Source organism: Periplaneta americana, chromosome 4 (genome assembly GCF_040183065.1).
Source record: "Periplaneta americana isolate PAMFEO1 chromosome 4, P.americana_PAMFEO1_priV1, whole genome shotgun sequence".
In the NCBI taxonomy this organism is placed as follows: Eukaryota; Metazoa; Arthropoda; class Insecta; order Blattodea; family Blattidae; genus Periplaneta; species Periplaneta americana.
In genome coordinates this window covers 39,235,359-39,307,447 of record NC_091120.1, presented here as the reverse complement: position 1 = coordinate 39,307,447, position 72,089 = coordinate 39,235,359, and the positions used below count along the sequence as shown (strand labels likewise).

General features: G+C 34.9%; 1 long non-coding RNA gene across 1 annotated transcript; it reads left to right on the top strand.

The window, feature by feature from the left end:
* Positions 1-39,548: 39,548 nt before the first annotated feature.
* On the top strand, positions 39,549-50,430 carry LOC138697732 (uncharacterized). The gene is made up of 5 exons (XR_011331602.1): positions 39,549-39,596; positions 41,194-41,287; positions 42,599-42,734; positions 46,757-46,851; positions 48,900-50,430. It is a non-coding gene; the product is annotated as an uncharacterized lncRNA (long non-coding RNA).
* Positions 50,431-72,089: the final 21,659 nt, after the last annotated feature.

Here is a 72,089-nt window from a genome sequence, read left to right as displayed (position 1 = left end):
GTCAACATATTTCTCACTGGAATTCAGACATTTGTCATACCATGGAGATCCTTGTGTCGCAGAAGTCAGCCGCCTAGTATCTGAACCAGCGTTTGACAGCCGTTTGCACCTCTATGTCTATCCCATGATATAACAAATGTCTCAATTCCGGTGGGGAATATGTTGAAAAATAGCTCAACAATTGCTGTGTCTGTTTCAATAATTTTTGTCTAATTAAATTGTGTTTCCTTTCTGTTAACAGCCCCTGGCGAACTTATTTTTACGGCCCTCGTAATTGCGGTCGAGAGGTCAAAATTTGTATAAGCACTTCTTTTGAAATTATTAACATGGTGAAGATAAAAATTTATTTTTTTTTTATCTGTCCCCATCAGAATCTTTGCTTGTGAGATGGAAATGTTCTTCGTCAGACATCCACAAAGTACCTGTGAAGTCTTCAACTTCATCCCATCGACTTAAAATCTCCTCACAAAACGTATTTCGGTTGAAAATATCGTGATGTTTTAATTGATGTACTAACTGAATTTTGTATGGTGCATAATTATTATTCACTATTTGACATATTTTTAAATTCAGGAATCCGCCCCTGAGCACGAGTTATACTCTTTCAGGGGCGAGCTAAAGTTTTTCTGTATGTATTATATTTTATGTTACATTTATTAGCAAAATAAAAATAAATAAATACATAAATAAATAAATGAATGAATGAATGAATGAATAAATAAATAAATAAATAAATAAATAAATAAATAAATAAATAAATAATTAAATAAATAAATAATAAATAAATAAATAAATAAATAAATAAATAAATAAATAAATAAATAAATAAATAAATAATTAAATAATAAATAAGTAAGTAAATAAATAAATAAATAAATAAATTAATTAATTAATTTTATTATACGCAAAGTGTGAATTGCATGGCATTAATAGTTGTTTCATTTGTTGCTCAGAGAAGAATGTACTGTGAGTGAGCGAAATACTCATATCTCTCCGGTCGGAAAATGATTCCTTAGCGTACGTCTCGATGATTCGGCCAAGATCACTGCTGAAATCAGCCTGCGTCGAAGCCAGGAAATGACCAGACAGAGAATTTCAGCATCTTCTTTCTTACGAGGGGTGAGTAAATAGAGATTTAACTTCTTGTATTTAGTAATATTTAACAAGAGAAGGTTTTATTTGTGGTATGAGCGATACTGCGCTGTCTTCGTAACCAGAGTGTGGAAGCGCGTCATTCGATAGTCAAAGTTACTGTTTTTCATGCGGGATACAAATTGTTCTCCCACAGCTATTTTAGTGTCTTTCCCCTTATAATGAATATACGTAGTTAACAAAGCCCTTGCTACAATCCGTATATTTCATTGGTAGTCAAAGTTACTGTTTCTCAGGCGGGACACAAATTGTTCCCCACTGCTATTTTAGTATATTATTTGTATTAGGTTATTTTACGACGCTGTATCAACATCTAGGTTATTTAGCGTCTGAATGAGATGAAGGTGATAATGCCGGTGAAATGAGTCCGGGGTCCAGCACCGAAAGTTACTCAGCATTTGCTCGTATTGGGTTGAGGGAAAACTCCTGAAAAAACCTCAACCAGGTAACTTGGCCCTACCGGAATTCGAACCCGGGCCACCTGGTTTCGCGGCCAGACGCACTGACCGTTACTCCACAGGTGTGGACATTTTTAGTATATTTACCCGTATATTGAATATAGTTAACAAAATCCTTGCTACAATCCGTACATTTCCTTGGTAAAACAGTAATCTCATAGCAGAAATATGTGACACAAACTGGAAAACAAACAGTTTCAAATACCACATGTTAAGTCACCGGTTTGGCGCTGACCATCTGTTTAACAGGATTCCATGTTCGTGTACATATCAGCACATACAACAAAGCCAACGGGCAATAATACTTAGGTGTACAATATACGAATATGAACTAGTTCCAAATTCCATCAGCTTTAGCGTACAGAGTTAATTTAAATTTGAATTTGTATTTTATTTACAGTATTGAGCACAATACATTGTGTAATCGACAAAGTCTATAATATTTACAATTCAAATTACAAAATGACATAAGGCGAAATATAAAAGACAATGAAATCGTAACAAAAACACTAAACAAACTTACTTACAAATGGCTTTTAGAGAACCCGAAGGTTTATTGCCTCCCTAACATAAGCCCGCCATCGGTCTCTATCCTGAGCAAGATAATCCTGTTCCTAACATCATATCCCACCTCCCTCAAATCAATTTTAATAATATCCTCCCATCTACGTCTCGGCATCCCCAAAGGTCTTTTTCCCTCCGGCCTCCCAACTAACACTCTATATCGTCGTTGTTCCGGCAATAACTCCCATGTGACATATTTATCGATTTTCAGATTTTTGCTCTATTAAATAACTTAAATAGTGATACATCAAATAATAAAATCTCCTATATGTAATTATATTTCTTTCTTTCGAAAAATTAAGAATTCACAATCTCCTATGCACTACTGCCATAGAAAAATAAATGTGTTTTTTCTTCCTACTGAAAAATTTCATATTTTGCACATAGGAGTTATTGCAGGAACAACGACGCTATACATTTCTGGATTCGCCCATACGTGCTACAAGCCCTGTCCATCTCACACTAACCAAACTTAGTATTAAAAATCATTCATATTATAAAAATATTTGTTCATCAAGCAATTAAAGATATTAAATACGATATGTACAGTATATTAAAAGATCTTCTTTCCGGATTTAAAACATTTCTGTTATCATGTAGATGTAACTTACATAGCTCTTATGTTCAATACAGACTATATTTAACAAAATTTAAGGCTTGGATATACTGTGATGTTACGCTCATTATTTTTTTCATTCACACAACAAATAAGTTTTTTTATTGGGTTATTTTACGACGCTGTATCAACATCTAGGTTATTTAGCGTCTGAATGAAATGAAGGTGATAATGCCGGTGAAATGAGTCCGGGGTTCAGCACCGAAAGTTATCCAGCATTTGCTCGTATTGGGTTGAGGGAAAACCCCGGAAAAAACCTCAACCAGGTAACTCGCTCCGACCGGGATTCGAACCCGGGCCACCTGGTTTCGCAGCCAGACGCGCTGACCGTTACTCCACAGGTGTGGACCAAATAAGTTTGTTATGTGCCTTCTTTAGTAATGAATTAGTTATAATTCTAATCATTGTAACGTAAATACCTTACGAATATATGCCCCATGACATTAGGACTTAGGAAAGTTGTTGTATAGTTAACTATCCGAAGAGATGTTGGGACCTCACAAGTGACGCCTGTATGGTGTCATTCATGATGCAACTAAGCCAAAAGATAATGGTTTAGGGTGGCAGCTCCTTCGTCCCTCTATACGTCGCCCCTGTATACATCGATGACTGGGCTGGCCTTCTATGCCCAAGATTGCGGGTTCGATTCCGGGCCAGGTCGATGGCATTTAAGTGTGCTTAAATGCGACAGGCTCATGTCAGTAGATTTACTGGCATGTAAAATAACTCTTGCGGGACAAAATTCCGGCACATCCGGCGACGCTGATATAACCTCTGCAGTTGCGAGCATCGTTAAATAAAACATAACATTTAACATCGATGACTGGTAACATATTTCACTAATCACACTTAAGATGTATACAAACAATAATTATTGTTCTTCCTTTGACTCATATCGTCAAGTGAGATGTATTGCTTGATGATAAAATATGTATCAGCCGGATCCTCAATCAGAGGGAATGTATAAAAGTATACTATGAAAACAATAAAAATAGGTAATTCTAACTTACTTCTTTCGATCCCATCTATGTTTATAAATTTCGCTTTTAGTACTTAAAAATCCTAGCTTCAGCAAAACTTTTAGTGCTGGAGTTCACGTCTCTGACCAGGGTGCGCCATAGTAGGCTGGTCTACGCTACACCCGTGATGAGATTAGATTATGATGGAGATTTGTTGGAATGCCACTGGGAAATCGTAGCTCCCGAAGAAAACACCTGTGTTACCTCATCTTTGACATTGTAGAGAATGTATATTGTGTGTAACTCGGAAAACGAAAGTCCATTTTATTATTTTTTGTGTGGTTTCATTTCCATGTATGTAACAGTAGTTAAAGAAAGCAAACAACATGATTCCCAACGTGATAAAAGAACTGAATGAATATGAAAAGTGCAAACTCTTTTCCGGTATTTATAGCCAACTAGGTGTTTCGTTCATTGTTGCGCGTGTTGTGGTCAAGTGCGATTATTCTGGACAGCAAAGAGAACTCGGTCGAGGTGACCGCTTGACCCACTTTCGTCCACGAGATTCTAGTAACTGCTTCTTCCACTAGGACACTGTTTGAGTGACTTCTTCCTTTTTCGTCTTTTTTTTCTATTGAAATTAATCATCTCTAGGATCGAACATAGTCATACAAAACTGGAGTATTTTTTTATCGCATGCTTGAGTGAATGACTACGGTTCCGGTAGATTTAGTGTACAATTCCGTGCGAAAAAGTAAACAAAATATTACACGGCTTTATACCCATGAGTATCTAACCTGCATTTCACGGACTGTTATGAAACTAGAGATGCCTTTGTAGTCCAGTAATATCCCTAGGTCAGCGTTTCTTTCACTGGGGTCATAATCCCCATGAGGGTCCATGGTGTTATAACTAGAGAGCGGAATCTTACCCATTACTCTTTGAAGTTAAGTGTATACGGAGTTTGTGCAATGAGCCAAATAATTTGACGAAGAGTAGTGGCGCGTGATGCTGTACGAAGTAAACAGACTACTTCCGCATCAAGGACAACAAACACACGTATAAAAGAATGATTTCAAGAGTAGGGCTGTGTTGTGTATTATAAAAGAATAAACATAGTCTTTGCTGTAAACTTTTAACTGAAAAAGTTACTATTTCACAGACACTACTCTTAATGAAATGTTTAAGCCTATATTACAACAATTTTAATGTAAAATTTTAACTTAAAATGTTACTGTATCAGAGGCACTACGATTAACATGTTTAAGTTTATATTACAACAATCTTTTACACAAAATTTTAACTTAAAATATTACTGTTTCACAGACACTACTCTTAATGAAATATTTAAGCCAGCGGTGACCAAAGCGGGTGTCGTGATTACATCGTGTAATCACAGAAATTCAAACGGGTACGAGGAGTTTCATTCACGTACTGGAGGTAAGCAGTGGCGGTATCATGTCGCTCTACAAACTCTGTCTCTACAAGCAGTAAGAGGTATTTTCGTAAAGAATGAGGAGAACTATTTTGTTGTTCTGTCGGACAAATGTAATATGTTTACTTTGCTCAATGGTTCAATTAGGAGTATATAGAAACATTAATTGCCATGCTGAATAATGTATTATTATTATTATTATTATTATTATTATTATTATTATTATTATTATTATTATTATTATTATTTGCCACTAAGTATGTGTTTCTATAATTCTTCTGTACGTGCATGAATATTGATATTTTTAGATCTTCTCCCTAGAAGGATAAAATTATTATGATTTACTTCAGTTTAAATCTTCTTAATCTTTAGATGATGGTACCTATTTATTAGTTATTCATTTAATAATAATATTGTAGAATAACTGATTCAATATTATGTGCCAACGAACTGTTAAACGCCAGGAATTGACATGTCTTAAATCATAGCCAGGAGGAGAAATATGAGATAAATAAATGTAAGGAAGTCAGGTACCTAATGGGGTTCGAAATATTTCGTGCTCTAAAGCCTTTTAATAGAACAGAATTTCCAAAAGAGTAATGATTAAAATAGCTTAAATAACTTGTCCATAAGAAGTTCTTAATTTTGAAAAACTACGAATTTCTCGACCAAGTATCGAGAGAAGAATTTAGAAAATTCCTGATTATATTCAAGAGGAAGGTTAAAAAAGAAGCAAGGAAAATTGTATGTTTTTCACTGGCTCTTGATGACAGCAGTACCATTACTGATACAGCAAAGCTTGAGATTTTTATCCACGGGATTGATCGAGATGTTAGTACAAGAACCACCACTGGCTGTAGTTTTCATGCCAACTACCTTTCTTAGGCTGTCTGTCGCATGTAATCACTGCAGCTCGAGTTTTGGTCACCGCTGGTTTAAGCCTATATTACAATAATATTTTATGTAAAATTTTAACTTAAAACGTTCCCGTTTCATAAATACAGCTTTTAATGCAATGTTTAAGCCCATATTAAGATCATCTTTGTTGTAAAATTTTAACTTAAAACACCAGTACAACTGTAACACAGGTACAGTCTTGAATGAAATGTTTAAGCCTACATTACAATAATTTCTGCTTTAAAATTTAACTTAAAACACCGGTACAACTATGACACAGGTAGCCTACTGCCCTTGTGTACAAGTTTACTTTCCAACACAATTTTTAAAGTGATTGTCCTTAACTTTGCTGAAAAGGAATGTTGGTATGCAATATCATTTCATACAGATGTCTGCTAAATTCGTCTGCTGGCACTGAATTACTAGTTGAAGATAGATCGTCAGAGTCACTTCTTTCCATCACTTTCAATGGCTTATATGTTTTTTTAACTACAGGATTAGAAATTAATTTATTACCATTTATCCATCTAATAACAATCAATAAAAATGTATATACAACAGAAGACTAATTTAATCTTGTAATCAACAAAAATGGATCAACTATTCATAAATAAATGTATATATGTATAAAAAGATTTAATTAATTCTTGCTGTTGTAAATACCATATTTTAGAACAGATTATGTCAGTTTTACATAAATTACACACAATTATGTCGTCACTTACACAGACATGCCGTCTTCCGAATTCCTCTACCAACTTCTGTACTTTCGTACACTTGTTTTAGGCAGCTTTATTTCAACTAGTAGTGCATAATATCATAAAGATTGGTAACCTGAAGTATAGTGTATTTGTTTAGGAGTAAGGAACATATTTTTACAAGATTACAAAATTTTTTATTGCAAGCAAAAATTACATACAATAACAAAGATTTTACAATACTATTGTAATACTCGTATATGAATATTCTTCAAAATTCTAAATTGATTACAAATCTCATAGTCAAATAGTCTACATATTACAAATTATTGTATAAATACAAGGTAACTGGGTCACACCCGAAAAAGCAAGATGCTTCAGGTCGGGTGTGACCAATAATGCAAACTGGATAGAAGAAAAAATAATAATAAAATAATAATAATAATAATAATAATAATAATAATCTGATTAAAACTGTTAAATATAATTACACATAAAGTTTAAATAGAATAAGAAAAAAATTTAAATAGAATAAGAAAAAAAACATAAACAAAGAAACAAAAAAATACCATAGCTTATACATAAACATACTAAGTTAAGAATACAACATTGTTAAAGTGACAGAAAAAAATAAAGAATAAGAATTTACATGATTATAATTTTAGAAACAGTTCAAGCACTTGTTTTTTGAATAATGTATTGTTTAATAATTTTAATTTGGGATTCCTCTTTATAAAATCATTATATAATCTTGGACCGTAATTAGAACTGTGCCTTGGACCTGCTTCAGTCTTACATTTTGGTTCAATGAGGGTGAGCGAAATATAGTATCTTCTCGTGTTGTGCCATGATCGGATGATATGAATTTAGCTTGCTATTTATGGTAGTGATTCAAAATAGTATACATATAAATTTGCTTGATATTTAAAACATTAAATTCTTTATATATGAGATGAGTTTGATGATCAAGTTTTCTCCTTAAACATATTTTAATAATTCTTTTATGTAGTAATATTAATGGGCGAATGGTACTCTGTGATAATCCGCCCCATCCTATAATTCCATACTGTATTATAGACTGAACTAGGGCTAAAAATATTGTTCTCAATAGTTTTACTGGCATAAAGCGACGCAGTTGAACAAATTTGTATAGAGTTTTACGTAATTTAAGACATAAGTAGTTAATATGAAAATTCCATTTTAAGTTTTGATCGATGAAGAGACCTAAATATTTCACGTGGGTTGATGGGCGTAGTTTAGGACGATTGCAATTATTATAGATATTTGTACAGTTATTGCTATGAATTTTTAAATTATAGTTGTTTTCCACTGTAGGGAGGCCTGTTTCATTTAAAGAAAAGGAAATGAAAGTTGTTTTGTCTGTGCTGAGTGCTAGCAGATTAAAATCTAACCATTTTAAATTGAATTTAAGCCAATATTAGTCTTTTTAAAAACATATCCCCCAGCAGCATCCAGTAAATATGACAACTGTATCGTCTGCAAAGGAATAAACATTACCTTTAGTAATGTTGTGTTTGTGAGTAGGATGTCTTCTGAAGGACACGTGACGTAATGTATATCCCGTGCACACTTATACTGGGTGTTCAGTTCAAAATGTGTCATGGCTCGCTGTATGCCGTCATGTGGCTAGCTGATGAGCCTAGAGAATTGAATCTTCCTACACTTCCGCAGAGGTGTATAACCTGTGAGGCAGAGAAGTTGCCTAGCAAGTACGGCGTTTATTCTGAAGAGTACGTACCGATACGTACGGTAACGCCGGTAGTGGCAGGAATGTGAACTGTTTGGAAATACGTACTTACGTATTTGTTGACATTAATTTCGACGGTCAACATGGACACGGAGCATTTGATTTGTGTTGTGGAATGTTACCGTACGCAACCGATGATGATAAATACCCTGCGTACGACTTGCCGGCGCAAAACACAGTTCGAAAGAGGTTATGGTAGCACACAGACCGTAGAGCCCGCCATCTGTTGCTACGACGTTCAAGTTATAACGTACACGTTCTCAAGTTCAGATTGAAGAACGCCTTAAATAAATAGGCAACTTCTCTGACATATAAGCTGAAACTCGCTTCAAATCGGTGACCCAACAACAGTGACGTCATGACACACTTTGAAATGAACACCCAGTAGTGTTTTAAGTTTTTCTTTTTCAGTAGTTTTCCACCATATTAAAACCATCGTCTCTCTTTATGAATGAAATTCCAAAGTCTGAACATTTGAGAGAATAATATTATCGAGTCACAACACATATTAAATCTAAAACAGGAGGTCAAAACCAAAGTAGTTATTAACTTGAATAGGCCTATCTTCACTTTACTGCCAGATATAGAACTCAGTTTCGTTGGATCTTTAACCGCAAACGCTGCCACTCGAGTCGTAGAGGAGTGCTGCTTATTGTATTACCAACGTGGTAGAAATGAGCACCAAGTGGTGAAACTAAACGTTTCAATTTCACGGCAGCTTACAGCACGTCACGCGAAGGATAAATTACGGGCAATGAAATGAAAAGTGCGCAACCTCTCATAGAGAACTACAGCCACTTCACGGAGACAAGCGGTTCTTCCCACTTCGATCCAGCAGTGGGTTTCAGACTGAAGTAACTAAGTAATGTTGTTGCTGGTTTATTCGTGGCACGGGCGGTCACAACAGAGGCTGGTGTTCGAACCTAGATCGATCCTTGATGTCTGTGTTGTCAGTTCCTATCTTGAGCAAGATTAATCCAGTCTCTACCATCATTTCCCACCTTCCTCAAATACATTTTAATATTATCCTCCTATCTACGTCTCGGCCTCCCCAAAGGTTTGTATATGCATTTCTGGATTCGCCCATACTTGCTACATGCCCTGCCCATCTCGAACGTCTGGATTTAATGTTCCTAATTATGTCAGGTAAAGAATACAATGCGTGCAGTTCTGCGTTGTGTAACTTTCTCCATTCTCCTGTAACTTCATTTTTCTTAACCCCAAATATTTTATTAAGCATCTTATTCTCGAACACCATTAACCTCTGTGCCTCAAATTGACAATCCAGTTACAAGCGTGACTCAGTCGGTTAAGGCGCTTGCCTGCCGATCTGAAGTTGCGCTCGGGAACGGGTTCGACCCCCGCTTGGGCTGATTACCTGGTTGGGTTTTTTCCGAGAGTTTCACCAACCGTACGGTGAATGCCAGGTAATCTATGGCGAATTCTCGGCCTCATCTCGCCAAATACCATCTCGGTACCACCAATCTCTTCGACGTTAAATAACCTCGTAGTTGATACATCGTCGTTAAATAACCAACAAAAAACTGACAGTCCAGGTTTCACATCCATATAGAACAACCAGTAATATAACTCTTTTATAAACTAATGTAACTTTAAGATTTTTGGAAAGCAGATTGGATGAAAAATTGGATGAAAAATCTTCTCAATCGAATAATTACACGCATTTCCCATATATATTCTGCGCTTAATTTCCTCTGGAGTGTCATTTATATTTGTTATTGGATTAAGTTTAAATGTTGAATATGTATGCCATTTTGTTCTTCAACAAACAACAATGTTTCTTCTATGTTGTGAACAGCATTTATTAATAGATCTGGTGGAATACCTATAATTTGTTGCAAAATTGCATATTTTAGTTCGTCGTTAGTCGTAAGATTAGTAAAAAAGCTCGGTTTTCGAAATAACCCCACAGCCAAAAATCTGCTGGATTGATGTCTGGGGAACGCGCTGGCCAGATGTTAGGAAAATGTCTCCTTATTTTGCGATCACCAAACGTGTTACTTAACAATCGCTTAACTGATGTATAAATATGGGGAGGTGCACCATCCTGCATGAAGATTATGTTCTCGATGTCACGATTTCATAAATTTGGTATTACAAAATTCTGCAGCATGGACCAATTCTTAAATTATGTTTTGTTGTGAATTTTCGTATGCCATTTGTTAAACTTCTTTTACATTCTTAATAACACTGAACAAGACTAATTCGATCTTGTAAAGTCAAAACCATTTTAAAACACAGTCAATGATAGTGATTTAAAATTAATTAAGTCATAAATTTACTTTTGAAAATTATAAATAAAAACTTTTACCATGTTAACCAAAAAAAAAAAAAAAATGAGTGTGATAAATGAACAAATTCCGTGGTTCGATACATACAAATATGTTATCATCTTGTGTATACGTTAATTTTTAAAAATGTTGTATCTATTTCAAAATGTAACTTACTTTTGAATAACCCTATATAGTATATTGGTACTTGATATGGGAATGACGGATAACTGGAATGCATAAATCCTCCATATCAAGACAAGATTGATGAGAAATAAATAAACATAAAAAATTATACCAGGTGGAAGAAGAAAACCAGAAAGATCAACCAAGACAAAGATGGAAGAATATCTTCTGTCATCGGAATAGTCCGTAAGGTCTAAATTTTGAAGTTGATGATGATGATAATTATAGTGGTGATGATGATGATGATGGTGATGATGATCGTGATAATACTTGGGCGAAATAAGTCCAATTAAGTATATGTGCACCTTTACATACAAAAATTTTGTTTTGCATAATTTTGCTCTGTAAAATTTTTATACAATTGAGAATGGTACCAGAAAGAGAATGAAGTGAACAAATCCCTTGAAATTACGTATGTCTAAATTGTTTATAAAAATTATTTTGTTTATAATTTTGACATGCAACTTGAAACATGATAGCTCATGCAGTTTTTAAGATAAAACCACAGTTTTATCACTGTTTTAGTTAAACTATTCTTTAGTGCCTGACATAGAGCTATTTTTTATTTTCATTTACATTAATTAAATATTACCATATATGTAATTTATACTAATATTTTATGTTGCATATATCACGTAAAAATCCATAGATATTTATTAACTACATTAATGTTATTTTACTCATTGTCAGGCACTAGGGGACATTTCAGGCTTCAAAATGACACCAATATCTTCTTGGTATCATCATATTTGACTGAGATATCATGTTTAAAAGAATTAAATATTCTAAAATTAATATTTACAGGAAATGAACCAGAAACTTTCAGAACCTAGAAGACTGCATCATCATATGTCATCCCTTAAGCAGCTTCATGTCGGTCCTTTTTCAGCTTCTTTCTGTCTCTCAAATACCTCCTCCTTGTTTTAACTTCAGGTGTTGAATGTTTTTTGGCATTTTTGTCCTTATTTTCCATTGATGCAACAAATCCTGCGATGGTGCTTGTTCCAGGGTTTATGCTCATCCTCCTCAGAATTTTAATTTCTCCTTTTGGACTCTTATTAAAATGACGTACAACATCACTGACACACAAATTTACAGTTTTATGACAAACAGTAAAAGATTATAAATTACTTCAATATGTAAAAACGTGTTTTCAATCTAATGATCATGCCCTGATATCTATGCATCTATTTTGGGACTTGAAAGAAGTTTATTTTACAAGCAATGCTGGACGAGGGGATTGACTGCTAGAGGATCACTCAAAAAGTAATCCACAATATTTATTTTAAAATTACATTTTTATCCTACAGCTTTGCTATTTTCATAGAATGTAGATACATCCTTCAGGAACAATACGTCACTTTTCGACATAATCCCCGCACCTTTCAACTGCCTTACGCCACCTTGGAATGAGGGCCTGTATACGTGCACAATGAAAGTCTGAACCAATACGTCTGAGCTACTCTCTGGCGCCACTCACGGGAACGACTTAAATTAAATTTTAATGCAAGGGGGAAGGATGTATCTATGACCTCCATAAATTGCAAAGGTTTAGAATAAAGAATAAATTTTAAAAAATGTTGTGCATTACTTTTGGAATGATCTTCGTAGAATTGACCGTGGCTGATGATGCAGAATTTTGGAAAATGGGACTTATCTGAAAAACCATAAGGCATAAATCGAAAATTCTTGTATCAAATTAAAGGGGAGAAAATTCTCTATTAAAATAGTCATATTTTGAAAATTTTAATTTTTCATCATTTTTTGCGTTTTGTGGGTGTACATATACCTTAAAAGAATAGCTTTCTCATTATGAAATCGCATGATTTTTGGTAATTATTTTGAAGACTATATTTGTATTGCAATGTGATCCAGTGTTGCTTCATTGCCATTGAAAGTAGGATCGAATAGAAGACCTTCATTATGTGGGCAGCAGTAAAGTACCGAACACCTATCGTAAACGAAACTGACCCAGATTTTAACTTTGAACCTTTAGAATTGCGGACGGAGAAGTAAGTTTCCCAAATACAGAACGCTACTCGTGTACACTGACCTCAAGTGGGCCTTAAGGAAGGACGGCAATTGTGCGGAATACTAGACGTCCTTAAGGTGTTCCGCATCTGCGTAGGATCTACGTCAAGGTCAGGTTAAGGATCTTACACGAATGGGGCGTGCCGGAGTTTTGCCAGGAGCTGATACATCATCGCATAACGGAATATCGTACGAGATTATGTGGAATATCTCTAGGCAGTGATCGACCAAAACAAATTCTCCTTCTAATACTGGGAATCGCGCTAATGCAAGCTTGTTTCAAGCGATGACCCAATCATTATATGCTATTTTAATTTCCTTGAGAACGGAGTTATCCCAAACAATTTCAGTTCCAATTAGGTGAGCAACTTGGAGTCAAAATTATGATTTTTAAATATTTTATGTGGTACAAAATTATCGATAATATCTGTAATTTAATTATTTATTAATGCATTTTAAAGTTTCATGAAACATATTTAGAGGTAACAGAGAAATATAATTACTACAGAATATATGTCCGAGAACTTGAAATTATTTCTAACTGAACTGGTTCTATTTGGCTGAAAACAATTATAAATTACGTTCGAAGCACTGGATTTTATAGTTTCACAGTGTTGTAATTATTCATGTTTTCCGCCAAAGTTTGCCATGGAAAGAAGAAAATCGTATTCCTACATCAGTAATTTTGTGAATTTTATTATATCATTTTACAACTTCATGTCGTAAAGAGATTACTTTACAGATTAAATTTTAAATAAAGGAAAGCGTCTGTGAACATAAATTATAAAACATTATTATACCCTGTGAGGATAATTGAAGGGTTGAGAGCCATAGTGGGCCAAGTGCCATTTATTAAAAACGGAGAAAGTAATGGTTAAAGTTAAGTGAATACAATAGTTTATTTATTTATTTAACCTGGTAGAGATAAGGTCATCAGGCCTTCTCTTCCCCTCTACCAGGGGATTACAACTACAATATTAAGAATACAATTACAATTATAATTACAATTAATATTAAATTTACAAGTACAATAAAAATCAAAGTACTAAAAGATTAACTGATTAATAAAAGCTAGACAGTTTATTGCAAAAGTTAAGAAGAGAGAAGCATTTCTTTTATTGATTAAGTAAAAACTAAACCTACTCTACGCAGTAAGAAAACGCTTAATAAGTTTGCTTTTGAAAGCTACTAAATTCCGACAGTCTCTGATGTCACTGGGTAGGGTATTCCACAAGCGCGAGAGTGAGATTGTGTATGATGATGAATACGATGATGTCTTATGTGTTGGTATGGCTAGTATGCGGCTATTTTTAATGAAGATTGACATATCATTTAGCTTGAATGTAAATACTTTATATTACTTGCTATATGTTTCCATTGAATTATTATAATAACTTCATTTTAACCCTTGTTGGGTGGGTGGGTGGATGGATGGACAGATAGATAAATAAATAAATAAATAAATAAATAAACAAATAAATAAATAAATAAATAAGTAAGTAAGTAAGTAAGTAAGTAAATAAATAAATAAATAAATAAATAAATAAATAAACAAATAAATAAATAAATAAATAAATAAATAAATAAATAAATTAAATTAATAAAATAAAATAAATAAATTAAATTAATTAATTAAATAAATAAATAATTAAATAAATTAAATAAATAAATTAAATAAATTAAATTAATTAAATTAATAAAATAAAATAAATAAATTAAATTAATTAATTAAATAAATAAATAGTTAAATAAATTAAATTAAATTAATTAAATAAATTAAATTAATTAAATTAATTAAATTAATTAAATTAATTAAATAAATTATATTAATTAAATTAAATAAATTAAATAAATAAATAAAATAAATAAGTAAGTAAATAAATAAATGAATGAATGAATGAATAAATAAATAAATAAATAAATAAATAAATAATGTTGAAAATGTTTCAGGAATTTCAATTCGTTTGGCAGTATTCTGTTTTTAACGTCTCTTGTACACACCTGTGGAGTAACGGTCAGCGCTTCTGGCCGGGAAACCAGGTGGCCCGGGTTCGAATCCCGGTCGGGGCAAGTTACCTGGTTGAGATTTTTTCCGGGGTTTTCCCTCAACCAAATACGAGCAAATGCTGGGTAACTTTCGGTGCTGGACCCTGGACTCATTTCACCGGCATTGTCATCTTCATTTCATTCAGACGCTAAATAACCTCAGATGTTGATATAGCGTCGTAAAATAACCCAATCAAATAAATTAACGTCTCTTTCGTTATCCTGAAAATATAACATGTACTGTACGATATTTGGTTATATGCCGTTATTGCTTTGAGAAGATTAAAAAGCAATTAGTAATAATAACACAGCTGTAAGAAAGGAAACGCCTTTGAGACGGTCTATAATGGCAATTACAACAAACGCAATTCATGGCGTGGTATAAGGGTTACTCAATTATCACTCACTCATGGTAGTGCTTTATATTGAGTTAGACGCGTTATTATCTGGTTCGCGTGGTGATTGAATCTGTTACCTACTTATTCATCAAGAAGACGGCATCATCTATCCATGGCAGTAGGGCGATACCGACAGCAAACAACAGATCTCGGACACACTGCGTCCCCTCCCCCCAAATTATCTTCAGCTTCATCCCCGTCCTAACTGTACCGACTCAACTGGATTAGAGCGTGAGTGGGCTATGTTTTAACTCTTGATTTCAGCGTTGTCCAAGGGCTTTCTTCTTCGCTAGTGACCTACTTGACCGGGGCGGCATATCTTAAGGGGAGAGGATGGTATTTTTTGGTGAAAAATGAGTAATACTAATAATCCGTGGCGCTACAGCCCGTCAAGGGCCTAGACAGACCAGCCGGCTGCTGGCCTCACGCCCACATGCCGAAGCAGAGGTGGACGATCATCCAACCAGAATGGAGGTATCGTGTGGTTAGCACGATGATCCCACCAGCCGTTTATAGCTGGTATTCGCAACCGGATTTCGCTACATATCGTAGCTCCCCAAGTGCATCACGATGCTGGGTGGGCACCGGTCCCATACATTGGCCGAAATTTCATGAGAAAATTTCTTCCCCCATGAGGACTCGAACCAGCGCGCATTCCATAACGCGAGTCCTAAGCGGGATGCCTTAGACCGCGACGCCACGGCGCGGGACGAAAAATGAGTAAATTAAAAAAAAAATCTTTAAAATACTATGTGATATGTGTGGAATACATAGCATAACATTTTATGGTATTTGTGCCCTTATCGGATGTTGAGTCGCCATTTTTAAACTTCCTGCGTTATGGATTTTTAAATCACTCGCCCACTTTTATTGTTGTTTCCGGTAAATTATATTTTCAAATTTTTTTTTCTTTAAAATACCCTTTGATATGTGTGGAATGCATTGCATAACATTTTGTGGGTATTTGTGCCCTTATCGGATGTTGAGACGTCATTTTTAAACTTTCTGCGCTATGGATTTTTAAATCACACGCCCGCTTTTATCGGTTTCCGCTAACTTAATTTTTTTTGCTGCATTGCCAGACAGAAATGGATATAATTTGTAAACTATTAAAGATACATGCATGAAATTTAGAATACACATTCTTTACACTATTAGGAAACTTTTCTTTGTAACAGAATTTTGTTAATTGATTTCATTTCAAAAATAGTTCCGTTTGTTTGCAAGAAAGGAAATCAGAAAATTGTTATTAAATTTAATTGTTTATTTTACAAACGTAGGGACTAATATCAAAATTCTGTTACAGACAGTTTGTAGAACATGCTTTTGCAAATACATTGCAAAAAACTGTTTGAATCTATCTTTAAAAACGGTTTAGATATATCGGTTTTAGTACAATCCTACTTTGGGTATATTTTTTTTCAAATTTGGGCCCCCAAATAATTTTTTTTTTCAAAATATTATTATTTGGTTGAGTTGCCATAGCTATGATCTCTCTACATACAAAAAATTAATATTTTACACCAAATAGGAAAAAGTTAAAAAAAAAAATACCATCCTCTCCCATTAAGATCGTAACTTTATAAGAATAATAATCATAAGCCTATCGACAATTTTCAAATATTTCCGGCGGAAAGTTAGTAAGCTTTAGCTCTCCCACAAGTCGGTCTCGGTAGCGCAGGCGGTATAGCGCTGGCCTTCTGTGCTCGAGGTTGCGGGTTCGATCCCGGCCTAGGTCAATGGCATTTAAGTGTGTTTAAGTGCGACAGGCTCATGTCAGTAGATTTACTGGCATGTAAAAGAACTCCTGCGGGACAAAATTCCGGCACACCGGCGACGCTGATATAACCTCTCCAGTTGCGAGCGTTGTTAAATAAACCATAATTTAATTTTTTATAATAAAAATAAGAATAATGATAATGATTTATTTTTGCTGGCGGAGTTAAGATTGTAAGCCTTCTCTTCCACTGAACCAGCAAAAAGTATACATAGGCTACATATGAATGAAGTTACAAGCTACAAAGAACACAAAAAATTTGATTTCGATAAAAGTTACGAGTATACAAAAGTTACTTATGAATATTAAACAGTAAAATACTATGAACTATTATTTAAACAATTAAATACAAACTGTGTAGCAGAATTAAACTAATATACATCGAATGTTAATATAATTCAAATAATGTTAGATAATAGCAAGAGAATATTGAGACAATTGTGGAAATGCATCGCTATCAAGATGCTTGACTAAAGAAAGAAATTATCATGTAGTCAATGACCGTTAAAGTCGGTATAATTAGAGAGAATCGCTAAGAAGGTTATCCTTTAAGCCAGCGTTTCTCAAACTCTGGTCCGTGGACCACCTGTGGTCCTTCAAAAAAGACAGAAGAAAAAATAAAATTCAAACGAATTGCGTATCACACTATAGCTCATCTGGCGACTGTAACCCAGCCAGGGATCACCCGAATTCATAACAGAGGACCAAAGTACCGAATCTTTTCATGTATTTAAGACTTTCTTAATAGTTTTGCCGACACCCAGTCTACACATTGAAATAGTCACGTACTCTACGTCGTACACCAATAATACAACTCTGAGGTCACAATTTTAAACTTATTTTCCAAGTAAATATGACAAATTTTCATGAGTTCGTGATCACTTTCATTGCGATATTGAAACTAACAAACTTTCATTGAGTGAAAGAGAACAGTTAATTGAACTGTCGAATGACACCGAACTTAAAATGAAATTCCTATCGGAAGGTATGGTTAATTTCTGGATCTTGTTACAAGTGAACAGTACAATGGTGCTTTAGAGATTATAAATCAGTTTGCTTCTACGTATCTGTGTGAGAAAGGGTTTTCATCACTAATTCTAATGAAAACAAAGTACCCAAATAAACTTGATGTATGTGACGATCTCCGACTTAAACTTACCAGCATACATGCAAGTATAGAACAACTGTGCAAGAATCGGCAGGCTCATCCATCGCATTAATGGGAGTACCAACATTTATTTATTTTTTTTAGTTAATTAGTTGAAGATTATCTCTAATACTCTAATACCTTGAATTATAAAAAAAAAAAAAACAAACTGAATTTTGTTCCATTAACATTGACTTAAATAGTTAATACCAATATAAAATAAATTGAATTAAATTAACTTTAATTAATCAATTCTTTTTTAAAATATAACTGTACTGACATTAAAATATGCTACAAAAATTATAAATTTGCTTTAGAAGGGAACAAGAGTAAGGTGGTCCGCGGAACTGCTCTGACTTCAAAAAGTGGTCCGCACTTCAAAAAAGTTTGAGAAACGCTGCTTTAAGCTATTTTTAAAAGTGTTTATTGTCTTGCAGCCGCAACACTTTGTGACATACAGAAAACATTAGGCTGCTTACAACCTCACAATATGCACAATAATAGAATGGTGTTTCACATGTTATGTATTTGTCCTAAACCATAACAATAGCAGCAGGTTATCCATCAGTCAAGGTCAAGAAAATGTTCCTTGATATCATTAAATGTATTAGGTACATTAGTTTAATAGTAAATCACAATTAATATCAGTATTCAGATTATGTCTTTTAGTTTTAAATAATGAATTATTTTTAATAAAAATGTTGGTCATATTTTATCCTTTTAGGAGAATATTTAACTACTATTAGGGTTTAGTTGTTTACATGAACCTATTTCTAAGTAGGCCTATTTAATGTCTTGAACATCCAAGCCCTATTTATTACATATAGACTCCAGTTTCAAAATTGTGGATTTATAGGGAAAATGCTGTCTGTAGCCTATCATTACTGTCTACAGCTGTGACTGCCAGCCTTCCTGGTTTCCATGGCTACGGTGGGCAGCTGATGTGACGGCTACTGGGATGCAGTATCATCTAACCTCATGGAGTCCATGATGCAGCAAGCCAAAGAAATTATAATGGTATTGATGGCAAACAGGTTGGTGGTGCTATGATTTATTGACTACACCACGCATGAATGCTGCTGGTGTAACGTGCAGTCTCCTGGATGTATAGGCCTAGGTGAGACTCAGGGATTCTTCAAAATGTTTATTAATTTGCTTTATCTCTATGCAAAGTATAAAGAGAACTGTTGTTGCTGCAAAAAATCAATTTCGAAATTTCACGAAATACAAGTTTTCCATCATCCCTGATAAAGAATAAAGGTTTTTTTTTGTACATGCTGTATTCTCAATGTATAGTAATATCTTCTACACTATTGAACAGATTTCGTTCGTATTAAATATCTAGAGTCAATTTATGCGGGAATGATGCACATGAATTATAATTTTTAATGACTACAGTATTATACTTTTACTAATTCATACTAGTGTTGACCAATAAAACAGTACAAAACGACGTGTTTCAAACAATCATGGTTACTTATCCTACAATTTTTATCACATCCATAGTATTTGTTTTTATCACCTCCCTAATATTTGTTTCTTTGTTATCAACATTCAATAATTTGTACGTTTACCTTCTAAAATAATTCACGTTTATTTCATCATCCTTAATTGAAACTTTTCTATCATTTATCTTGTTTATATTATTTAGGTTATGTTAAAGATTCTGCTGTATGAGATTGTGGATAGTCACGTATCAGAGATTGTTTAATATATATTGATAATTAATTGAAGTGGAATGCAACTGTTTCAGTAAAAATGAAACTGAATCAACAAAGCTTTCTTGACTATTAATAGTCCATAGAGTTCAATGAACATTGTATAGTTGGCACAACTGGTAAGAATAGAACAGCTCATCATAATACACTACTGCCATCTAGCGGAATATTTCTAATGATGAGATGGTACAATAATACATTTTCAAGACAGTTTAGTACCTTATTTCAGTAAGTCAATTAATTTACAATTTAAACAAACTTCTAAAATAGGGGTTGCCCTGAAGGACAAAGCATACCACATAGCTTATACAAGTATTAGTAAATGCGTAAAATTTTCGTGAGGAATATAAATAGGGCCTATTATTGTTGTGCAAAATTTAGTAAAATTACTCTGCATTCCTAGAAATAGTCCTGTGTTCTCCATAAAGTTTCCACTTATAATATTTTGTGCATTTTATAGCATTTGAAAGTAAATTTATATTCTGATTCGTTTCTTTTAAACTAACAGCACGAGAAATAGGCACAGAAGAGTACCTAAAAGTATAATTATTGTGTAGCACACTTTTTAAATTTAAGTTTCACGAATCAATAAATAGGTTCCATTCTTGTGTTTTGTAAAGACCACTCAGTTCTTTCCAAACATTAATCGCAATAAAAATCTATAGCATGGCTTTCTTCAGAAAATAGATTGAGCTATTTAAGTTCAGTGCCATAGATTCACGGCACATGTAAGAAGCTTACCACTGAAATAGAGGGCTCCAAAATGTATTGTTCATTTCTTGTCAGCATTTAAATTTGGAGGTAACACAGTAGGGACATTCACATGAGTGGCCAAGTCCACGCGTTTTGTTCCCACCCCACCTTTAGACAACACCGTACCATACTTCCTCCTGTTTTGTATCAGTTCTTTCTTCATTGTCCCTTCTTACTCTTCTACTAACTGTGTGCTTGAGAGACGTTGTTATGCTACAATGTTGTTCTGACTGTAGTGTAATGGAAAATGTTTATTTTTACAGCCAGAGAAAAGGTGTGTAAAGCTGGAGTCTGCTGGACTACAACGTGGAACGGAGGGCTACAAAGATTGCACATAACACAGGCAAGTGTTTTTTAAGATTTAAATTTTCTGCAACTTTCTAAAATATCCCATAGATATGAGAACGGGAAAACGAGGAACTATTATAAATATTAGGTTTATGATGAAAAAAAGAGAAAGAAATATACTAGGTGTATGGGACAATTGATTAAAGAAATCTCAACGGTTTCTCTGCAAAGGAATGTAATGCATAGCATAAAACAACAGTCAATAACAAGGACTAAAATGGCAACAATAACTTAAAACATATACTCTAAGCTCTCAAACTCTGAATAAAAACTTCTACATTGGTGCAAAAATGCCATCAAATACACAAGGTACACAAAAACACAAAATATTCTTAGAAAAGGTAGTGACGGTACTGATAGTGCTGTAATATTGCCGCCGGTGATGTAATGGTATAAAACGTGCTGATGTGTGCTCATGATGTAGCAAAGGAGGTGGTAGATGTATGGTGAAGATAGAGTAGCAATATTGGTTCTGGTGTAGGTGTGTTGATGATGCTATAGTACTTTTTAGTTGTGATTCATGTATTGTGGATGTGCAGAAAAAGCAGTGCTGGATGAGTGAGTATGGTGCAGAAGTATTGTTGGTGATGGAAGTGTGATGGTGATGTAGCAATACTGATAATGGTGGATGTATGGTGGTGCTATAGTAGTATTGGTGGTGGAGGTTGTATGGTGTTGATTCAGCAATACTGATAATGGTGGATGTGTTGTGATGATGTAGTAATATTGGTGGTGGAGATTGTGTGGTGCTGATGCCGGAATAGTGATAATGGTGGATGTGTGGTGGTAATGTAATAGTATAGGTGGTAGAGAATGTGTAGTGATGATGGAGCAATACTGATAATAATGAATGTGTGGTGATGATTTACCAATACTGATAATAATGAATGTATGGTGATAATGTAGCAATACTGATAATGGCGGATGTGTGGTCGTGATGTAGTAGAGTTGATTCTGGAGGTTGTGTGGTGATGATGTAGGAATACTGACAACAATGGATGTGTTGTAGTGATCTACCAGTACTGATAATGGTGGGTGTGTGGTGGTGATGTAGCAGTATTGGTGGTGGTGGATGTGTGGTGGTGATTTTGTATTATTGTTGGATGTGTGGTGATGATGTAGTAGTATTGGTGGTGGAGAATGTGTGGTGGTGATGTAGTAGTATTGGTGGTGGTGGATGTGTGGTGATGATTTTGTAGTATTGTTGGTGGTGGATGTGTGGTGGTGATGTAGTAGTATTGGTGGTGGATGTGTGGTGGTGATGTAGTAGTATTGTAGGATTGTGGTGGTGATGTACTAGTATTGGTGGTGGAGGATGTGTGGTGGTGATGTAGTAGTATTGGTGGTGGTGGGTGTGTGCTGGTGATGTAGTATTATTGGTGGTGATGGATGTGTAGTGGTGATGTAGTAGTATTGGTTGTGGTGGATGTGTGGTGGTGATGTAGTAGTATTGGTGGTGGTGGATGTGTGGTGGTGATGTAGTAGTATTGGTAGTGATGGATGTGTGGTGGTGATGTAGTAGTATTGGTGTTGATGGATGTGTGGTGGTGATGTAGTAGTATTGGTGGTGGTGGGTGTGTGCTGGTGATGTAGTATTATTGGTGGTGATGGATGTGTAGTGGTGATGTAGTAGTATAGGTTGTGGTGGATGTGTGGTGGTGATGTAGTAGTATTGGTGGTGGTGGATGTGTGGTGGTGATGTAGTAGTATTGGTAGTGATGGATGTGTGGTGGTGATGTAGTAGTATTGGTGTTGATGGATGTGTGGTGGTGATGTAGTAGTATTGGTGGTGGTGGATGTGTGGTGGTGATGTAGTAGTATTGGTGGTGGTGGATGTGTGGTGGAGATGTAGTAGTATTGGTGGTGATGGATGTGTGGTGGTGATGTAGTAGTATTGGTGGTGATGGATGTGTGGTGGTGATGTAGTAGTATTGGTGGTGATGGATGTGTGGTGGTGATGTAGTAGTATTGGTGGTGGTGGATGTGTGGTGGTGATGTAGTAGTATTGGTGGTGGTGGATGTGTGGTGGTGATGTAGTAGTATTGGTGGTGGTGGATGTGTGGTGGTGATGTAGTAGTATTGGTGGTGATGGATGTGTGGTGGTGATGTAGTAGTATTGGTGGTGGATGTGTGGTGGTGATGTAGTGGTATTGGTGGTGGATGTGTGGTGGTGATGTAGTAGTATTGTAGGATTGTGGTGGTGATGTACTAGTATTGGTGGTGGAGGATGTGTGGTGGTAATGTAGTAGTATTGGTGGTGGTGGATGTGTGGTGGTGATGTAGTAGTATTGGTGGTGATGGATGTGTGGTAATGATGTAGTAGTATTGGTGGTGATGGATGTGTGGTGGTGATGTAGTAGTATTGGTGGTGGTGGATGTGTGGTGGTGATGTAGTAGTATTGGTGGTGATGGATGTGTGGTGGTGATGTAGTAGTATTGGTGGTGGTGCATGTGTGGTGGTGATGTAGTAGTATTGGTGGTGATGGATGTGTGGTGGTGATGTAGTAGTATTGGTGGTGGTAGATGTGTGGTGGTGATGTAGTAGTATTGGTGGAGATGTAGTAGTATTGGTGGTGATGTAGTAGTATTGGTGGTGATGGATGTGTGGTGGTGATGTAGTAGTATTGGTGGTGATGGATGTGTGGTGGTGATGTAGTAGTATTGGTGGTGGTGGATGTGTGGTGGTGATGTAGTAGTATTGGTGGTGATGTAGTAGTATTGGTGGTGGAGGATGTGTGGTGGTGATGTAGTAGTATTGGTGGTTGTGGATGTGTGGTGGTGATGTAGTAGTATTGGTGGTGATGGATGTGTGGTGGTGATGTAGTAGTATTGGTGGTGGTGGATGTGTGGTGGTGATGTAGTAGTTTTGGTGGTGATGGATGTGTGGTGGTGATGTAGTAGTATTGGTGGTGGTGGATGTGTGGTGGTGATGTAGTAGTATTGGTGGTGGTGGATGTGTGGTGGTGATGTACTAGTATTGGTGGTGATGGATGTGTGGTGGTGATGTAGTAGTATTGGTGGTGGTGGATGTGTGGTGGTGATGTAGTAGTATTGGTGGTGGTGGATGTGTGATGGTGATGTAGTAGTATTGGTGGTGGTGGATGTGTGGTGGTGATGTAGTAGTATTGGTGGTGGTGGATGTGTGGTGGTGATTTTGTATTATTGTTGGATGTGTGGTGGTGATGTAGTAGTATTGGTGGTGGTGGATATATGGTGGTGATGTAGTAGTATTGGTGGTGGTGGATGTGTGGTGGTGATGTAGTAGTATTGGTGGTGATGGATGTGTGGTGGTGATGTAGTAGTATTGGTGGTGGTGGATGTGTGGTGGTGATGTAGTAGTATTGGTGGTGGTGGATGTGTGGTGGTGATGTAGTAGTATTGGTGGTGATAGATGTGTGGTGGTGATGTAGTAGTATTGGTGGTGGTGGATGTGTGGTGGTGATGTAGTAGTATTGGTGATGGTGGATGTGTGGTGGTGATTTTGTAGTATTGTTGGATGTGTGGTGGTGATGTAGTAGTATTGGTGGTGGAGGATGTGTTGTGGTGATGTAGTAGTATTGGTGGTTGTGGATGTGTGGTGGTGATTTAGTAGTATTGTTGGTGGTGGATGTGTGGTGGTGATGTAGTAGTATTGGTGGTGGTGGTGGATGTATTTTGGTGATGTAGTAGTATTGGTGGTGGTGGGTGTATGGTGGTGATGTAGTAGTATTGAAGGTGATGGATGTGTGGTGGTGATGTAGCAATACTGATAATGGTGGATGTGTGGTGGTGATGTAGTAGTATTGGTGGTGATGGATGTGTAGTGGTGATGGATGTGTGGTGGTGATGTAGTAGTATTGGTGGTGGTGGATGTGTGGTGGTGATGTGGTAGTATTGGTTGTGGTGGATGTGTGGTGGTGATTTTGTATTATTGTTGGATGTGTGGTGGTGATGTAGTAGTATTGTTGGTGGTGGATATATGGTGGTGATGTAGTAGTATTGGTGGTGGTGGTGGATGTGTGGTGATGAATTAGTAGTATTATTGGTGGTGGATGTGTGGTGGTTATGTAGTAGTATTGGTGGTGGTGGGTATATGGTGGTGATATAGTAGTATTGGTGGTGGTGGATGTGTGCTGGTGATGTAGTAGTATTGTTGGTGGTGGATGTGTGGTGGTGATGTAGTAGTATTGGTGGTGGTGGATGATTGGTGGTGATGTAGTAGTATTATTGGTGGTGGTTGTGTGGTGATGATTTAGTAGTATTGTTGGTGGTGGAGTAGTAGTATTGGTGGTGGTGGATGTGTGGTGGTGATGTAGTAGTATTGGTGGTGATGGATGTGTAGTGGTGATGTAGTAGTATTGGTGGTGGTGGATGTGTGGTGGTGATTTAGTAGTATTGTTGGTGGTGGATGTGTGGTGGTGATATAGTAGTATTGGTGGTGGTGGATGTGTGGTGGTGATGTAATAGTATTGGTGGTGATGGATGTGAAGTGGTGATGTAGTAGTATTGGTGATGGTGGATGTTTGGTGGTGATTTAGTAGTATTGTTGGTGGTGGATGTGTGGTGGTGCTATAGTAGTATTGTTGGAGGTGGATGTGTGGTGGTGATGGAGTAGTATTGTTGGAGGTGGATGTGTGGTGGTGATGGAGTAGTATTGTTGGAGGTGGATGTGTGGTGGTGATGGAGTAGTATTGTTGGAGGTGGATGTGTGGTGGTGATGTAGTAGTATTGTTGGAGGTGGATGTGTGGTGGTGATGGAGTAGTATTGTTGGTGGGGGATGTGTGGTGGTGATGTAGTAGTATTGGTAGTGGTGGATGTGTTTTGGTGATGTAGCAAGATTTGAACAACGATTCACATGCTTCTTGTTGTCAAGAATGGATATAAGTTTAATCTCATCTAGTTTGACTTAAAAAATTATTACATTTATTGCTTATTATTATTATTATTATTATTATTATTATTATTTACTTATTAGTGATATATAAAGAAATATATATTATTCTATTTGTGCATTTTTATTGGCATATTTTGAGATTTTTAAAGGCATATTAGCATTTATATTTAGTAGATTTTTAGGGCAAGTACCTCATGGGCCTAGTTATCATTCCTCGCCCACATAACACACAAGAAAAAAATCACGCTTTGGCCTATAAACAATTGTCATTACGCTAGCAAAGGCATCATCTCCAATAAGACTGAGTGTGGCCTTTGAATTGTCTCCGCCTATCTCGCCTTACGAAACGTAGTTTTGGCGCGATCTACGTTCAGTGTCTGGCCGTAGTGATACCTTTCAGCAATGCGGCTGATACGGTACTGTATAACACAACGAAAGTCACCGTTTTATGTAGGTGTGTGCAATAGTGATCGCAAAGTGCCAGTATCTACCCTTTGCTGCAGTCTGTGGACGAAAGGGTGACAGTAAATTATGATTGGCGGATTGCTGGTGTGACATATTTAGGAGGTGGTACCATTCTCAGCGTCACTGGCAAATGATGCTCATAGACTGTGGGCATCGCACTCAAGGACACACCCCCATAAACGCTGGCACTCGTAATACCAAATTTAGCCTGCAGTTGACGTGATGAATGTCAATACCAGTTTTAGGACTTTTTGTAATCATTCCATTCGCACATAACAAACAACAAAAGAATCATACTGCAACCTTTAAGGTACTGTTGATATGCTAGTGGAGACATCAACGCAAGTAAGAATGCGAACTTTCAGTTGTCTCCTCCTACATATCATAGGCCTATCAAACGTAGTGTGGGCGGTGACTAGGATTAGCTTCTGGCCGTAGTGATAGGCATACCTATTCTGCAAATATAACACTTAAAAATGTACCGAAAAATTAGGTTACTTTGCGTAGGAATGTCATATTTTACTGAACACAAACATGTCATTAGTAGTGTTCATTTGTTTTTACACTATAGGATCAGTTTCTCACAACAGTACGGAATCAGGATCAAGCATTTCTTTCTATCACTCATCACAGAACGTCATTATATTCATCCTCTTGATTCATTCAGTGTTCTGCCCAAGGGGAGGTCTTTCACTGCAAATCCAGCTTTTTCCAATCTTTCCCATTTTCTGCCTTTCTATTTTGTCTTCTAACATGATCCATATATCTTAATGTCGTCTATCATCTGATATCGTCTTCTGCCCCGAACTCTTCTGTCGTTCACCATTCCTTCCACAGCATTCTTCAGTAGGCAATTCCTTCTCAGCCAGTGACCCAACCAATTACTTTTCCTATTCCTGATCAGTTTCAGCATCATTCTTTCTTGATTCACTCCTTCCAACATAGCTTCATTTCTTATTCTGTCTGTCCACTTCACACTTTCCATTGTAGTCCATATCCATATTTCGAAAGCTTCTATCCGCTTCTCTTCACTTCGTCGTAATGTCCATTTTTCTGCCTCATACAATGCCACATACCATACAAAGAACTTCACTAGTCTCTTCCTTAGTTCTTTCTCCATAGGTTCGCAGAAGATGCTTCTTTCTTTTTTATTCAAAGCTTTCTTTACCATTGCTATCCTCCTTTTGACTTCCTGGCAGCAGCTCATGTTACTGCTTATAGTACACTCCAAGTATTTGAAGCTGTCCACTTGTTCTACTGCCTCATTTGGAATTCGCAAGTTTACCATACAATATAATTACCTTGTCTTGGAATTCTCTATCCTGTAACATCAGGGGTTGCCGGACGCTATCGAAATTCAAAATTAAGTTATAAACGCACTTTCTGTGGAACTAAATTTATTATTAATTAGGCCTAGTTATTAGATGTGTCGATTACAGCGTTTGAATAATCACTTATTATTGTATTTTTGTTTACATTAGGCCTATTAGACTAATTGTCCTTTCTCGTTTAGTTATTTTGATTAATAATATTAATATAGATGTTAAGCTTCGTTTAATAGTATAATAATAATAATAATAATAATAATAATAATAATAATAATAATAATAATAATAATAATAATAATAATAATAATAATAATCCGTGGCGCTACAGACCGTGAAGGGCCTAGGCCGACTAGCCGGCTGCTGGCTTCACGCGTACATGCCGAAGTAGAGGTGGACGATCATCCGACCAGAATGGAGGTATCGTGTGGTTAGCAAGATGATCCCCCCAGCCGTTATAGCTGGCATTCGCAACCGGATTTCGCTATCTATCGTAGCTCCCCAAGTGCATCACGATGCTGGGTAGGCACCGGTCCCATACACTGACCGAAATTTCATGAGAAAATTTCTTCCCCCATGAGTTTAATAGTATGCAAATATAACATTTTTCATGTTTTTCCATTATATGTTTCTGTTTTGTGTTACTATCATTGTAAACGTTCTTGTTTTGTTTGAATGGACATTATTAATTTGTTTTTTCGATGTATATAGCTAAGTTATACATATTTCTGGTGTCGTGAAAGAGAAGGTCTGATTGTCTTAACACCACCACCAGAATAAATACAATTATTATTATTATTATTATTATTATTATTATTATTATTATTATTATTATTATTATTATTAAGTTATAGTAGTGGTAGTAGCAGCATTAGTAGTAGAAATAGTAGCAGTAGGCCTACTTGCAAGTGAGAGTAATACACATGACTGAAAAATTAGCAAACACACTAATGGAAATGTATGAAAAAGGTATGAATTTTACTAACAATAGAAACATTAGACTAAACAAGGAATATTTAACTTTTTCACAACGACATACACTGGAGGAGCTACTGGGCCATCCTCTTTGAACAGATTCAGTTAGTTACATTAAGAGCTGTAAAATTTTGAAAATATTCAACATTTTTTTTCCATTACTGTATCTTCTACAATAATGAAAATTAGTATGTGTACTGTAAAACACTGTCCTTCTGCTATAAGAAAAAATATTTTTACGATTAAAAAAATTATTTACATTTTTTTTTTCAAAATTAATTTCCCACATTACTAGAAAACTATCCAACATTCTGTGATGCAACTTTTTGTGTATTTACGCACGTCATATCTACAATATGGTGCAAGATCACTTTTCTACCTTTGATAGATTGTCTGATAAAAAAAATAAATTCATTTAAAAAAATTGTCAAATATCAGTATTTTCTTCTAACACAAAATAAAAAAAAAATATTATTTATTAAGGAATGTAGTTGAAAGAGCATGATATTGTAAACATGAGTGTCAGTAATAAAATAAAAGAGAGAGAACATGAAAAACTTGGCAAGTTTATGAGTTATGAGGGAAAAGCTTAATCACTGCACAGTGAACTAGGCCTACCACCCTTATGAATTATATATATATATACATATACATATATTTAAATAATTTTTTAGATCGTAAAAATATTGTTTTCATATAGCAGAAGGACAGTGTTTTACACACACCAATTTTCATTATTGTACAAGGTACAGTAATGGAATAAAAAAATGTCGAATTTTTCCAAAATATTTACTGCTGTAAGCTGTACCAAACCTCTTAAGTAAACAAAATTGGAATGACTTCCTGATAGCAAAGAGAAAGAGACTGTTAAGTCTGCAGAATAGACTTCACAATGAAATTTTTTAAATATAAAAAAGTATTACGTTTATACTGGATTAATCTTGCTCAGGATAGGGACCAATGGCGGGCTTATGTGAGGGCGGCAATGAACCTCCGGGTTCCTTAAAAGCCAGTGAGTAAGTAAGTATGTATTACGTTTAGAAATGGAAAATTTGAAAAGTACTCTGACGCCGTCCAGTCTCGATAAATAGTACCTCGACGCCGCATGGTCCTCCAGGTCTGAAATACACCCGAGTGATAAGAGATATTTAGTAAGTAAAAATGTATTTTGTAGAGAGAGGTATGAAGTTTATTTTCATGTACTACAGAACTACATTATAATATATGCAAATTATTTAATGTTTTTCAGGTTATTAAATTTATAACAAATAGGCCTATATTTTTTAAAATATTATCTCAAACAGAGTTGCATATTTCCACCGTGCTAGGCCGTCTATAAACATTTTACAGTACATTTACTTAATACATCCCTTTGGCTTACTGTATGCAAAGGTTTATGGTGCAGAAATGTTCGAAATATATATTTTCTTTATGATCTTTCGGGGGCGCAATCCACTTTGAAGACGGCAATTGTTCGAAGTACCTATGGCACGTACACTCAAGAAATACAAGGGTTTATGAAATCATATCATCAGTACTGACAATAGGATCTACTTCAATTTAAAAGATCCAGTGAATACACACTTGACTATTTAATCCATTTTTTTTTAACATATAGGCTAGCTACTAATAAAATGTAGGATTTTCATTGTTGAAAAAAGTATCAAGAGTGATATTGGGGGAAACATAAATGTTCCATAGGTCGGCTATTGATGTTTCTAATGCTGCTAATTTAAAATTTGCTCCTGTCACATTCTGTTTCAGTAAAAATCAGTTTTTCTGCTTTCAAAATGATTCTCGCTGTGGAGAATTTAGAAAAAATTCTGGTGATGTACTGTGCAGATAATTATGAAAAAGAATGAGCATGTGAGCAATAACTTAGAAAGTGTAATAATTATTTAATTTGTTCGGTATGTGTGTGTGTATTTTTTTAACACTGCAATTGGGTATACACCCGGTGGCAGTGATATACAATAATAACATTACGATAATTATATTAATAAAAATTACAATAATTACTACAATAAAAAAATAAAATAAACGTAAATTTACTTCTAACTATAAATAAATAGATGCAATAAACCTAGGACTATAAATAATAACTATGCTATAATAACGCCTACAATAAGCAAAGTAAACGTGACTTATAAGTACTGGGTGTTCATTTCAAAGTTTGTCATGACGTTACTGTTGTTGAGTCACCGATTTGAAGCGAGTTTCAGCTTATATGTCAGAGAAGTTGCCTATTATTCAAGGCGTTCAATCTGAACTTGAGAACGTGTACGGTATAACTTGAACGTCGTAGCAACAGATGGCGGTCTGTACGGTCTGTGTGCTACCGTAACCTCTTTCGAACTGTGTTTTGCGCGGGCAAGTCGTACGCAGGATATTTGTTATCGGTTGCGTACGGCAACATTCCACAACACAAATCAAATGCTCCGTGTCCATGTTGACCGTCGAAGTTAATGTCAACAAATACGTAAGTAATCGTCTTAACCCTCTCCCCATATCCCGACAGTACGTGTTTCCAAACAGTTCACATTCCTGCCACTACCGGCGTTACCGTACGTATCGGTACGTACTCTTCAGAATGGACGCCGTACTTGCTAGGCAACGTCTCTGGCTCATAGGTAATACGCCTCTGCGGAAGTGTAGGAAGATTGAATTCTCTAGGCTCATCGGCTAGCCACATGACGGCATACAGCGAGCCATGACACACTTTGAACTGAACACCCAGTACTTCTATTACTCCTAACTATTACCAATTTAAGTAATTATGTAACACCTTAATTAATTACATATCAACTTAATTAATTACATGACACAACTGAGATATAATTACACTGCACCTTCAATTATATTTTCAGTCTAACCTTCTCAACCTTTGATTTTGAGAGTATCACCCTGAAAGATTGCCGCAGGTAAGCTGTTCCAGTCTACTACTGTGCGGTTAACAAAGGAAAAATTTTGCCACGTCCGTTCTTTGTTTCCTGCATTTAAACTTCCTAATATGATCAGCCCTGCCTAAGTATGATGGTGTTACTAATCTAGCATTGATGTCGGTCCATGTTTTGTGTCCTATTTGTGCCTTAAACAATGCAGTCAGTCTAATTTTTCGTCGTCTTGATTTGAGAAATTCCCAACCTAAGTCTTTTACTATCTCTTCACCATGTCCCTTTCCCATTTTGACATTTAGCTGCCTTGCATTGAACCTTTTCTATTGAATCGATTTGGTTTTGTCTGTACGGATCCCAACCTACTGCTCCATATTCCATAATTGGGCGAACAAGGAATATATTAAATTTGTGCAGCTGTGGTTAAATAAGGTAATATAAAGTTGTCTGCCTCCATTTCTTAAATATACTACCTTTTTGTGTTATGTTTTGTGTATTTCAGTGAAATAGGTTTGAAACCTTGATCACATGTATGCCTAAAATGCCTACTTTTACTAAAATACAGCCTAATTTGTTAAACTTTGAACTTATTTTAGGCACCTAAAACTGCAATTTTTAGTGCCTAAATATCCTATGTATGGTCATACCTGATCATATCAAAATAATTAGGTAGTTCTTCTTTAATAGTTCATAAAGTTATGTATAGTTTGACAACTTCAAGTGAAACCCCGTAAAACACGCCAACTTCTGGAATCTCTCTCTTTCTTTCTTCTCTCTCCCTCGCTCCTCGTCATTCAGTCACCAATCACCACGTAAATATCTGAAAGGATGTTTGTGGACATCGCGACCAATAGAAGAACCACTCTCCAGTATTACCACAATAACGGATTCTTCATTTTTGCCTCGACTGTCGGCTAGGAAGGTTCCATTATGCTAGCATTGGAGGCAACTAGTCAACCTTTTAATGCTTTTGTTAGCAGGTTTGACAAACTGTGAGTGGACCTGCAAGTACATAGTACATAGTGCTCTCTTCCTTCCCCCCGTGCTTTCTCACTTGCTCCTCCCCAAGACAGCCAGCGCTCACGTAGTAGACTAACTCGGTCAGGGTTTCAGTTCGATTTGTCAATCTATAGAACAAATGATTTTACTTAGAACAGTCTTTATTATTTAGGATAAGTTATTTAATAGATGGCATATTAAAAATAATTCTGCCAAATGGTAATAATTAGTGAGATGTGAGTTTTTGCTTAATTGCAACAAAATTAGTTTACTCCAACGATGCATGGTGGCCGCTAGCCCTCCGAGCGTGATGGATTGCTGATATGAAGATGATGTTTGGCGAGATGAGCCGTGCATTCACCATGGGATCAACCGATATTTGTTTTTCTTTTTGGTACCACAGTCTATTATACACAGTCACGCAATCCAACTCTTTTTTTTTTGCCTACATTCGACAGCTGATGCTACAGTAGCGCCCATGCGGCTAGCAAGATGAAACAATAGATCATAGGATTCCTACTGCCAGCACATGCTTATGTGGAGGACGTGGTTGTTCATAAGTTTTAATGATGTCTCTGAATAAAGGAAGTGTGTGTAATGCTGTAAATTGCAGTGACAACAAACTAAAATCTCCGAGTCTGTAGTTATTCAGATTCCCTAAAGACAAAGAGAGGTCATAAAGTTATAACTCATAATCAACATGGTAGTATTGTGTTCTATGAAATACTGGTTATCAGTTACCTATTCGTATATCAGAAAGAATAATTTAAATATGTGCTGAAAAAGACGTACAGTCGATGTGATACTATTTTTAAAGTAGGACCTAGGCCTATTCCAGGTTATTTGCCTCTAGGCATATTTGTCCATCTTACGTCTTGTATTTTTTTCTTTCAGGATTAGAAAATAACTGCTGGTAAGTTTTAGAAGATTAGATTTAATGAACAAAACTGTCAATTTTATTTATTTATTTATTTATTTATTTATTTGCAGGCCTACAACTATGTTCACTTCATTTTGAAGAGTGTAGACCTATGTTTATGAATGTTGAAAGCAAGAAACTTCTGTGGAATATTACAACTATGTCATTTGGCATCCCCCATGCAGCAAACTTAGACCTAAAATAATGCTCACGAACTGAGCATTATGATAATTAATATATTTGCAAAATATTTATTCAAATGATTTTCTACTTCGGTGGACTTTATAAGAATAGTGTCATCACTTTCAATAGCAAGATTCACATGCTGTTTTCTTTATTATTTTCCCATGTTGCCCTGATTTTGTTATCTGTAAACATAAAGAAAGATTAGTTGTGAGATTGGTATTGATTTTACAGCTCCAATAGAAGTACAATTTCTTTGTTAAAATTTCATCAAAACTGTGTATTCATTTGTTCGCACGCACGTGATATTAGCAATAAGTTCATGTAAATATACCTTATAAGTAAGATAAGCTAAAAGTAGGCCTAGGTGTGCAAACTGGAAACGTATTGGGATAAACTTACAATAAAAAAACTATTACAACCCTACTTGTAACTTAACAATAATAAAAAATGCCGATACTTAAGGAAAGAAATAAAAAAAGAAGTGGACTTAATATATTTAATACTTATATTCAGTGCTTCTCATATGGATTAAATCTCCCTTTTTCGTTATCAAGTTTACGTCAGGGGTCGAGTTTATCCCAATTTACAGTATGAAAAATAGTAATTTCTGAGGAAATAGAGTGTAGTACGCCACTCAATAAGATCTCTCCTAAAAACATATTGCCCCACCCCCGATCTAAAACTGAAATGACGTCCAAGTTTTTGAGACTACTAATATTGACTTTTCACACAGTAAATACGTATAGAGTTCAAATGATATACAAATACATTTAGGAATAAATTGAATTTGCCATATAGGTTCAGAAAACCATGTAATTCAAATTACGATTCACTTGAGAGTAAGAATTTGAAGAATTTACGTTTTTTTTCAATTTATCGAGTTATAAACTTTTTTCGGATTAACTGGGTGTAAAGTTTTTGTAGATTTCTAAAATAAAATTAATAAGAACCATAATTATATAGTTACTGTATGGCGTAAAAATATCAAACTACGCATTATTATTTCTCTGCTATGTTATCACACTACTGGGTGTTCATTTCAAAGTGTGTCATGACGTCACTGTTGTGAGTCAGCGATTTGAAGCGAGTTTCAGATTTTATGTCAGAGAAGTTGCCTATTAATCAAGGCCTTCAATCTGAACTTGAGAACGTGTATGGTATAACTTGAACGTCGTAGCAACAGATGGCGGTCTGTACGGTCTGTGTGCTATCATAACCTCTTTCGAACTGTGTTTTGCGCGGCCAAGTCGTACGCAGGGTATTTGTTATCATCGGTTGCGTACGGTAACATTCCACAACACGAATCAAATGCTCCGTGTCCATGTTGACCGTCCAAGTTAATGTCAACAAATACTTAAGTAATCGTCTTAACCCTCTCCACATATCCCGACAGTAAGAAAAAGTAAGTGTTTCCAAACAGTTCACATTCCTGCCACTACTGGCGTTACCGTACGTATCGGTAAGTACTCTTCAGAATGAACGCCGTACTTGCTAGGCAACTTCTCTGGCACATAGGTAATACGCCTCTGCGGAAGTATAGGAAGATTGAATAGTCTAGGCTCATCGACTAGCAACATGACGTCATACAGCGAGCCATGACACACTTTGAACTGAACACGCAGTATGTACTCTGCAAACGTTTAACTTGCTAGCCGCTTGAGCGCTATTGTCGCGCCAGCTGTCAAACGTTTGCATATTTTACACGTATGGAGTAGCTTAGGGTACGTACACGTTGGAGCGACGATAAACGATAAAAGAAGCAGCGATGCTATATCAGAGAGAATTGAAGCATGCATTGTCATTGAGGTGTGCATATTGGAGTAACGATAAAAGCGAAGATACACGATAAAAGCGACGAAAAAGAAAAGTTCCATTTTCTTCGCTCTTGTCGTTCATATGATCTCTGATTAAGTAATATTAATCTGTATAATGACCGGTGGTTATCAATGTATCCGAATGTTAATCGATTTATTATTATTTCGGCATATTAAATTAATTATTTTAGATATTGGCAAATTGATCAGTTGTGTATTTATTCGTCATATGTTATGTCATCACAAGAGCCAATCACAACACAACGAATTTATACTATCTTTGGGATGAGAAACGGGTTTAATTTTGTACGTATTTAACTTATATTAACCTTGAACTTAGCAGCTGATATTTCCTACATATCTTCTTTCATTAAGTGGATGCATAGAATATCTTCTACTGATAAATCGAAATGTTCGCTTCCCGCGTCCTCGTTGCTCCTATATGAACACTTGATTCTTTGATAATACCAAAGCGTCGCTACATCGTTTCTTTTATCGTTTATCGTTGCTCCAGCGTGTACGTACCCTTAGACTTTGCTAAGTACACTGACGTTCAAAGATATGTGACCTCACTAATCGATAGTGTTCTTCAGTTATTACTTCTCTGATAGATGGTGAAGGTAACATTCAATGTCGCATAATCGCATTACAAAATTCAAAAGTTCATCCCCCTCTAATGATTGTGTTAAAACATTAGATTCAGCGGGAAACCGTTAACAATGTAAATTACAAGAATAATTTATACTTAAACGACATCAACATTCTCTCAAATACATTTTCACCCGACCAAATAATAGGGTCACCTATTGAGAACTAGTGGAACTATTTAAAAGTTTGTCAGTATCTTATATCTTTGGTTCTGACTTATCCCGTGGGTAGAAAGTTCGCTTACACCATCATAAAATCGTAGGTCAGATTCCTTTGAACATCGGTGTACACTGGCATTAAAAGACACCTAATCGAAAGTGATTGATAATGTATTCGTGTAAGTGTGGCTTTTCTATTTATTACTTCTATGAATAGATGGTTATTGATAACGTACAATGTCACCAAAAGTACATAAATATACATTTATTATAAAATTAAAAATTTCAACCCATTCTAATGATTGTAAAACATACTAGAGTTAACGGTAAACCGCTGATACATTAACATTTTCCCAGATATCTATTTACCCTTCCCAATAGTAGTTCACCTGTTGAGAACTAACGGAACTATTTCAAAGTTTGTCATTATCTCATATCTTTTTTTTTTCTGATTTTTCCCGTGGTTAGAAATTTCGCTTACACCACCAGAAAATTGGAGATCAGATATTTTTGAACAACAGTACAGCAGTTCTCTTTGGACCCTTGTCTTAAAAAAATATGAATACACAAATTTTAATATATTTTCTTTCTTTCAATGATTGTTTCTTCATAAGTACCAGGTCCAATTTGACCCTATCCCTTTAAAAGAAGTGTAAGAGATCATATGGCAAGTTAGAGCTTAAAATGTCCAAGGCAACGTAACTCTAGCAATAGTAGAGTGAGCAAATTGATAATATCATGTAAGAGGAACAGGTATATTTTTACTTATTAGTGGATTTGGATCATAAAAATAAAATTGCAATATAAATATCACTTAGCCAAGCTCGGAATAGGATGGACAGGTGGTGCTACTGTAGAGTACAATGATGTCTTATTACTCCGCTAGATGGATGACTGAACTGTTTTATACTAGTTCTCAATGAAGCCGCTAATGCTGCCATGTCGCACTGAAAAAAAGTTTAATTATTATAATCATCACGTAACAATACCATACAGCCGGAGTATTAACACAACATTCGAGGCAAATGACGTTATACCAATAATACTGAGTTATAGTTTTTGCTTTTTTAATGTTTTTATTAAATATATAGGCTATAATTGTTACAATCCCTTAAATAATAGGTCTACATGTTAGTTGCTGAAATTTCTACAACCAATTGGCGTTTTCTGAATTAAATCAGTATATTTTATACCGAGCGAAGTGGCAGAAACGGTCATGTTTGAGACTTGTATTTGGGAGGTGCGTAGTTCAAACCCCGTTGCTAGCCATTCTGGTTGGGATTTCCATGGTTTCCTTCAGTCACAGACATTAGATACCATGTTCATAATAATAAATGAAGGAACATACAATTCAAAACAAATTCTAAATCAGCTACATGAACACAAACCACCAACTTCAACTCAACAATATTCAATGGCCTACTGGTATACTCAAAGATCCTACACACAAGATATGACCATAGATGTTAAATCGTATGTAAACATGCTTAATTCTTTTTTAATATAGGCCTAATGTGGTAGCATATCTAAAGAAAGTTTACAATAATTATTTGCCTATGGAAGGATTTGGTATCTTACTAATTTTGTGTTGTGTCTCTATAGTTATATAAACTGCAAGATACGAACATTTTCAGCAAAGTACATTGTAATCAACCTTCACAATAACACCAGTTAAACGCATCAATTTCTCCTAACCGTATATAATGCAACGTGCATTCTCCTTCCATGCACGACTTCAAATTGAAGTCCAGAGTCTGCCATCTAGCGGAGTAACAAGACATCACTGATCGAGCAAGGCGCCTAACGGCCGGAATGCAAGTGTACACTGACGTTCAAAGGTATCTCATCTACGATTTTATGATCGTGTAAGCGAACTTTCCAACCACGGGATAAGCCAGAACCAAAGATATAACAAATTTACAAATTTGAAAGATTTCCGCTAGTTCTCAATAGGTAGCATTAGTATTGGGGCGGTTAAAAAGTGTCTGGAGAAATGATTATTTAGATTAAGCAAAAAATTGTTTATGATTGACAAAATCAGCGGTTTCCAGCTAAACACAGTGTTGTTTTACAATCAGTAGAGTGTCGTGAAAAATTGAATTCTATAATGCGAATTTTTTTTTTGTACGATTGGCAACAATGCCTGCTATCTTCGCCATCTATTGATTGAAGTAATAACTAAAGAAGCCACATTTACACCAACAAATTATCTATCACTATCGATTAATAGGGTCAGAGAACTTCGAACGTCAGAGATTTGCAGTTCTCAAATTCACCGATCCTATTCCGAGCTAGGTTGCATAATACGTAATTTTATTAATAAGACCTACAAAGATGGATGTGTTAGCTTGAAGTTAAGTTAGTTGTGTTAATAAAGAGTTGACAGTTGGAGAAAAGTTCTGAAAAACGCAACCAGATGTCAGCCCAGGCGGGGGTTTACTCGTCGTATTGGAACATGAACCCGCCCGTTACACTGCTGATGGCCTACACACATATTACGCTAAGTATGAAGTAGACCTGTAATAATATCGCAAAAATTTTTTAACATTTAAAACGATAATTATGCGCTGACTTCATGTCGCGCTGACACAATTATCTTGTAGGAATTGTGTACATTTTCCCATTTTTATACCTACTCACAGTCGTACCATGTCAGATCGATTACTTACAGGATGAATACGTTTGTGCACCCCTGAGTGCGTTCTGGCTATGGATGTGGTTAATTTCTGTACTACGTAGACGGAGTCAAATGTAGCAGAATATTTCTGAATTGAGTCAACTTCCGACTTAGGCGTAATATTTTATTTCGATTGTTTGTATGTTTGTGAGATTGAGAAGCCAGAAAGATAGGAAAGTTAAATATCTGTATTTTAAATTAATTTTCACATCATTATACACTCATTTAAAGCAATATTTTACCCTACATTTTATTAAACATAAATATTTATCAACAGCGATATCTACGTCATTTCCGTATGCAATGCTATTGGCTGAATTGAGAAGCTTTCCGTTGACATTCATACGTGCGGTGAACAGCATCCTCCATTTGGCCGTATGTTCTTCGTCGAGTAGGGACTACCTTCCTGGGTTTGTAAAGGTAACTGTTGAATTTCCATTTTATTCAACTGATTCGCATACTTGTTTCATTTATCAGGTGGAGTTGCAATATTTTTCAATCTAAAATTAGTTTAAATTTGATACGATAAACAAACAAATTTCCATTACAGTAAGTTCAATTAACATCTTTCAAACTAATGAATTATTGAGAGATTAAAGAAGTGAAATTATTAAAATTTTATATTAAATGATTAATCAGTAAAATAAAATTGTCTTTACTTGCAGTAACTTTTAGACTTCTATTTTGTCATTAGAAAAGAATATAGGTGTGCGGTTTTTTACTAGACCAATGGAAAATTGTGTTGTTGATTTCAAATAATTTTAAAATAAATTCTAAATTCCCTGTTTGTTCAGCTACATTTTTTTGCAACCATATAAGCGTTGTAGACCTAGTTGGACTGACAGAAAACGAACGCATAATGAATACTTTAATGAAAAATATTTATGTTCTACAATTCATAGTGTTCGGGTAATATTCTGCTATATAATATGTTAATCATGTTGATTCGACAGTACGACGCATAAAAATTACAAAACACGTAAATTAACGCAGAGATTCATGAGATTTAACTTGTCTAAATGATAACGGGATTTGGTCACGTTTCAGCTTGGTTTATAAAATGGCCGCCATTTTGTATCAATGGTGGAAGTGCAGTAAAAAATGTCGGAAAATGTTGATGTAGCCCGTAGAATATAATTTGGTGAAAGTATTGTGAATGTTAGGTATTTTGTGTTTGTGTTGGGTAAAATTAATCGTATTACCAGTATTTGGAGATTTACTAATCTGTAAGAAAACTAATTGGTGATGGTGAAAGTATAGCATGCTGCACTTCTCCATTACCAAAATTTAGCTGAAGTTTTTAGTGAAAGATATGACTGTTGGCCTTTTTTTTTCATCATTGTTAGATCTCATACAATTAACTGTCACCGAGTACGACTTGACAAAATTTTGTGAATTTTTAGAATTTATTCAAAATTCTCGCTTAAAGATTTCCACTTAAAAATTAAAAAAAATTGGTTAAATTTTACTTTGTATATTCCAGACCGAAAAGCATTGCCCCATTTGAAGCACAAAAGGAGGACGAATGTAGCTTTTAAATTTACTCAGTTTAAATGGTGTAGAGAATATTTTAATTGCGGCAAAATTATTGCAAAAATGCATTTGACTATTCCAGGCATATTTCTAAGGAGTACTGAACATTTCTCGTTCTCGATAGGTAATAGGAAGTGGAAACCATAAATCTTGGTAAAATTCTAGGGCTTACAGATACTATCTTGCCATATAGGAGAGCGTGAGAAACTAAATATATTATAATTAGAGATTGAAATAAATTAGGAAGTTACGATCACGTCTATCGAAAAAGTAGTCTGTCAAACGTGTTGTAGATAATCTTTTGAGAAACTCTCGTACCTGAAGGAAGGCTTCAGGAAATATTTAGTGGACAAATTTCTCACGTATCTGAGTCTGTCGGCTTCTCCACTTGTATTTAAAAAATATATATAGCAAGGACCATGAATCACAATTCTCTGGTCTTACTCATCTTGATCCACTCACAAGCGAATTTTCCTCCTTTTAGGTTTGCTGGTGTTTTGGTTTTGAACTTCCCATCGCCTCATGAAGCCGAGAATAATTGAGACATAGAGAATTGTCCTGCGTCATTCTGTTCGAAGGTATGTGTTGAAGTTGCATATTTCTAAGTAATATAGTCTAGTGGCAGGTCTTGGTTGTGCAGAAATTAGGGTGTGGTGGCCCTGTAAGTACTCTGAAATTTAATCCTGAGAACCTTTCATTATATGCTGATCCATGACTTCGTTACGAGGTGAGAATTTGTGGATCTTTGAATGCAATCAGGCGTTGGTTTGAATATATCCGCAATCCCTAAATTCTATGAAGTTAGAGTGCCAAGAGTAAATTAGTTGTAATTCGTAACCACTTCCTCGCTAGATAATGAAATTGAGTAATTTAACGAAGAAATCACAGTGAAATTCTGTAATCCGGACAAAGACTTCAGCCGATAGCTTCAGCATGGATACGGAGAGTACAAGAACGAAGAGCTTAGGTAACAGATGGCTCTGCATTCAAAAAGTCTTGTCATTTGCTCATCTCTATAGTTTGTTCACGTTAACTCAGACATTACAAACATAGGCTACTTATGAAATTGTAAATATAATTTAATTATTGGAGAAGGTAGCATTCAAAACAGCGACACTGCCTCTATTTCGAAACGATAGGACGTGAACATATTGAAAAGTGGAGACTGCTGAAAAATGAGAACGAAAATTTCCCTAACTTATAGTGTTAAGACGTTCAAACCGGTTTATAATTAAGAAAATATTTTGTAAAAAAAGGATGTTATAAAATTAAATACTACATATTAAAACTTGCCTTAGGAAAACTAATCCATGTTAAAACAAAAGTCAGTGGATTCAAAAATAACGTAGGTCTAAGTTATGACCAGGCTAACTACATTACAATTACATTGAAATAACCAATATAACTTTACCCCTCACCACAAAGTGTATAAAGTGGAATTGACCAGAAGTGACGCAAACTAATTGCACATGTCGTGAAGCTCGATACAATGAATGTCTTAGCGATAGTTGCAGGCTCAGACATCAGGAGCAAGAAACTAATGCAGGTATGCCAGCCTGTAAGGTTTTCATTGCTTCTGCCAGCGGTAATAATTATGATTTGCTGTCATACTAGGATAGGGACCGATGGCGGGCTTATGTGAGGGCGGCAATGAACCTTCGGTTTCCTTAAAAGCCATTTGTAAGTAAGTCATACTATAGAACGATTTTGGTGGGTCTCTAAATGAGGTAAAATTCTAGTTTTTACTTTTTGAGGATATTTCGTATTGGAATAAAAAAAATAGCTTGAACAGATAAATGAGATGCACTAAAATGTAATTGAGAATGAATTTGACAATTTGAAATGCAATTCGTGATATGTATTATACACAGTAATGTTTTCGTTCACAGCATACATCTACTTCAAGTAATTTCCGTCTACAAGTGACTGGCTGAAATACGCGGCTTACCAATACTGCACGTGGCTGAAATATGGCATTAGTCCAATATACCAGTGGAGCAGATCTGTGGTCCTGAGTTCAGTAAGGTAAGTGACCTGAATCTTCTTTAGCGACGTTTCGAGTATTTGACTTAAAATTACAAAATCATAATGAAGATTGCTCTTCCCAAAGTAAAATGCCACAATATAATTTATATTGTAACAGAAAATTAAGATCCTAACACTTCTTCGGTTCCACAGCTGTGGAGAGGGCCCAGGTTCAAATCCTGGTTGGGACATTTTACCTGGTTGAATCTTTCTCCGGGGTTTTCCATAAACACATTAAGAGCAAATTCTTGGTGACTTTCGGCATTGGACCCTGGACTCATTTCGCTGGAATTACAGTCATTTCACTCAGAGTCTAAACAATAGCAGCTAGAAAGACTTCGTAAAATAAACCTATAAAAAATTCCTCGGTGAATGCGTCACTACCAAGCAGGACACACGCCTCTGACAGAAAGACTCTCCTCTGACTTCTGGTACGTCCTTCTCACCTTACATACAGAAGACGTTGGGACGATGAGGCTAAGCCTCTAACAATGGGGATACGAGCCCCTGACTTGGGAGCTATGCGCCCTCTACCCTGTTTGCGCAAGTGCGTCAACGATCTGTGGGGACTATGTAGCGCCTCTGGGCCTAGGGCCTCAGTCACCGGGTAAGCGCTTCTGATACCCAGGAGAATCGCTTCTAACACCCAGAACAGGCGTGTGGCATCAGGGACATGACCCTCTGGCATCAGGCACATGGTCCTCTGGCATCTGGCACATGGCCATCTGGCACATGGCCCTCTGGCATCTGGCACATGGCCCTCTGACATCAGGCACATGGCCCTCTGGCATCAGGCACATGGCCCTCTGGCATCAGGCACATGGCCCTCTGGCATCAGGCACATGGCCCTCTGGCATCTGGCACATGGCCCTCCGGCATCAGGCACATGGCCCTCTGGCATCTGGCACATGGCCCTCTGGCATCTGGCACATGGCCCTCTGGCACATAGCTCCACCCCTGGCTCTTCTGATGCAAGCGACTCTGACATGGTGCACGCGACTCTGACCTCTTGTACATTCGCCTCAACTACGCATGTCACACGTCAGTAACCTTGGGGCAACCCGTTTCTGACGTTGGTGCTAAGAGCCCCTACGCGTCATTGATCGTACGTCTGTGAACAATTGACTTTTGGACTACACGATATTGCCCTTTCAGCCAAAGCCTCTAGCATCATATCTGTGTGTTGCTGACCCTAGCCTTCCACTTAATGTCTTCACACTCCAGTCTTGCCAGCTATCTTGGCGTATTACGATCACAGATAATGTTAAAATGTTTCGATTCCATATTATGTCTTGCCTCTGATTTCCTCTTTGAATTGTCTAAGATATTGTCACTACTTTTCGTGCGTATTACGAAAAGCTTCACTGAATACTGTTCAGCTGGCTGATACAAAGCAGTTAATAATTTGTAATGTTGTAGTAGGACCTAGTATTCGTTAATATTTCTCTTTCAGTGGTCAAGTGAACATAAAAGTTAAGATGATGTGGATATTCATAAGTAGACTCTCATAACCAGAGCTAGGAACTTTGTACAGATTTCGTTATTCAGGGGGCGAACAGCCAGGAAATCGGCATACAAAACGGGCATCCTGCGCGACCAACTGTCCCCTTGGAGTGCATTACATTTCCACACCCACTTTATTATATTTGTATCATTCCCTGAGTATTACTTGCATCTTTCTCATCCTTTTCCACTATTTCCCTACAGTCTTTTCTGTCACCATCACCATTTTTACTTTCTAAATTTTGTTACTCATGCATACCATTTCCACTTTATCACTTAATTATGTTTCGTCACTCATGCACCAACCTCTATCCGAACATGACGTTTTCGAACTCAAACGAATGAAGTAATGTAACAAAGTCCAAAGCTTAAATTTTCAAACAAAATTATGAAATCATTTAATATTTATATATCCCTGTATCAAAAGCGTTTAATTATAGATCAATAAAATGAGAAGACAGCGTTGCCGTTGACTATAGATGTAGTTTATTTTATAGAAACTACCTGTTTATTTATTGCTCTAGAATATTTATAATAATCGTGATGTATTTTTATCTGTAATTTATGGCTAAGGCTTTTCGACATGCTTCGAGTAATAGCAAACAAGGGAAACTAAATAAAAACTTAAATCTTATTGAATTGCTACCCGTATTTTTAAATAAGCTTTTTTGAGCGCGATGAATTGGAAATAGAAAACAGAAGCCTACCTATATTAACATGGGTGTCGAGAAAATTAGGTCAATTATCAAATTTTCTCATTTTGAATGTACCTGAAAAATTGTTTCAACAGTTTACACTCATCAATGGCAAAGTGCAGTAGACTGGCCAGAAAAGTTTTTTTTTTTTTGTGGCAAGTAAAGACTAATGTGGTGAAAGATTTGAATGTCTATGACTAGTAAATATGTTGTCAGGAGTATTGAAGATTATTTTGTAAACAGATTTTGAATATTAGCAGAGTTAGTTGTGAATGTGTCCCATATATGTGTCGTAATTATATATTTAATAGAGTTCCTGGAATTGGTATTGCTTGTGATGGTAGTGGCAGTGGTAATGATGGTGAAAGATAGACCTATATGTTATACTGCACTTTCACATTATGAAATGTGAACTTGAAAACTTAAATATGTATGCATCAATTAAGTTCTGGTTTAAGGATGACTATGAACACACTTATATTTTATAGGAAGGACATAAATAAATGTAATTGTCGTGAAAATATATTCTGAAATGTTAAAAGTACAAGATTTTCTTGAATTTCAATTTAAAATTGCCACCAACCAGTCTCGATTTTCCCATTAGACAACATATTAATTGAAAGTGTAGGAAGACTTGAACGCAAATTAAATCAATAAATTACGGGTTTGTGGTCGATATAGACGAAAACTTGTACATAAAAATTTAGTATACAAATTAAAATTTTCCGAATTTGTTGGATCTTGGCGTTAATAATTTTCAGAACTGTTAATAATGATACCGCTCCAAAGATTAGATGTGAAGAGTTGTATTTCATATACTTACTGGCTTTTAAAGAACCCGGTGGTTCATTGTCGCCCTCACATAATCTCGCAAAATTAATCCAGTCTGTATCATCATATCCCACCTCCATCAAATCCAATTAAATATCACCCATCTACGTTTCGGGCTCCCCAAACGTCTTTATCCCTCCGGCCTTACAACTAACACTCTATATGCATTTCTGAATTCGCCCATACGTGTTACATGCCCTGCCCATCTCAAACGTCTGGATTTAATATTCCTAATAATGTCAGGTGAAGAATACAATGCGTGCAGTTCTGTGTTGTGTAACTTTCTCCATTCTCCTGTAACTTCATCCCTCTTAGCCCCAAATATTTTTCGAAGCACCTTATTCTCAAACACCCTTAACCTATGTTCCTCTCTCAAAGTGAGAGTCCAAATTTCACAACCATACAGAACAACCGGTAATATTACTGTTTTATAAATTCTAACTTTCAGATTTTTTGACAGCAGACTAGATGACAAAAGCATCCCAACCGAATAATAACGGGCATTTCCCATATTTATTCTGCGTTTAATTTCCTCCCGACTATCATTTATATTTGTTACTGTTGCTCTCAAGTATTTGAATTTTTCTAGCTCATCAAAGGATAAATTTCCAATTTTTACTTTCCCATTTTGTACAATATTCTCGTCACGAGACAAAATCTATACTTTCTCTTTTCGGTATTTACTTCCAAACCTCTTTCTTTACTTGCTTCAAGTAAAATTCCCGTATTTTCCCTAATAGTTTGTGGATTTACTCCTAACATATTCACGTCATACCTAGACAAGCAGCTGATGTAACCCGTTCAGTTCCAAATCCGCTCTGTTATCCTGAACTTTCCTAATGGCATACTCTAGAGCAAAGTTAAAAAGTAAAGGTGATAGTGCACTTTCGTGTGTGTGTGTGTGTGTGTATGTGTATGTGTGTGTGTATGTGTGTTCATTAAGCGTTACTATATTCCTAGCATAAATTCTGATGTTACTTCTTTTATGCCGAGGATTGCTGCTGAGAGATTCTGCAACTGGACGAACGGAATCAGTCCCAAGGACCAGATTGCAGCCATCATTATTTCGCATTTCATAGTAGTTATCGGTAAGTTCAATTACTCCTAATAGCTCATATAATTTCTTAAATTAACAATTTTTGTAAGAAAACTACATAAGTAATGTGGAAGTCTACTCTTCAAAACAGTGGTCTAATTTAGCTGTTACATTCTTCTGTCATAATGGGACAAATGCCGTATTATAATTCCAAATAAAATAACGTAATTAATTTATGCAGCTATCCTATGTATTTTCAAAAGTTATTCATTTAAATTTCTTATAGTAGACTACATGCACAATAATTATTGCAGAGGACAGTGGTGTACCTTATTAAACTTTAGAATAATTGTTTCTACAGAAGCTGTTCATATGGATAATCTCTCAGGATTTAAGCGATATTATTTAAAAAAAACACAAGTTCAAATTTCAAGCACTGCTTTGGATTTGTAATATTGAAACTGTAAGCTAAGATTCACAAATGCTATTGTGTTTAATTTTTAGATTATTACCAACAAAAAGACCAATAGTCTTCTAAATTGTCAACACGAAGATGGATGTTTCCTTTACATTTGGGCTGCAAGTTCAGAAATTATTGTACGAGTAGTTCTTTAATTCTGAAAACTCAATTTGTTTCGTGTGGAAATACGAGTTTTATGACCAATTGATACTAATTATGTTATTAAATTCTAAATCACTCCAGAAGTTACAGGAGTACTAATATTTAACGAACAAATATTTCGAAGCGTGATAAAATGTAACCTAATTGCGCTCCATATTCAATCTCAACAAATCGATTAATTTCAGTTAACAAAAGAATTCATATTCTAAATTTTCTTAGAATTTTTTATTAATTTGTTAGCTCCACATGTCGCAGTATTGTGAACGAAGTCACTTCACGTTACGAATTACGTCGACAAATTCTCGAATCTGAAGTCAGCAATACGAGTAGCCATATCCATCAGCTACTGTAGTTGTCTCGAAGTGTATGCATTAACTTCCCAAGCTTTTAACTTGAATTAAAAAAAATGTTGAATCCTTTTTAAGAGACTGAAATAAATTTGAAGGTCGTTACAAGGTAAGAGCATTATTCCGATGTGCACAAAATATTTGTTGAGCGAGAAAACTATTTTCAATTCGTTGAAGTAATTACAAAATTAATGAATTTTCGTGTTTTCTTAAATGGATAAGTCAATAGATAAATTTCATTTACAGCAAAATACATTACACCTCGTAGGACCAGTTTATTGGTACATTGGTAAAGAGAAACCAGTTTTATGTATATCAATTGTAGACTACATTAAATATGTGCCCAAAAAAGTTTTTCCTCTGCTAAGAAATTTATAATCACAGTTTTACATTAAAATATAGAGAACTCGTTTAACTGAAAGTTAACAGAATTTCAGGTGCCGATATTATATTTGAAATTAATTTAACAAGATTGAATTAAGGCAACTATAAATTAATTAATGTAATTTTCGTTATCGTCTACATTTGATAATAGACTGTACTTGTAATCCTAAAAGCGTTGTCTGTGGGCAGCCGTTAAGATAATGTAAAATGAGAATGAATGAATCGATAAATGAAGAATAAAATAAAAACAATAAAATTGGTATATTCTAAATATCTTAGAACACATACTAGGTATCATTGCATAAAGTCATCTTAACTGATAGTACAATATAAGCCAGACTGCGAATACAAGAGTTGATCAGCAAGAGAACTGTGTTACTAACCATAAAAGCAGGGGTGTGACGTCTCGAATCATTTTAGAGCTCTTATTGTGATAAAAAATCGATTACTAAGAATGCATAATTCTGAATTATGCTTAATCCATTCGTAATCACAAAACTTCTAAGAGTCGAGTGCTGTAAACATAAATTTGCTTTTTTGACTTTAGTACAGATAACTGATGAGCTGAATTTCATTAGCGTTTGCTGTAAATTGCGTCCCAGGACGAAGCTTACGTAAATTACCTCCCGTTTACATTAGCTCAAACATGAACTTATTATGTCATTGCTTCAAATTTTTTCCTTCACTCAGTTTGTTTTGTTAATATGCTGAATTCTAAAATATGTTCATTGTTACTTCATATTGCAGGCAAGTTGTATGACTGAGCAGACAGTCTGCAGCCTTAACAAGAGGATGTTCCTGGAAGATCTATTCAGAGCCACAATGATGTGAACGAAGTTAAGTATCAGACGAGAGATTTTCTTTTGCATTGTAGGTGTATAAAATATTCACATTCCAGTAGTATTGAGATATACTGCATTGTAATTTTCGTACCAAAAAAATCCCATTATCAGGGTCGTGTTGCCCAATACGTGAATTTTTTCCATTTTGGTTCGGTCCGGTATGTCTGGCTGGACGAAAATTTCGATCAAATAGAACAGATCTAGGCAGATACAATCCCGATTGTGAAATGTCATAGAATATAATAATAGTAACATGCAGTTGGGAAGCGAAAATTCATTGGGCGAGTCATGAATTCTTAAATTATAATAATTATGTGAACGAAATACTTAACAGTTTCCTGAGTAGTAGGCCAACACAATTTTGTGAGAATACGTCGAGCGTTAAGCAGTTTTGATTGTGTAGTTCAATCTACATAAACATCGAAAACTTCATTAATACAATATGACGGTAAACATGACTTCTTAAGATAATTTAAGCGTGTCAAAATGTGTTCTAAGATAACGTTTAAATAAAATTGTTTAAACATTCTTCTGCTAAACCTGAAGAAACAATTGAATTATTACACACTAAAACGGTTCATAATAATGTTGTTAAAATGTTCAGTTTGTACATGCATTCTGCGAATTTCATATCGTGTTTTTCATAAACTGTGAATAATTAATTTTCCAATGTTCTCCCGGAAAATATTTTTCAAGCCTAATCGCTGTAAAATTATAAATTGATTCCAAATTATTATTATTATTATTATTATTATTATTATTAATTTAAAATTCTACATCGTTCTAATACAGTGAATTTTATAACGTTCAGACAATAAACAAAATGAGAAAGTTTTATCAAGTCTCCTTCGTCATTGACATATTATGTAACTGTGCTTTCCGATGTCGTTAATGAAAACTCGGAAGTGTTCAGTTCTTTGTGTTACGTTCTTCTGCAGTTTCATTTCAACTATTATATTACATAATGTTACATTAGCAATGACGCTTTAAGATGTGGAACAAGTCAAAATGTTACAAGATTAAATTTTTTTTACAATTTCAATTTTTTACAGCAATTTTTACAATTCCTTGAGCACTGTCATTTTCTTAAAGAAATTCGTAATTCAACCTAGTCTAACAGTCAGAATTTTTCACAATTTGTATGTGAGAAACGTAGATAATAACGAGTTTATTCCGAGATTTATCTCAACTGGAAATTTAAACATTTACCTATAACAATGAATTAGTTATGTGGTAAAGCCTGAATTTGTTTTACTGTTTCTTCATAAATATTCAGAAATAATTTTGAAACAAATTTGTATCTTCCCATGTAAAGTAAATTTGATTGATTTGCTCGCAATTTTGACACGGAACAAAAATACTTTGTCGTACGTACTAATTAGTGTAAGAATTGTATGAAGTACTATATAGATTTTACTATGAGGTACGTGTTATTAAATAGATCCTAGATTAGTACTATTGCATTGATAACTGTGTGCTTCAATATGATTTTTATTTTTCAGTATTTCACAACTCTAGTGTTTTTCGATCTTAGAATATAAAGACGAGTTCATGCTCATCATTCATAGTATTCTGCCAAATTGCAAACCCAGCATTCTCCAGGCTTTCCTATTTTCTGCCTTCCTTTTTGTCTCCTTATACGATCCACATATTTTAATATCGTCTATCATCTGATATTTTCTTCTGCCCCGAACTCTTCTCCTTTCCACCATTCCTTCAAGTGCATCCTTCACAAGGCAGTGTCGAGTTCATACTAATAATGCTTATTCTATAAAGGTGACGAGCAACATTTCTCTTCTCTCAAACTGTTATATAGGTCTAATTAAGTTTCAAGGGTTTTGTGAGAAAGTATTGATTTTTACGTTTTATGTTTAATTTCTGTCAGTTTCCTCTTGTAATACCTGTTCTTAATATGTACCAAGTATATAACTGATAATTTATGTATGATAATATATTATATTTGACATAATAATATACTATGTTTATGTAGCTATACTACCCTACTCCAATGCTTGTAGAAAATGTATTTTAATGTATTAACTTGAAAGTGTCCATTATTATTTTTAATTGATTACACAGACAAGTAGTTGCAATGTTTTTTTGGTCTTGGAAGGAAAAATACATTATTTATGCATTGTAAATTACATTCAACTTCTTTTCTCATTTTCTGTAAAATTTCAATTTTGTGGTTGTTTTATTTTGCAGGATCTGGAGAATTTCTTTTATCACTTGATATCTTAATTTATTCCACGCTGTACTCTTTCAGGTGCCCACGATCGACTAATTTAAAGGAATTCCATTTGAATGTGTATGCTTCTGTTAGTCTTAATGGAGTGGTGGGAACATAAATCTCATGTTTACGAAAAAAAAAAATAAAATAAATTCAGTGCTTGTTTCTGTACTTTCAGTTGTACTAAATGAAATATTGCGGTAATGCACATAAAGTTACGTACCGCCTGTATTGTCAACTTTTCTTACGAAATTCACGCAGTGTTATATTCGTGAACTAGTAATATGCGGATTAAGAGTGCAATATAAATTCTAAATATAAGTTGAAATTGTTTAGAAAAGGAAATATTTTATTCATGTAACTAAAAAATTACTGAATTAAAATTTGAATGTAAAGTTATTCACATGCGAAAATCGTCATGTACTATTGCTCAGAATGCACATGCCAAATTTTGACTCAAAATTAGAATGTGGTTTCCCAAGAATAGTTCGATGCCAATGTTGAAAATTACAGATATTACTTTATCTATCGAGTCTTCTGTGAAACTTTTACCCTTCTTTAAAAAATCGTAGAAATAGAAAGTGAAGTGCGAAGTGCGAATTGTGTAGTGAAGTGAATGCGATACGAAATGAAATATTGAAGAAAATGCGAAGCAAATTAATAGTGAAGAGGAAAATGGAGAAAAGCAAGAAGAAAGAAAAAAATAGAGAAAACTCAAGAATAGAAATGAAGAAAATTGATTTGGAAGAAATACTTTGAAAGGGAATGACATGAAAATTATCTAGGAAGATGAAGAAAAGGAAATTAGTGACGGAACGTAATCTAGAGTGTGAAGATGGGTACAAGGATTCCTTTCAAATAAATCGCGGACGTTTGTGTATAGTTGCCTGGGAAGTTACATTCACATACGGAACTGAACTAAGCTTCGAAGTTCCTTTACGCAAACATAATTCTAATTAAAATAACTTCATGAAAAAATTGACTCTTCCACATAGATGCTGTAACTGTATTGATGTCGGGAGACATCCTGGACAAGACAGTTTCGCGAAAAGAATTGAGAAGTATGTTCCCAATTAAAACAGTAAAATGTGGCACAAGTTTAAATTAAAAATTACTGACATTTCAATATGTAACATTTCTTTTACTATTCTTTACAGACAATTTATTGCTTTCAGAAGGAAAAATGGCGATCTCCAAGTTTCTTGTGGACTCGTTGGGGATCCTTGAATGCCAAAATATGATTCATTGTCTTTTTCTTACAGTTTTAGGATTAAGTTGTTGAGAGAGATGATATTAATATAGGGAGGCAGTGGCTCCATTTCTTACAGAATGACAAAAAATTTTCTCGTTCGTCAAAATTGTTGTAACAAAGGAATATTGTTTGCATTTCCTAAACATTTCCCTCTTAATTTCTTGTCTCCATATTCATGGCTTAATGTTTTGCATGCATGTATTTATGTATTGATACTATTTTTTTTACTTTTCTAATTTATTTTATGCAAGTGTGATTAATTTGCTCTAAATTAATATTACGTCAGTCTTGACGTCTCTAATTATGCTGTTATTGTTGTTGTTGTTATTATTATTATTATTATTACTACTATTAATATTATTTCTTTCTTTTAGTTTTATTATGTAATCATCCCACTGTACGATTGTTTTCAGGGTAGAGTAGATTTAATATAAAGTTTACTTCTAATAGTCTACAAGTATTTATCCTTTATCTTGTAATGTTACTAGGTGACGAACGTGATTGATAAAATTTTCTCACTGAAATGTCGCGTTCTTTTCTACAGCAACAAAATTTTTTTTTTTTTTTTATTATGCATGGTGTAGAAATCTTGCCAATATCTTACATACTGTTTATCTTAACAAAACTTGTTCCGAACTACTTACCCGTTCACTCCCACAATCTGAAACCGACGAGCGTTTTCGTACATTGTGTAGAAATTGGTATCAAAGTGAAGCAATATATTTATAAACACTTGAAATTTCTCTACCAGTAATTTTTCTTATTTGCTCATAAACCTCTATACTGAACGGATCTCAGTTATGTTTGATTTCTGTAAGAGACTATTCTTATAGATTTAACACAAATGTACTTCGTTATTTCTTCTCACTTAGAATTTAATCTTGATTACAGGTAACATGGCTCGTCCTGGTTGCGACAAGTTACTTGCTTGATGTTTTTTTTGGGGGTTTTCCCTCAACCCATTAATCGCAAATGCTGGGTAATTTTCGACGCTGGACCCTGGACTCATTTCGCCAGCATTATTACCTTCATCTGACTCTGACGATAAATCAATACAGTAATTGAAACAACGTTATAAAATAACCAATTAAAAAAACATGGCTCCTGGAGCAGAATGCAAATTTTTCAGTGCGATGAAAGTGTTTGTGAATTGTACATCGCTTCTGTGTGAAGATTAAATCCATATAATGTGAATTGAATGTATGCAGACAGATTTAATATATTACTTTCTTTACCTATTTGTGAATATACTGCGCAAATATGTTTTTCTCAATATTTTATATTCCTCTTACCTGAAATCACATGAGAATCCCATATTTTCCCGAGAATATAGAGTGAATACTTGATAAATTCTAAACATTTAAGTGATGGTGTAAGTGATAAGTGTAGGCAGATTACTGATAGGCCTGCAATAAAAACAAAGTGATCTTAAACATAATCCTTACTCACCAGAAATTTCACTTGAACACTTCTGTCGTAATGTAGTTAAAAAATTGAGCGAAACTCTTACAGATGAAGTGGAGACACGTAATACAATAACTGAAATCGTTGAAGACATTATGGAAAGTGTTGTTACAGAAAACCACATTCATTTTCTTGTAAGGAGCCAAATTTAAACTCGTAATAGATGAAGATAGGTAAGCCTATTTTAAATACTCGAAATTAACACTGTTGTATAGGTATTGTAAATTGAAAATTCTGTAATGGAGGAAATAATTGAAAGTTTAACATGCAGTGAAAGACGAGGATCTTTTCTTACAATAAATATAACAGCTGAGCAGCAAACCTACAGACAATATCAAGTAGCTGAATTGAACGAGAGCCTGCACTTCATTTGCCGAATATGTTTATCACAGGTCCACGCCTGTGGAGTAACGGTTAGCACGTTTAGCCGCGAAACCAGGTGGCCCGGGTTCGATTCCCGGTTGGTGCAAGTTACCTGGTTGAGGTTTTTTCCGGGGCTTTCCCTCAACCCAATATGAGCAAATGCTGGGTAACTTACGGTGTTGGACCCCGGACTCATTTCACCGGCATTATCACCTTCATCTCATTCAGACGCTAAATAACCTAAGCTGTTGATAAAGCGTCGTAAAATAACCTACTAAAATAAAATGTTTATCACGCAGTAGGAGGTAAGTTACCTATAACTCCACTCTTCATGCAGAGCGAAGTATTCGAGCTTTATGTTGTAAGTTCACTTCTATTTTGAACACACTGTATATCCCAAAATATATCTAATTTACAATTGGGATTGTTTGAACGAACTTTACAATCTACATTATTCTCTCAATACAAGACTTACAAAACTCCTAAAAATTCCATAATTTGTACAATTTTTCTAGATCATAATTGATTTAATTTATTTAACTAGCTAGCTAGTGAGTACAAATTAAATTTATAAAATAATGTTCCTAGCCACTACAGTAAGAGCCAGGCTGGTGTACGTTATAGTCTTAGCCAGTAATATAACATAAAATGTACAAGGACAGTTTACTAAATTCAGTAAGTAACTTAATTAAAACCAATAAATAACACAAGAGAAAAAAAGACAAAGAGAAAAAAACACATTTAATATAAATTCACAATGAGACAAGCCAGTGATATTCAATAAAAACATGAATATAGTCGACAGAAATAAAAGGTAAAAAAAATGAATTTGTTAATAACTTATATGTCATGAATAATTTTATAAATTTCTTTTTTAAAAGCTTCAATTTTAAAATATTTCAAATTTAGAAAATGTTTTGTAATTTTATTATAAAGTCTTTGGCCGAAACTAGCACCATGTTTAAAATCTGTACTTGTATGACATTTAGGCTCAATTAATGGGAAAGTAGACTTTTGTCTTCGAGTAAGATATTCATGTCCATTATATTTATGTTTTGATTTCTATGGTAGTAGACCTAAGTTAGTAAACTATATCTATAAATTTCTTCAATAGCTAACACTTTAAAATCTGTATAAATTAAATTTGTTGGGTAATCCATATTTTTGGTCAGACAATTTTTTTTGCATCATGCTGGTTTTTCATGAACATTTTTTCATAATAAGTTTTTGCAATTTTGATAAGAGTAGTTAAAATATATCTATAACTTTTGTACCTGGTTGGGTTTTTCCGAGGTTTCCCCCACCGAAAAGGCAAATGCCGGGTTATATTTTGGCGAATCCTCGGACCTCATCTCATCTCACTACATCTCGCCAAAATGTAAAAAAATGTAAAAAAATTGTAAAAATTGTAGAAAATTACTAAATTGTAAAACTATAAAAATTTGTAAAAATTGTAATTGTAATATTGTAAAATGTTGACATGTTCCACATCTTAAAGCTTCATTGCTCATGTAAGATCTATGGAATAAAATGAATGAATGAGTATTTAATTAATAATGTACTATTAAATGGCTGCTTTCTAACCTTATTCGCTAATTTATCACTTTTACGAAAACATGGTTTTATTTTTTTAATTTATTGGAAATTTTTTGTGTGGACTGTAATTTATGTTTATTGATATGACAATTTAATTGTTCATGAAACATATTAAAAGCTAAATCAGCATCTCGACATGTGCAAAAATTTTCCCAGTTTTGTTTGTTCATGTCAGACTGTAAAGTGTAAAAGTCAATATGAAATTTTAAGTGAGTATCTCTTTAGTTTGTGAGTTATTATGTTGTATTTTAAATGTACTTAAAATTCCGAACTCAAGAAAATGGTCAGCAATTGAACTGCAATAGACACCAGTTTTAAGTTTCCAATTATTTTTGGATTTGAAAAATATATGATCACGACTCGACACAGATACTGGTGGCTGATTTTAAATAATGTAAAAAATCTATGTTCAAGCAAAATATCTATATATCAATTGCAAAATTTATCCAAATTATCTAAAATTTGTATATTTATGTCTCCAATTGTTACATGATTATCGCGTTTATTAATATGCAGAATATGTTCAAGGTTCACTAAAAATCTGTTTTATCTTTAAAGCTTGGAGATCTGTAAATTGCAGTTAATGCTATATTACTATTGTATTTGAATTTAAAATGTATAGTGTTTGATTGTTCTAAATCTATATCAGCAGCTGTTACTTGAATATTATTTTTTGTAGTAAACAATAAGACCATCGCATTTGTTATACCTATTTACTTTTATATATTTATCATATCCTGTTGTCATAACCTGCTTCACAGTTATTCCAAGTTTCAGTTAAAACTATGTCAAACTCATATTCAAACCATTGTAGTAGAACACAGAATTCGGAGAAATTCTTATTTTAACTTTTGATGTTCATATGTACTGATAATTCTCTCATAAACGTCTTAATTGCTGTACTAGAATTGCAAATACAGCAATATCAAAATATTCAAGTTTAACGTGCCTGGAATTGCTCCAATATTGTACCATTGTTCTTTCATATAACACATAATATACTCTGTCCCCGTGGTTATGTCGCAGGGTCGTCGAAACGGGGGAAATCATGTGTAAAATTTGATTGTTGCGTTCCATGCAGCTAGAACCTGAGTCAAAACTTAATTCTATATTACTTCGCATGAAAACAATACCGAATCTTGTCCCTTCAGTGTTGAATTCATGTCTCTTTCCCTAGGGGGTGGGGGGATGGAGCCAGAAGGAAAAAAAAAAGTAATTCAGATCTCAGACCTACGTAACAGAGAAATTTACGTAAAAGGAAGCGTACAAAGAATGTGGTCGATTAAAGAAATAGAGCTTCCATTTGTTTTTTATTAAATAGGCCTCATACTAAATGATAACATTGTTACGTAAAATATGGTAAAAATGAATTCTCCGTGTGAGCCAAATTATTCCATAAAGCTGATAAGTATTCTTTTTACATAAAAGGCCTAAATTTAGTAGCCTAAAAGTTGGTCTAATAATTACACACCGATTAAAATATATGAATGTGTATTCCAATAGTTTTCTAAAGTTTTTAAACACTCTTATCAATACTCCACTTGTTTTTTCAAGAGCTGGAGAGAATTTTTCTCAGTTCCATTACTCTTTCATCGTATTTTTAATGCCTTTCACACTTTACGAGATCTACAACTTCGAGTACGGTCGGAATACAACCATTATTATAATTTAGTTTCCCATTCATTGACTTCCTACTAACAGATCTAGACGAAGGTAACTCAGAATGAATTACCGGTTCACAAATGTCACTTTCTCTTAAAGCCAATTTAGAATTTTTTTTATATAAAATGCAATGGATTCACTTACCATTGATTGATCAATATGACTTTTGTTTTAAGAAAAGTAAACAATACCTGTTGTTTTGTCATCGTACATTGAAATATTAGGCCTAATTTATATTTAATGTAGGACCTATACCAATGCCGTAACTATTTTAGTAAACAAAATTACTATATTTGATAAACAAAATTAACACTGAAAACTACGCCAATAAAAACAGCATATCTGACTTCTTCACTGTAATAATTAACACTGAAAATTCAGACGGTTTAAATTTCAACCAATCAAAATCGGCCAAGGAAACCACAAAGTACTTGAAAATTTACATAACAAAATTTATTTCAGTTACTGAAAAGTGGTATCAATTTGAAATATATTACAGTATAATAATCATATTTGTTAAAAGAAGTGTGAAATCTCCGTTGGAGGGACATCATCCAATCCGGGTGAAGTAGGAAATTCCCGCACGGGGCAATCCTTTGAATTCATCACTGTGTCCTGTTCTTCCGTAACCCTACGAAGATTATTATCTCTCCTATACTTGCCTTTGGCGTACCATGTAAACATATGGTAGGGCCTACTTAATGTACTCAACTCCACTTGGACAATGAACAGTGAAATTTGCCACTGAGCTGCTGCATGGCGGACATAAGCAGCAGCACCAAGACGGCTGGGTAATCTATATTTCATTGTTATCAAAATAAATGTTTGTTTACCTCCTCATCGTTCACGCTTGGAATAATGGGTCTAAACATCAACAAGCGTATTATAAAAATGCATTAACCTACTTTTTAAAATACAGTGTGTGTGTCCATAGTTACTGAAACTAATATCCGTATTAACAGACTGTACGAAACTCATGTGCAATTTGGTGACATACAATCAAGTTACCACAGTATAGGCTTTGATATAGGCCTATTGTGAATGTACTCGCAATACAACTATGATAACTAAGTTGTTGTTTCGTCAACAAGATAGGTCCAGACCTCACAAATGACACCAAGAAAGCACCACTCATGAGGCAACTAGGCCTGGAGATTATGGGGTAGGATGGCCAGCAGTTACTATCCCCCCTCATTGCATCCATACGTATTACAATATGTAATTACACCAATCAGACTTCAAATGTATTATTCAGACAATTGTTCTTCCTCTGACACATCGTCAAGTGAAATGTGCTGCCTGATAATAGTTGTACTGCACATATCAGCCAGGACCTCAATCAGAGGTAAGTATAACTATATCATTATAAAATTTTAGTTTCCTGAAAATAATAAAATACCAAATCGTAAATCTAGTATTACAAGTGTACCGTAACATTGTGGTCTATTCAACATATCTTCGTATAAAAGGCTTAATGCAGCGGTATGGTGTACCCGTGGCTGCTGGCGGGTATGCTCTCTACCTCTTCCTGTTGCACGACGGGACATATCACGTTGCTCCGCTTACCCTTTACCCATTTCAGCGAGTGCTGACGACCACTGGCTGAAGTGAGAAGAGACAATAGGCGTACCAGACGTAAATGTGTGGAGTTGAGTTCTCTTCCAACATTACTTTGTTTTCAGTTTCGGTATCTACCTACTATTATAGACTACAATTTCGAATGGTACATCAATAGGCCTATGTGTTGCAATTTCTTAACTTTTACTTACACAGATGATGATAATGAAATTAATAATAATAATAATAATAATAATAATAATAATAATAATAATAATTTTATGAGTCCTCTCCCTTATTCTCCCACCCAGAGAAGTCCTGCATTTGATCTTTGTCATCTTGCATCCTCAGGAGAAGGATCTTTCCTGTTCCAGGTGTTTGATTACTCATTTTTCTTGTGCAGCAGCTTCTACCTCGTTTATCAACGGAGAAATCTCATTAGCATCCCGTCTAATTTTCCCACTTCATCTACTTCAACGTCCCTTGTTCCTCGATCAGTATGCTTTAGCTTATGAAGCCGTATCGCCTCCCTCGGTAACTTATGAGCCTACTTATCACAGATACGTCAGTTTACAGCTGAGATCTCCCGTGCAAAATTCCAACATTCTCATTATGTAGTTCACAAAAGCTATACTTTCCCAAGTCCATCCTATTATTGGTGGTGGGGCGGGTGAGATTCTTTGTGATTTTTTGAAGAGTCAAAGTAAAAATATGTTTAACTTCATTGACGAACCAGTATATTTCTATGTTGAGACATCATAACTCCTCGTCACATGCCTATAATAAATGCATTGTTTGTTACGTCTTACAAAGTAACGTGGTATAGTGAAACTGTAAGCGGAAATCAAATTCAAAGGAAAAAATTGCAAAATTGTATAATAAAACACTAAAATATCGCGTTATATTGTGTGTGGTGTTTCCTGACATCGATTCTTCTTTTAATGCAATTGAGGTAAGTAATAGAAGGTAATTAAGTACTTAGGTAGTATCGGTTTTTGTATTTTATTTCAATTACATCATGAAAATTTGTTCATATCAATTTATTAATTGTACATTTGAAGTAGACATGGCTTGAACCTGGAGCACTGCACCTAGAACACTGAAAGAGAAGTTAGTTGCTTAACTACATGAGCTACGACAACACATCGGCTACTTCCTTCTCCAGTCGTACATGAGGTGTGCTGTTGAGTTACTACCTAATTATAGCGTGTGGCAAAAAAAAAATGAGGAAATTTCGACATTCGTACTGTATCGCCATTGTTAACCGAGAGCTCTAACGTTGTCGCGGGTTGAATCCTGGCGTTGACTTAATTTTTTTGGGGGGGGGGGAAGCAAAAATTAAAGTTTAAGCGTGTGTGTGTGTGTTTTGTTAAAGGGTCCCTCGCCATGGCGCCGTGGTCTAAGGCATCCTGCCCAGGACTCGCGTTACCGAATGCGCGCTGGTTCGAGTCAACATGGGGGAAGAAATTTCCTCATTAAATTTCGGCCAGTGTATGGGACCGGTGCCCACCCAGCCATCTTGTTGCACTTGGGGAGCTACGATAGGCAGCGAAAATCCGGTTTGGCAAACCAGCTATAACGGTTGGGGGATCACCGTGCTAACCACACGATACCCCCTTTCTGGTTGGATGATCGTTCACCTCTGCCCCGGCATGTGGACGTGAGGCCAGCATCCGGTCGGTCTTGGCCCTTCATGGGCTGTAGCGGCACGGATTTATTTGTTTAATTTTTTCATAAACAAACAAAAAATAACTTCATATAGCGTAGACGTAGAGGGAAATGAAATTAAAAACAAAAAATTGCAAAATTCTACAATAATACAGCATAAAATGTGGTTTAATTATGATGATACATTTTACACATTGCAGTTATTAATTTTTTATGTAACGCACATATCTATATTCACAATATCAAATTCACTAATTTCAGTTTAATTACGTGAGGGAAAACCCTTTGGTAACAATTCACTAATTGTATATTTACTGTAGAGATATCTCGAACCTGGAACGCTGCACCTAGAAACCTGAAAGAGAAAGCAGTCATCTAACTACATGAGCTACGACAGCACATCGGCCAGCTGCTTTTTCATTGCTACATGAGGTGTAATGTTGAGTTGTTACCTGCGTACAACGTGAGGTAGGATATGAGGAAATTTTCGATCCTCTACTGCCATCACCTTCCTTAGCCGTGGGCGCTAAGGCTTGGCTTGTTTGTTCGCTTTGTTCTCATTGTCACGAGATCGAGTCCTCTGATAGATTTACGTTTTATGTTCAATTTTTATTTCGTAATAAAAAAATTCTGATTACACATTGACCGTCTCGTAAGATATGTGCAAAATTTGGAGTGGGTACCGACATCACGTATCTTAGCCGAGATCGCTAAGGTGTGGATGGTTTCTTCTGTTTCCTCTCGTCACGGGATCGAATCCTTCCGTTGGTTTAAATCCTACTACGTTTTTTTTTTGATAAGAAAGAAAATTACACATTGAGCGTATCGTAAGATATGGGCATAATTTGGAGCGGTGGCCGATATCGCCTTCCTTAGCCGAGATCGCTAAGGCGTGGCTGGTTTCTTCACTTCCTTCTCGTTATCACGGGATCGAATCCTCAGGTTGGTTTACGTCCCAATCAACACTTTTTTTTAATGAAAGAAAAATTACACATTGCGCGTCCCGTAAGATATGGGCTAAATTTGGAGGGTTGACCGGCATCAGTTCTGTTAGCCGAGAACGCTAAGGCATGGTTGAAACACCTAGCTCTCGTGTACACGTTCTCGGGTTCGATACTCCCCAGAAATTAACATAAAGTAGACTTTTTATATATACATATATACACACAGAAAGTATATGTGTATATATAATATTTTGTATATAGTATAATATATATACATTAATATATATACTACAGCATATATTCTATAGGATATACAGTATACTACACATAGAACGTATAACAAGCGTTCTGTGTTGTATACGTTCTGTATTGTATACGTTCTGTATAGTATACGTTCTGTATTGTATACGTTCTGTATATTATACGTTCTGTATTGTATACGTTCTGTATATTATACGTTCTGTATTGTATACGTTCAGTATATTATACGTTCTGTATTGTATACGTTCAGTATATTATACGTTCTGTATATTATACGTTCAGTATAGTATACGTTCAGTATAGTATACGTTCTGTATTGTATACGTTCTATATTGTATACGTTCAGTATATTATACGTTCTGTATTGTATACGTTCAGTATATTATACGTTCTGTATAGTATACGTTCTGTATATTATACGTTCTGTATTGTATACGTTCTGTATTGTATACGTTCTGTATATTATACGTTCAGTATATTATACGTTCTGTATTGTATACGTTCAGTATATTATACGTTCTGTATTGTATACGTTCAGTATATTATACGTTCAGTATATTATACGTTCTGTATTGTATACGTTCAGTATATTATACGTTCAGTATATTATACGTTCTGTATTGTATACGTTCAGTATATTATACGTTCTGTATTGTATACGTTCAGTATATTATACGTTCAGTATAGTATACGTTCAGTATATTATACGTTCTGTATTGTATACGTTCAGTATATTATACGTTCTGTATTGTATACGTTCAGTATATTATACGTTCTGTATTGTATACGTTCAGTATATTATACGTTCAGTATTGTATACGTTCAGTATAGTATACGTTCTGTATGTTATACGTTCTGTATAGTATACGTTCTGTATGTTATACGTTCTGTATAGTATACGTTCTGTATGTTATACGTTCTGTATATTATACGTTCTGTATGTTATACGTTCTGTATTGTATACGTTCAGTATGTTATACGTTCAGTATGTTATACGTTCTGTATTGTATACGTTCAGTATGTTATACGTTGTGTGTTGTATACGTTCAGTATGTTATACGTTGTGTGTTGTATACGTTCAGTATGTTATACGTTGTGTCTTGTATACGTTCAGTATGTTATACGTTGTGTGTTGTATACGTTCAGTATATTATACGTTCTGTATAGTATACGTTCTGTATAATATATAGAACGTATAAGGTATAGAACGTATAACGTACAGAACGTATACAATACAGAGCGTATACTATACTCATCGTATAATATACTGAACGTATAATATACAGAACGTATACTATACTGAACGTATACAATACTGAACGTATACTATACTGAACGTATACAATACTGAACGTATACTATACTGAACGTATACTATACTGAACGTATAATATACAGAACGTATACAATACTGAACGTATACTATACAGAACGTATACAATACTGAACGTATAATATACAGAACGTATACAATACTGAACGTATACTATACAGAACGTATACAATACTGAACGTATACTATACAGAACGTATACAATACTGAACGTATACTATACAGAACGTATACAATACTGAACGTATACTATACAGAACGTATACAATACTGAACGTATACTATACAGAACGTATACAATACTGAACGTATAATATACAGAACGTATACAATACTGAACGTGTAATATACAGAACGTATACTATACTGAACGTATACTATACAGAACGTATACTATACAGAACGTATACAATACTGAACGTATAATACACAGAACGTATACTATAATGAACGTATACTATACTGAACGTATACAATACTGAACGTATAATATACAGAACGTATACAATACTGAACGTATACTATACAGAACGTATACAATACTGAACGTATAATATACAGAACGTATACAATACTGAACGTATACTATACAGAACGTATACAATACTGAACGTATAATATACAGAACGTATACAATACTGAACGTATAATATACAGAACGTATACTATACAGAACGTATACAATACTGAACGTATAATACACAGAACGTATACTATACTGAACGTATAATACACTGAACGTATACTATACAGAACGTATACTATACTGAACGTATACTATAGAGAACGTATACTATACTGAACGTATACTATAGAGAACGTATATATACAGAACGTATACTATACTGAACGTATACTATAGAGAACGTATATATACAGAACGTATACTATACAGAACGTATACTATACAGAACGTATACTATACAGGACGTATACTATACAGAACGTATAATATACAGGACGTATACTATACTGAACGTATAATATACAGGACGTATACTATACTGAACGTATAATATACAGAACGTATACTATACAGAACGTATACTATACAGTACAGAACGTATACTATACAGAACGTATACAGTACAGAACGTATACTGTACAGAACGTATACAGTACAGAACGTATACTGTACAGAACGTATACAGTACAGAACGTATACTATACAGAACGTATACAGTACAGAACGTATACTATACAGAACGTATACAGTACAGAACGTATACTATACAGAACGTATACAGTACAGAACGTATACAGTACAGAACGTATACAGTACAGAACGTATACAGTACAGAACGTATACAGTACAGAACGTATACTATACAGAACGTATACAGTACAGAACGTATACTATACAGAACGTATACAGTACAGAACGTATACTATACAGAACGTATACAGTACAGAACGTATACTATACAAAACGTATACAATACAGAACGTATACTGTACGTTCTATATGTAGTATACTATATATGTTATAGAATATATACTGTAGTATATATGTACATAATACTATATACAAAATATTATATACACATATAGGCCTACTTCGTGTGTATATATATGTATGTAAATATATATAAAAAGTCTACTTTATGTCAGTTTCTGGGGAGTACCGAACCCGAGAAAGTGTACACGAGACCTAAATGTTTCAACCATGCCTTAACGTTCTCGCCTAACAAAACCGACGCCGGTCACCCCTTCAAATTTAGCTCATATCTTACGGGACGCGCAATGTGTAATTTTTCTTTCATTAAAAAAAGTATGGATTGGGATGTAAATCAAGCTGAGGATTCGATCCCGTAACAACGAAAATGAAGCAAAGAAACCAGCCACGCTTTAGCGATCTCGACTAAGGAAGACCATATCGGCCAGAGTTCCAAATTATAGCCATATCTTACGAGACGCTCAATGTGTAATTTTCTTTTTTATTAAAAAAAATTATGTAGTAGGATGTAAACCAACGGGAGGATTCGATCCCGTGACAACGAGAAGAAAGTGAAAAAGCTACCTACGCCTTAACAATCTAGACTAAGAAAGGCGATGTCGGTTACCGCTCCAAATTTTGCACATATCTTACGAGACGATCAATGTGTAATTTTACCTTTTATTACGAAAAAAAAATTGAACATAAAATGTAAACCTATCAAAGGATTCGATCCCGTGACAGTGAGAACAAAGCGAAGAAACAAGCCAAGCCTTAGCGCCCACGGCTAAGGAAGATGATGGCAGCGAAGGATCGAAAATTCCCTCATATCCTACCTCACGTTGTACGCAGGTAACAACTCAACATTACACCTCATGTAGCAATGAAAAAGCAGCTAGCCGATGTGCTGTCGTAGCTCATGTAGTTAGATGACTGCCTTCTCTTTCAGGTTCTTTCAGGTTTCTAGGTGCAGCGTTCCAGGTTCGAGATATCTTTACAGCAAATATACAATTAATGAATTGTTATCGAGGGGTTTTACCTCATGTAATTAAACTGAAATTAGTGAATTTGATATTGTGAAAATAGATATGTGGGTTACATAAAGAATTAATAACTGCAATGTATAAAATGTGTAATCATAATTAAACCACATTTTATGATGTATTATTGTAGAATTTTGCAATTTTTTGTTTTTCATTTCATTTCCGCCTACGTCTACGCTACATGAAGTTATTTTTTGTTTGTTTATGAAAAAATTAAACAAATAAATCCGTGCCGCAACAGCCCATGAAGGGCCAAGACCGACCGGATGCTGGCCTCACGTCCACATGCCAAGGCAGAGGTGGACGATCATCCAACCAGAAAGGGGGTATCGTGTGGTTAGCACGGTGATCCCCCAACCGTTATAGCTGGTTTGCCAAACCGGATTTTCGCTACCTATCGTAGCTCCCCAAGTGCAACAAGATGACTGGGTGGGCACCGGTCCCATACACTGGCCGAAATTTAATGAGGAATTTTCTTCCCCCATGAGGACTCGAACCAGCGCGCATTCCGAAATGCGAGTCCTGGGCAGGATGCCTTAGACCACGACGCCATGGCGAGGAACCCATTAAAAAGAAACATAAATGCTTAAACTTTAATTTTTGCTTCCCCCCCCCCCCAAAATTAAGTCAACGCCAGGATTAAACACGCGACAACGTTAGAGCTCTCGGTTAACAATGGCGATACAGTACGAATGTCGAAATTTCCTCATTTTTTTTTTTGCCACACGCTATAATTAGGTAGCAACTCAACAGGACACTTCATTTAGGAATGGAGAAGGAACTAGCCAATGTGTTATCGTAGCTTATGTAGTTAAGCAACTAACTTCTCTTTCAGTGTTCTAGGTACAGTATTCCAGGTTCAAGCCATGTCTACTTCAAATGTACAATTTATAAATTAATATGAACGAATTTTCATGACGTGATTGAAATAAAATACAAAAACCTATACCAGCCAAGTACTTAATTACCTTCCATTACTTACCTTAATTGTATTAGTTGAAGAATCGATATCAGGAAACGCCACACACAATATAACGCGATATTTTAGTGTTTTATTATACAGTACAATTTTGCAATTTTTTCCTTTGAATTTGATTTCCGCTTACGGCTTCGCTATACCACGTTACTTTGTAAGACGTAACAAACAATGCATTTATTATAGGCATGTGACGAGCAGTTACGATGTCTCAACATAGAAATATACTGGTTCGTCAATGAAGTTAAACATATTTCTACTTTGACTCTTCAAAAAATCACAAAGAATCTCACCCGCCCCTCCACCAATAATAGGATGGACTTGGGAAAGTATAGCTTTTGTGAACTACATAACGAGAATGTTGGAAGTTTTCACGGGAGATCTCAGCTGTAAACTGACGTATCTGTGATAAGTAGGCTCAAAAGTTACCGAGGGAGACGATACGGCTTCATAAGCTAAAGCATACAGATCGAGGAACAAGGGACGTTGAAGTAGATGAAGTGGGAAAATTAGACGGGATGCTAATGAGATTTCTCCGTTGATAAACGAGGTAGAAGCTGCTGCACAAGACAAATGAGTAATCAAACTCCTGGAACAGGAAAGATCCTTCTCCTGAGGATGCAAGATGACAAAGATCAAATGCAGGACTTCTCTGGGCGGGAGAACAAGGGAGAGGACTCATAAAATTATATTATTATTATTATTATTATTATTATTATTATTATTATTATTATTATTATTATTATTATATCTGTGTAAGTAAAAGTTAAGAAATTGCAACACATAGGCCTAATGATGTCCCATTCGAAATTGTAGTCTATAATAGTAGGTAGATACCGAAACTGAAAACAAAGTAATGTTGGAAGAGAACTCAACTCCACACATTGACGTCTGGTACGCCTATTGTCTCTTCTCTCTTCAGCCAGTGGTCGTCAGCACTCGCTGAAATGGGTAAAGGGTAAGCGGAGCAACGTGATATGTCCCGTCGTGCAGCAGGAAGAGGTAGAGAGCATACCCGCCAGCAGCCACGGGTACAACATACCGCTGTATTAAGCCTTTTATACGAAGATACGTTGAATAGACCACAATGTTACTGTACACTTGTAATACTAGATTTACGATCTGGTTTTGTATTATTTTCAGGAAACTAAAATTTTACAATGATATAGTTATACTTACCTCTGATTGAGGTCCTGGCTGATATGTGCAGTACAACTATTATCAGGCAGCACTTTTCACTTGACGATGTGTCAGAGGAAGAACAATTGTTTGAATAATACATTTGAAGTCTGATTGGTGTAATTACATATTGTAATACGTATGGATGCAATGAGGGGGGATAGTAACTGCTGGCCACCCTACCCCATAATCTCCAGGCCTAGTTGCCTCATGAGTGGTGCTTTGCTGGTGTCATTTGTGAGGTCTGGACCTATCTTGTTGACTAAACAACAACTTAGTTATCATAGTTGTATTGCGAGTACATTCACAATAGGGCTATATCAAAGCCTATACTGTGGTAACTTGATTGTATGTCACCAAATTGCACATGAGTTTCGTACAGTCTGTTAATACGGATATTAGTTTCAGTAACTATGGACACACACACTGTATTTTAAAAAGTAGGTTAATGCATTTTTATAATACGCTTGTTGATGTTTAGACCCATTATTCCAAGCGTGAACGATGAGGAGGTAAACAAACATTTATTTTGATAACAATGAAATATAGATTACCCAGCCGTCTTGGTGCTGCTGCTTATGTCCGCCATGCAGCAGCTCAGTGGCAAATTTCACTGTTCATTGTCTAAGTGAAGTTGAGTACATTAAGTAGGCCCTACCATATGTTTACATGGTACGCCAAAGGCAAGTATAGGAGAGATAATAATCTTCGTTGGGTTACGGAAGAACAGGACACAGTGATGAATTCAAAGGATTGCCCCGTGCGGGAATTTCCTACTTCACCCGGATTGGATGATGTCCCTCCAACGGAGATTTCACACTTCTTTTAACAAATATGATTATTATACTGTATTATATTTCAAATTGATACCACTTTTCAGTAACTGAAATAAATTTTGTTATGTAAATTTTCAAGTACTTTGTAGTTTCCTTGGCCGATTTTGATTGGTTGAAATTTAAACCGTCTGAATTTTCAGTGTTAATTATTACAGTGAAGAAGTCAGATATGCTGTTTTTATTGGCGTAGTTTTCATTGTTAATTTTGTTTATCAAATATAGTAATTTTGTTTACTAAAATATTTACGGCATTGGTATAGGTCCTACATTAAATATAAATTAGGCCTAATATTTCAGTGTACGATGACAAAACAACAGGTATTGTTTACTTTTCTTAAAACAAAAGTCATATTGATCAATCAATGGTAAGTGAATCCATTGCATTTTATATAAAAAAATTCTAAATTGGCTTTAAGAGAAAGTGACATTTGTGAACCGGTAATTCATTCTGAGTTACGTTCGTCTAGATCTGTTGGTAGGAAGTCAATGAATGGGAAATTAAATTATAATATTGGTTGTATTCCGACCGTACTCGAAGTTGTAGATCTCGTAAAGTGTGAAAGGCATTAAAAATACGATGAAAGAGTAATGGAACTGAGAAAAATTCTCTCCAGCTCTTGAAAAAACAAGTGGAGTATTGATAAGAGTCTTCTTTAAAAACTTTAGAAAACTACTGGAATACACATTCATATATTTTAATCGGTGTGTAATTATTAGGCAAACTTTTTGGCTTCTAAATTTAGGCCTTTTATGTAAAAAGAATGCTTAACATCAGCTTTATGGAATAATTTGGCTCACAGGAAGAATTCATTTTTACCATATTTTACGTAACAATGTTATCATTTAGTATGAGGCCTATTTAAAAAAAACAAGTGGAAGCTCTATTTCTTTAATCGACCACATTCTTTGTACGCTTCCTTTTACGTAAATTTCTCTGTTGTTACGTAGGTCTGAGGTCTGAATTACTATTTGTTTTCCTTTTGCCTCCATCCCCTCACACCCTAGGGAAAGAGACATGAATTCAACACTGAAGGGACAAGATTCGGTATTGTTTTCATGCGAAGTAATATAGAATTAAGTTTTAACTCAGGTTCTAGCTGTATGGAACGCAACAATCAAATTAACACATGATTTCCCCCGTTTCGACGACCCTGCGACATAACCACGGGGACAGATATGTGTTATATGAAAGAACAATGGTACAATATTGGAGAAATTCCAGGCACGTTAAACTTGAATATTTTGATATTGCTGTATTTGCAATTCTAGTACAGCAATTAAGACGTTTATGAGAGAATTATCAGTACATATGAACATTAAAAGTTAAAATAAGAATTTCTCCGAATTCTGTGTTCTACTACAATGATTTGAATATGAGTTTGACATAGTTTTAACTGAAACTTGGAATAACTGTGAAGCAGGTTATGACAACAGGATATAATAAATATATAAAAGTAAATAGGTATAACAAATGCGATGGTCTTATTGTTTACTACAAAAAATAATATTCAAGTAACAGCTGCTGATATAGATTTAGAACAATCAAACACTATACATTTTAAATTCAAATACAACAATAGTAATATAGCATTAACTGCAATTTACAGATCTCCAAGCTTTAAAGATAAAACAGATTTTTAGACAACCTTGATCATTTTCTGCATATTAATAAACGCGATAATCATGTAACAATTGGAGACATAAATATACACATTTTAGATAATTTAGATAAATTTGTCAATAGATATATAGATATTTTGCTTGAACATAGATTTTTACATTATTTAAAATCAGCCACCAGTATCTGTGTCGAATCGTGATCATATATTTTTCAAATCCAAAAATAATTGGAAACTTAAAACTGGTGTCTATTGCAGTTCAATTGCTGACCATTTTCATGAGTTCGGAATTTTAAGTACATTTAAAATACAACATAATAACTCTCAAACTAATAGAGATGCTCACTTAAAATTTCATATTGACTTTTACACTTTACAGTCTGACATGAACAAACAAAACTGGGAAAATTTTTGCACATGTCGAGATGCTGATTTAGCTTTTAATATGTTTCATGAACAATTAAATTGTCATATCAATAAACATAAATTACAGTCCACACAAAAAATTTCCAATAAATTAAAAAAAATAAAACCATGTTTTCGTAAAAGTGATAAATTAGCGAATAAGTTAGAAAGCAGCCATTTAATAGTACATTATTAATTAAATACTCATTCATTCATTCATTCATTCATTTTATTCCATAGATCTTACATGAGCAATGAAGCTTTAAGATGTGGAACATGTCAACATTTTACAATATTACAATTACAATTTTTACAAATTTTTATAGTTTTACAATTTAATAATTTTCTACAATTTTTACAATTTTTTTACATTTTTTTTTACATTTTGGCGAGATGTAGTGAGATGAGATGAGGTCCAAGGATTCGCCAAAATATTACCCGGCATTTGCCTTTTCGGTGGGGGAAACCTCGGAAAAACCCAACCAGGTACAAAAGTTATAGATATATTTTAACTACTCTTATCAAAATTGCAAAAACTTATTACGAAAAAATGTTCATGAAAAACCAGCATGATGCAAAAAAAATTGTCTGACCAAAAATATGGATTACCCAACAAATTTAATTTATACAGATTTTAAAGTATTAGCTATTGAAGAAATTTATAGATATAGTTTACTAACTTAGTCTACTACCATAGAAATCAAAACATAAATATAATGAACATGAATATCTTACTCGAAGACAAAAGTCTACTTTCCCATTAATTGAGCCTAAATATCATACAAGTACAGATTTTAAACATGGTGCTAGTTTCGGCCAAAGACTTTATAATAAAATTACAAAACATTTTCTAAATTTGAAATATTTTAAAATTGAAGCTTTTAAAAAAGAAATTTATAAAATTATTCATGACATATAAGTTATTAACAAATTCATTTTTTTACCTTTTATTTCTGTCGACTATATTCATGTTTTTATTGAATATCACTGGCTTGTCTCATTGTGAATTTATATTAAATGTGTTTTTTTCTCTTTGTCTTTTTTTCTCTTGTGTTATTTATTGGTTTTAATTAAGTTACTTACTGAATTTAGCAAACTGTCCTTGTACATTTTATGTTATATTACTGGCTAAGACTATAACGTACACCAGCCTGGCTCTTACTGTAGTGGCTAGGAACATTATTTTATAAATTTAATTTGTACTCACTAGCTAGCTAGTTAAATAAATTAAATCAATTATGATCTAGAAAAATTGTACAAATTATGGAATTT